The sequence below is a fragment of the Aulonocara sp. 'chitande type north' Nkhata Bay genome, linkage group LG3, assembly GCF_057382095.1.
Source record: "Aulonocara sp. 'chitande type north' Nkhata Bay isolate Kocher_YH1m ecotype deep benthic linkage group LG3, A_spYH_male_GT1.1, whole genome shotgun sequence".
Taxonomy (NCBI): Eukaryota; Metazoa; Chordata; class Actinopteri; order Cichliformes; family Cichlidae; genus Aulonocara; species Aulonocara sp. 'chitande type north' Nkhata Bay.
In genome coordinates, this window is record NC_141346.1 from 39799197 (window position 1) to 39868969 (window position 69773).

General features: G+C 40.1%; 7 protein-coding genes across 10 annotated transcripts in view; 6 read left to right on the forward strand and 1 right to left on the reverse strand.

Annotated features, from left to right (window-relative positions):
• Positions 1-1446: 1446 nt before the first annotated feature.
• Positions 1447-3382, reverse strand: LOC147335651 (uncharacterized). Its single transcript, XM_086280688.1, has 2 exons — positions 3032-3382; positions 1447-1782 (listed from the first exon to the last, which is right to left on the reverse strand). The coding sequence occupies exons 1-2, from the start codon at positions 3174-3176 to the stop codon at positions 1649-1651; spliced, it is 279 nt and encodes a 92-aa protein (XP_086136814.1). The 5' UTR covers positions 3177-3382; the 3' UTR covers positions 1447-1648.
• Positions 1908-6893, forward strand: LOC147335652 (uncharacterized). Of its 3 annotated transcripts, XM_086280605.1 has the most exons (7): positions 1908-2040; positions 2122-2194; positions 2467-2595; positions 3748-3863; positions 4104-4195; positions 4456-4629; positions 5561-6893. In XM_086280605.1, the coding sequence occupies exons 4-7, from the start codon at positions 3773-3775 to the stop codon at positions 6014-6016; spliced, it is 813 nt and encodes a 270-aa protein (XP_086136731.1). In that variant the 5' UTR covers positions 1908-2040; positions 2122-2194; positions 2467-2595; positions 3748-3772; the 3' UTR covers positions 6017-6893. The 3 variants fall into 3 exon arrangements, with proteins under 3 accessions (XP_086136731.1, XP_086136714.1, XP_086136723.1); XM_086280588.1 differs by lacking the exon at positions 2467-2595 and having other exon boundaries at positions 1909-2040; XM_086280597.1 differs by lacking the exons at positions 2122-2194; positions 2467-2595 and having other exon boundaries at positions 1991-2040.
• A 3406-nt stretch (positions 6894-10299) lies between these two features.
• Positions 10300-15302, forward strand: LOC147335653 (E3 ubiquitin-protein ligase RNF19A-like). Its single transcript, XM_086280528.1, has 7 exons — positions 10300-10347; positions 10525-10581; positions 10871-10951; positions 11706-11809; positions 12014-12102; positions 13841-14011; positions 14162-15302. Exons 2-7 carry the CDS (start codon positions 10547-10549, stop codon positions 14609-14611), a joined length of 930 nt encoding a protein of 309 aa, XP_086136654.1. The 5' UTR covers positions 10300-10347; positions 10525-10546; the 3' UTR covers positions 14612-15302.
• Positions 15303-15636: 334 nt separating this feature from the next.
• LOC147335654 (ubiquitin carboxyl-terminal hydrolase 50-like) lies at positions 15637-20882 on the forward strand. Of its 2 annotated transcripts, none has more exons than XM_086280547.1 (8): positions 15637-15998; positions 17222-17292; positions 17377-17502; positions 18563-18658; positions 18756-18887; positions 18975-19103; positions 19226-19251; positions 19467-20882. In XM_086280547.1, the coding sequence occupies exons 1-8, from the start codon at positions 15950-15952 to the stop codon at positions 19591-19593; spliced, it is 756 nt and encodes a 251-aa protein (XP_086136673.1). In that variant the 5' UTR covers positions 15637-15949; the 3' UTR covers positions 19594-20882. The 2 variants fall into 2 exon arrangements, with proteins under 2 accessions (XP_086136673.1, XP_086136664.1); XM_086280538.1 differs by lacking the exon at positions 15637-15998 and adding an exon at positions 16761-17017.
• An 848-nt stretch (positions 20883-21730) lies between these two features.
• Positions 21731-25631, forward strand: LOC147335655 (thialysine N-epsilon-acetyltransferase-like). The gene is made up of 6 exons (XM_086280628.1): positions 21731-21922; positions 22149-22200; positions 24113-24196; positions 24682-24783; positions 24875-24915; positions 25086-25631. Exons 1-6 carry the CDS (start codon positions 21746-21748, stop codon positions 25251-25253), a joined length of 624 nt encoding a protein of 207 aa, XP_086136754.1. The 5' UTR covers positions 21731-21745; the 3' UTR covers positions 25254-25631.
• A 4757-nt stretch (positions 25632-30388) lies between these two features.
• Positions 30389-34019, forward strand: LOC147335656 (thialysine N-epsilon-acetyltransferase-like). The gene is made up of 6 exons (XM_086280636.1): positions 30389-30691; positions 30933-30984; positions 31893-31976; positions 33094-33195; positions 33279-33319; positions 33506-34019. Exons 1-6 carry the CDS (start codon positions 30629-30631, stop codon positions 33671-33673), a joined length of 510 nt encoding a protein of 169 aa, XP_086136762.1. The 5' UTR covers positions 30389-30628; the 3' UTR covers positions 33674-34019.
• A 17500-nt stretch (positions 34020-51519) lies between these two features.
• LOC147335657 (thialysine N-epsilon-acetyltransferase-like) overlaps positions 51520-69773 on the forward strand; it is a 23241-nt gene continuing 4987 nt past the window's right edge. Inside the window, exons 1-2 of the mRNA XM_086280647.1 lie at positions 51520-51695; positions 66875-66926. Coding sequence (XP_086136773.1) covers positions 51633-51695; positions 66875-66926 — 115 coding nt within the window. The 5' untranslated portion in view covers positions 51520-51632. The remainder of the gene's footprint in view (positions 51696-66874; positions 66927-69773) is intronic.

The following is a 69773-nucleotide window of genomic DNA, read 5'->3' on the forward strand; positions in this document are numbered from 1 at the left end:
GCAATAAAAGGTCATGTGACCACAGAATAACAATATTTTTTAACTATTTCTGCTAACAGTCCAGCTTTATTTGTCAAATAATGGGTTTATTGTACTGCGGTTGAAATAAACCTTTGTCCTTTGTGGTAATGTTGTCTTTGTGAAGCTCCTTATTCACCACTCACAGCTTGGATATTATTTCAAAGCACTTTTTTATTAAAACAAACATGATGTGAAGCAACAGGTTGCCATGGACACATACCAAACACCACAGATGGGTGATTTTTCTCTTTTTTCTTTTTTTTAGAGAACAAAATGTCTTGCTCACATAACCCTGATAAACTCTCAAAGTACTCAACAGTATCACACATATCTTCCACTGGATGGTTAAATAGACTTATGCACCCCTCTGTAACTTTAAAGAAAACTGATAAAAGTTTTCCGGCAAAAAGTTCACAAGCCTCATCTTTTCTCCTTCAACATACTTCTTTGTTTTGTGGCCAAATAATTCAATCTTTGTCTATTTTGACCATAAAAACCTTTTTCCAGACGAGATTTGGCTTGAAATGTGAGCAAATTTCAGTCAATCTTGAAGGTGCTGATTATGGAGCAGTGCCTTCGTTCTTGGTCAGCAGAGATGTATAGCTGTCTTCACTATGAACAGTAAAACTGGTGTTCCAGCAGTTATACATCAATGGCATGCTTGAGGCTTAATGGTTCCTGGGTTTTTCTTGAAAATCATACCCAGCTTCCTCTCATTTGAGGATGACAATTTGAGTCTTCCACGGGCTCTTGACAAAGAAAGTATGTATGTTCATGTTGTTTGAACTAAAGCTCTTGGAATCTGCTCACTTCAAGACACTTTTCCAATATGTGTACATCTGCAGTCCTGTAGTCCTAAGGGATAATTTCAGTTCTTCATTTTGAGTTTGATCACTACCTCTTTGTTAACTTTGTGGGATCTATGATAGTCTGTGCTCAGACTCAGTCTCAAGAGTCAGAGAACCTGCAGCTGGATCTTCAGCAAATACAATATTTATGAAAAGACACCAGTGACATGCTCTTGATTTACTGTTGAATATGCTTTGTGAATGTGTTGTAACAACTGAAAAAATTATTGGAGATGAAGCATTAAGAGAGAACATGGCTATTAAACTTAACTGAAACTAAACTTAGAACTAGCACCAACTATGTAAACCATTTTAGAGAACTGAAATTAAAAAATCGATTTAAGATCATATTTATACAATATTTTGTACCTATAGCTAAAGTAGGAAAAGTGAAAATCAAAAAGTGTCCTTTGTCATTGCCAATTTCTTGAAATTACTCAAAGCAAGTATACAGAAGCGTTAAGTATTTTATGGCCGTTTACAAGACTGTGGGACTATTATGGTAACTGAAAAAACGTTTAAATAAAGATTAAATATTAATTAAAAATAATCAAAAATACAAAGAACATAACTGGAAAAAATGTTTTATTTCATAGAACAACACAGACTGGTGGTGCATTTGGAATAAAGGATGATCAATTAAACAATCATTGTCATTCAACAGTAAAACAGCATAATAAGTGAACCATTTACAATACATGTAAACAGTGTCAAGAGGTTTTATGAAGCATCACAGAAAGTAGCAGCAGTAGTGGTAGGACAGGTGGAGATGGTCTTAGTCAAGCTTTCAGTCCTCCAGGAACCTTCATCACCATGTGGAGGACGGACATGTGCTGGATTCCATATTCAGACAGAAGGGTGTCGTCTCCATCCAACATTTTATCTGTGAATATCAGGCGCAGAGCCTCCTCTCCTGCACACACACACACACACACACACACACACACACACACACACACACACACACACACACACACACACACACTAGATTTATCATATTGATTGATGTATATAAGTGTAACAAGTGTCACCTGGCAGTTTGTTGCTCTCTGCCAGGTGATTGGCTGAAGAGCTGTGAAAAGGTAGTGGGTGTGTGGGGTGAAAGTCAGCGCTCTTCTGTGGAGAAACCCAGAGGCAATTAATTCACTCAGGTGCAGCGGGTATACTGTCGGTAAGAGACTTTTTGCCATTTCTGTTTGGATCGTTTGCTATTGCATGTGCCTATTTTTAATGTGTCATTGGACTTTTTTAGTGTGACCACGAATTTTAATAGAAGAATTGATCAAGCCCTAGATCGACAGCGCGCAGGGAAACTGATCAATATTGTAGGTATATTGAGTGTTTGTTTTAGCTTCATGATTTTGAATGGTTTCATAAAATTGATATTTTATTGGGTAATATTTTAATTGATAACGTTGTTTGTTTTTCAGCTGTGCTGTCTCTGCTGTCCTTTTTTTGATTGATTTGTAATTTTGTTTTGGTTAGTCCGTCCAGCCGTAAAGGCGGTTATTGATTGAGAGTAAGTTGTGTAAGGGCGGACTAACCTCCCTTTTTGTTTTTTGTTTAATTGTTTGTGCCACTTCCCTTTTTCTCCCAGCTCGCAGGCCATGCATAGCACTGATTCCCAGCTGCGCTGAGACCTGAATTGTTTGCAGTGTGTGCCACGATTGCAGTGTCGCTAAGCGGGGTGTGACGGGTTGCAGTGTTGTTTCGCACAGTTTGTGTGGTAAGTCTCATGTGCAGCTGGGATATCAGCAGGATGTGTTGTAAGTCCTGTCTGGAAATGACTGGGAATTTGTATGTCTAACTCATGTAATAAAGAAATGATCAATTTATTTCTTTGCCCCGTTTACTCATCCCTTGTCCTCGGTTACATAAGATTTAAGAAAAGAACAACAGGGTGCTTGTGAAGCTGCAGGTGATGCCTTCAGGGCAAGCCCGGAAATTAAATTATCAGACAAGAACTACGATTCATTCAAAGAACCCTGTACTTCTGATTGCTGTAAATCTTACCAGGGTTACACTTACTTTCACTTCAAGCTGCTGAGTTTTTACTTTAGGATTAGAACTTTATATAAAGAATCTCATTACAGTAAATATGCCTTTGAATTAACCAGCAACATAAAAGCATACATACACTGTTTTATTATCTGCTGTCTTACCTGCGGTCTCTGGAAGCTTCTGCGCCAATTTTTCCTTGAGCTGTTTCACAGTCATGCTCTTAAACTGCTCCTCAGTGTTGCACAGGTCCAACATCATCTTCTGACCCCTTAGTCCATGAACGACCACCTGGTAGATTTTTCCCATTTTCCGCTTAAGTCCGATTTGTTGCGCTCCCAAAGTCTGTCACTGATATGTCAGTGCGAACAACTGTTTGGCTCCAAGGTTTGACGTCAGAGAGCAGATAAATTCTTTCACTTTCGCTCAGAATTCTTCAGATTCTAATTATTTTTATTTATTGTTATTTTGAAGGTAGTATCCTCTCCGTCTGCGTAAAACTGTTTAAAATGTTTATTAGGGGGTGATTTTCACCTTTGTTTGTCGTATGACCAGGGAGCGTTGTTTATCAAGTGTTGGAATTAATCGTTTTTTTGTTTGTTTGTTTTTTAAACCAACGCACTAACGCACAACTCACAATTAATATTCTACGGTAGGCTTCTTAAAGCTGTAAGGATTAACTGTACACGTAGTGCGAATATATCAGAGGGGAATGCAAGCCTGTTATCGTGCACCATGTGACTTGTTGTAAGTACCGTAGAGAAACTGAAAGTTAAACGGGCTGCTGAATCTTGGTGCTTTAAAAGAGGAAGGCAGAGCAAGATCCTCGGTGCTAATTTCATTTGTAGCGTTTAAACCAAGATCAAGTTTGTGGACAGAGAGCAAACCTCCTCGTCTGAACCAGAATGACGACACAAGATCAGGATGACAAGAGCTACGACCCCAACGATACGACGCTGACATTTGTCAACAGGAGGGATGAGCTGGATCCATTATGTAAGAACTAAAATACGTTTAAAATAAACGGTTTGTACTTTTACCTGTTGTCTGTATACTTGTTATTTTACCAGTTAACCCAACTAAAGCAGTTATATACACGTGTTATGCCGGTGTTAGCTTATGTAAGGAAAATGCTCACATATACTCAGTATTTTGGTAACTCTTCCTATTGGTCAAATACAAACTGTATGTGACGTTGATATAAAACTCGTTGTGCTTTCTCTTTGTTTTGTGCAGCCGGTGATGACAGTCTCGTAGCAGAGATGTCCTGCGGTCATGCCGTCACAGCGGAATCTCTGACCGGATGGTGCCGCAGTCTGCTGGATCAGGTTTCTTTCTGTCTTCATTTTTGTTCTTTTTCTTTCCAAATTTTGGTCAATGTTTACAGTAAAATAGAAAACACGTCAAATGGAAATCACACTCTTATTTTTAAAAACTGTCATCCTGATCTGGTTTGATAGGACTTTGTATGATGAAGCTCTTTGTTGCCAGACAATACTTTGTTTTGTTTCATTTTAAACTTTTTTAAAAAAGGTTTCTCACTCTGTCTTCCCCATTACGGGTGATTAAACCTTTTGTGTCCCTGCAGGGACAATACAAATTTAAGTGTCCTGCTTTAAATGAGGACACCTACGAGACGTGTGGTGAAGTGTGGTCATATCCAGAGGTGCGCAGGCTGGCAGCACTGACAGTTAAAGAGATGGCCTACTTTGAAGAGAAGATTGCCCAGCTGGCAGCCAGAGACTACTGTGAGCTGAAAATAGTAAGTCTTCTATAGAGAGTGTTTCTAATCCACTCAGCAATCATGAACAAACAGGCATAAGACAGAAAGACACAGGGCAAGACGACTCAACTTCCCTGCTTGAAAATTTATGTTTAAACTCCCAGAAGTGACATGCACAAGAAGTCGAAGATCCCACAAAGTAGATATAGATGGAAATAAGAAAATGCAAATATAGGTGAATGAGCACGAATTTAGTTTGTAAGGGGAAGCTGGAGTACGTAAAGGGAAACAAGCAAACTCTACACAGAGAGATCCCACCTTTCCAAATTCAAATTCTATTTTTATTCGTCACACGCTCAATTATACACAGTATGACATGTAGTGAAATGCTGTGTAATGTCCGACCATTAAACTACAATAAAGAAATGTACAAAATTTACAGATTTTACATTTAGAAATTTACAGTAAAAAATATGTAAATAACAATTTAAGAAAGAAATTATAAGAAGAAATAAACAGAGTGTGTGTAGTGATGTGATGTAGCAGAGTCCAGTTCTACACCTGGTTCAGGGCCCGAGTTGCGGGGGGAAGAATTCATTGTCTCTGTTTTGGCCTTAAGGGAGCGGAAGCGCTTCCCAGACCTCAGCAGTGAGAAGAGTCCATTGTTGGGATGGGAGAGGTCCATCATAATCTTCCTGGCTTTGGTCTTGCACCGCTTGGTGTAGATGCACAAAAGGTCAGGAAGCTCTGATCGAATGATGCGTTTGGCCGAGATCACCACTGTTTGGAGATCTTGTCAGGGTGTGGCCTTCTAGCCTTTAAACTCAACTCTCCATGCAAAGTTTGTGGGGCTGGGTTTATGCAGGCTTTTCCAGCCCAAGGGACTACAGTTTATCCTAGATACAGAGGAAAGCACAAAATGTTTTACTTTTCAAATTTAAAACTATTCTTTTTATTTTTCTCACAACAGTGTCCTGGTTGCAAGACCTCTGTGGAGAGAGAGGACCTGACTAACCTGAGTGTGAGGTGCACAATCTGTACAGCAGACAACAACAAAGCGTATGAGTTCTGCTGCCAGTGTTTGAGGCCGTGGAAAGGTAGAGCTCCACGATCAGACCGCTGTGATAATGATGGCTGCGTAAACCACGAACTCGAAGTTCTCAAGAACTGCGAGACTACTGATCTCCCTGAGGTTCGGGGGGTCGATGCCTGTCCCTCCATCCGGGCCTGTCCCACCTGTGGTGAGATAGTGGAGCACGACGAAACAGGCTGCAAGAACATCACCTGTCCTCGCTGTCAGAAAGAGTTCTGCTTTGTGTGTCTGAAACTCACTCCTGTGTGCTTGAGGACAAGTTCTTACTTCATCCCCTGCAGTGATGGTGTAGCTCCCAGACAAACTTCAATACCCGTGTGGCGCAGAAAGTAGCAGACAACACAGACTTTATGTACTCTTCTCTCATACCAGACTTTCCTTTAGAATTGAATTGTCATTCTGGTAAAACCTAAACAGAAAGCTGGAGCAGAACCTTGTTTGCTTAGTTTAGCTCAGCATATTACCTAGCGTTGCCCAATGAATCATAAAATAACATACTCTGCCTATGTGCTTCTGGGAAAGGTTTCTTGACTCTACTTCCGAGTGTTTACACTGCTGTTTTGGTAATTGGTGAACTTGACCTGGTGTATTTTCTTCCCCTTTCTTCAGCTTGGACTAGTCTAAAAATGTGATAAGGACTTAAACAAAACTATAATATCCACCCTTTTTACATAATTTGGGAAATCTTTGATCTTCTAACCCGACGCATGCTGTTCAGATAAAATGTGAAGCACTGTAATCTGAAAATACAAGAAGGATATAAGTAGGTATCTTTTACATCACTCACCTTTAACAGGAAGCGTTTCTAACTTCTTTATGAATGTATCCACAAAGTCTTGAATTATGCTGATGTCCCATTAATTATTTTTATGCCTTTACTTCCGACTGGCAACCTGCCCACTGTGTGACAGCTGCAGCAGGAGCGATTATTTCCAAATGGTTTTTAAAGTTTTATTTAGAGATTTTCGAACTCTTAAAGTGAACTAGATTTGTTTTCATGCATTGTTTTAACCGAAAGCTATTATTGTTAAAAGCAACATTGCTCACTGTGTTGCTTTAGCTGTGCTTGTGTTTATAAGTACCTGAGCAGAAATAAGTCAAATGTCAGCTGCTGATGAAGTCCATGTTTCAAACAGTTCATATAAAGGGCACACAAAAGCCAGAGAATGTACAATAAAGTCACAATTGTGATTTTTTTTTTTTTTTTTTTTTTTTTTTTTTTTTTTAAATGGTCTCATATTTTACCCTCTGCTTTCATTATTATTATTATTATTAATGTAAACAATTTGAAGGCAGACCATTTAGCTATTCAACAAAAACAATTTGGTTTCATGTCTTTGTTTAATTTGCAAAGTAAAGAAGCTGAAAGAATATCTTCTACATGGTGACTTCATTATTTTGGCCAGTGGTTGAACAACATGAACCAGACTTACCAATAAAATGCTGCTCACACAGGAATCTGAGTAAATGGCTTGTGGTGCCCTGAATATTTTAATATAAGTTTAGATTTTTTTTAAATAAGTTCTCTTCTTTGAAGAGAAGGCTGCCCAACTGTTTAGTTTACATATTGTAAATTGTTTAAGTTTAATAATTTAATAATTCATTAACTTGATAACATAACTTAATAAAAAGTTTATTAATATTAAGTTTAACAATAAAATAAATTTCTGAGTTTTCACTGAAGGAGTTTTACTGTGACTGTAATCCCCCCTATTTCTTTCTGAATTTTGTTGCAAAGGCAATGTTGTGTCACTGATGCAAAACCCATTTTCTCTTACCTGATGTCATCGTAGAGCGATATTCTTTTTCACCAGAAGATGGCAGTATTAGTTGGCTGAATGAGTGAACTTGTGCAGTAATGAGGGCAGATGTAAAGTAATGGAGGCCTGTTGTTGTAACAGCAAGGGAAACTCTTTGTAAGTTATTATACAGTTACTAAGAGCTCCTAAACAGGTACAACACCCCACTAAACCTAAAATAGATCTTCAATGATTCTGATGGCATCCTTTCTCATCCCTTCATCACCCTTGTCTATGTCTCCTCCTGAAGAATCTTCATTAGGTCCCATTTCTCCTCCCATGGAAATATGAATGCCAAAATTAGGTAACACTTTGAAGAGGTGCTGATCTGTGTTCATCTATCAATTTCATTATTGATGGATTTGATTCTTTGCTACAAAAAACTTCTGTCAATTAGGTTTTATTTAAATTAATTCAAAGTTTTTACCTTCATAATAAACAAACAAACAGACTTCAAACTTTAAAAATTTGTGAATAAATCAGATATATTTTGCTCTTTTTGAGAGATCTTCCCAGAGACTTACTCCCATTTATTTTGGTGTTGTACCTTCAAACAGGAGGAAAGGGATGCCGATAAAGGCTAAGTCATATACTTAATTTTTTTTTTTAAACAAACAGTTTTGGGGGATTAAATCAACTCAGTTGAAAAGGCAGGGGTCAGCTTATCTCTTCATTTGCAAATTTGTGCAGCACAGTGCAGAGTTTAGCAGCACAATGTGTCAGAGGTCAGACCTGCTACATTGTTACCGCAACCTGGATCCACACCACTTTAGACTCCTCCATCATGGTCTCTGGGGTTGTGGATGAACATCAGTTTGGTCACCAGAGGTTGCTGTTTTAGATATGATGCTACATATTAATGTTCATGTAAGTGATGCCTTAACAGCAATATTTTTTCAGTCTTCATATTTTACCCTCTGCTTTCATTATTATTTAATTAATTTTTTTTCAAAGTATATTTAATAAAGTCAGACCAGCTATTTAACAAGTACAATTTGGCTTCATGCCTTTGTTTATCTCACTCTAACAGGTGAGACTAGAGCTCAGTGCTCAGCCATAGACTGTGTTCCTATGCTCTGACTGGATTATTCACATGTGGTCTGGATTTTGATGGGGTTTCATATATATATATATACAGGGAGTGCAGAATTATTAGGCAAATGAGTATTTTGTCCACATCATCCTCTTCATGCATGTTGTCTTACTCAAAGCTGTATAGGCTCGAAAGCCTACTACCAATTAAGCATATTAGGTGATGTGCATCTCTGTAATGAGAAGGGGTGTGGTCTAATGACATCAACACCCTATATCAGGTGTGCATAATTATTAGGCAACGTCCTTTCCTTTGGCAAAATGGGTCAAAAGAAGGACTTGACAGGCTCAGAAAAGTCAAAAATAGTGAGATATCTTGCAGAGGGATGCAGCAGTCTCAAAATTGCAAAGCTTCTGAAGCGTGATCATCGAACAATCAAGCGTTTCATTCAAAATAGTCAACAGGGTCGCAAGAAGCGTGTGGAAAAACCAAGGCGCCAAATAACTGCCCATGAACTGAGAAAAGTCAAGCGTGCAGCTGCCAAGATGCCACTTGCCACCAGTTTGGCCATATTTCAGAGTTGCAACATCACTGGAGTGCCCAAAAGCACAAGGTGTGCAATACTCAGAGACATGGCCAAGGTAAGAAAGGCTGAAAGACGACCACCACTGAACAAGACACACAAGCTGAAACGTCAAGACTGGGCCAAGAAATATCTCAAGACTGGTTTTTCTAAGGTTTTATGGACTGATGAAATGAGAGTGAGTCTTGATGGGCCAGATGGATGGGCCCGTGGCTGGATTGGTAAAGGGCAGAGAGCTCCAGTCCGACTCAGACGCCAGCAAGGTGGAGGTGGAGTACTGGTTTCGGGTTGAGGATGGAGTCAAGCTCAAGTCCCAGTCCTACTGCCAGTTTCTGGAAGACACCTTCTTCAAGCAGTGGTACAGGAAGAAGTCTGCATCCTTCAAGAAAAACATGATTTTCATGCAGGACAATGCTCCATCACACGCGTCCAATTACTCCACAGCGTGGCTGGCAAGAAAGGGTATAAAAGAAGAAAAACTAATGACATGGCCACCTTGTTCACCTGATCTGAACCCCATTGAGAACCTGTGGTCCATCATCAAATGTGAGATTTACAAGGAGGGAAAACAGTACACCTCTCTGAACAGTGTCTGGGAGGCTGTGGTTGCTGCTGCACACAATGTTGATGGTGAACAGATCAAAACACTGACAGAATCCATGGATGGCAGGCTTTTGAGTGTCCTTGCAAAGAAAGGTGGCTATATTGGTCGCTGATTTGTTTTTGTTTTGTTTTTGAATGTCAGAAATGTATATTTGTGAATGTGGAGATGTTATATTGGTTTCACTGGTAAAAATAAATAATTGAAATGGGTATATATTTGTTTTTTGTTAAGTTGCCTAATAATTATGCACAGTAATAGTCACCTGCACACACAGATATCCCCCTTAAATAGCTAAAACTAAAAACAAACTAAAAACTACTTCCAAAAACATTCAGCTTTGATATTAATGAGTTTTTTGGGTTCATTGAGAACATGGTTGTTGTTCAATAATAAAATTATTCCTCAAAAATACAACTTGCCTAATAATTCTGCACTCCCTGTGTGTGTGTGTGTGTGTGTGTGTGTGTGTGTGTGTGCGTGCATTTAATTTCTATAATTCTGAGCTTTTATTTTCTCTGCGTGATTAAAAAAAAAGAAAAGGAAAAGAAAGAAAAAAAAAATTTCCTCTGCGCGATGACTGACTTCCTGTCATGTCACTTCCTCAAGGTTAGTACAGTCGTCGCTTAGCGGTCCTGCTGAGGAGCGGTGAGTACGCGTTAGTGTCCCTGTTTGCACACCAGTTAGGTATTCAAATCTTGCTTTATACACTCATAAGACTTGTGTTATAGTTTGTTTTGTTGTTGTTTTTAGTGTAAACTGTTTCTGTCGAGTACATGCTAAAATTAAACTGCATGCTGTCTGCTGTTCTTTTTCATCCTTTAGGTCTCCAAGTACAGTCGAAGTCATGTGTGAAGCTTTATTGAAGCTTTATTTAAACGGGTACGTGAGCTCACTCTTTGTTTTTAAGTGGTGTATATTTTATTTTTTAATTCGTAACTCCTTCGGTACAGACACATATATAATATATAATGGCCACTGATGATAGGTTTCCCTGTGGTAGAATAAAATAAAAATAAATTGTGACTATGTGATGACAATAAGTTGTCACTATATACGTTTCTATATATTTCTGTGCGTTTAGGAAGCTTAGTTAGATTTTCTGTGATGGTTCACATTTTGTCCACAGGTTTAAACAATAACTTACTAAGTTCATCCTTTTTACTTTTAGGTTGCTGTTCCCATACCGGTTGGGAAGTAAAAGAAGAAGGAAAGTACCAGAAACTAAAACGACACAAGCTGTGCCAACAGGGTAAGATGTTACGTTTCACTTTTTAAACCTACTCTTGATATTTGCAGTCTTTGCTCCTTTGCTAATTAAATCTGTGTCATCTTATAGAATCTGTGACATAAGGTAGTCCTAATATGGTTATGTATGTCATTTTTAATAGAGTGATCACTGTTCTTAAAAGTGTTTTCAATTTAAAAATAATAGGCAATCAAAGCTGAAAGCACTTAGTGCACTTGGTGCTTTCAGTTTCATCCAACTGGAAATTCCCTGGATGTTGTTTAAACAGCTCATCATAGCTCACACAACACTGTGAGCATGCAGTCGCTTCAGACCCCTTCGTCCTTTTACACATTTTGTAGCAGCTTTGTGTAACAATGAAAACTGACATTTTCTAACATGAGTCAACATTATTCAGCCCGCGATCATAAATGAATACATGTTCGTACATGCACATTCCAGTGCAGAATGCAAGCTCCATAAAGGCGTGGCCGAATGAGTTTGGTGTGGCCTTAAACTCAGCCCCATCATACAGCTTTAACATGAACTAGAAGAGCGATTGTGAGAAAGAAATGTAATGGCTCATAAGTACTTTAAATACATCTTTAATACCTTTTAACGTTTTTATTGTATCGAGTCTGGAAAAGACATGGTTCTTGTGACAGGTGATAACGGCAGATGCGATTTGAAATCCATATACTAGACTAAACTAAACTAACTAAACTAAACATAAGACTAAACCAGACAGTATTCGTAGTGTCAGATTTTCTTTCCGTAGAACCCAAATGAGCGCTCCAGGACTGGAGCAGGTGGAGAAGCGATACGATCCACTAGATTCTACCCTAAAGTTCGTCAACAGGCCAGATGATCTGAATCCACTGTGTAAGTTTTTTTTCTTTTTCACCACCATGTTGCCCCACAAAAACTGCTACAAACATTTTTTTCTGACAGTCATTACCACACATTATAAAACTTCTCCTATTCCTTTTTTAAATTTTTCATGAACCACGGAGTTTATTATATTTTGGTGCAATCCAGTATATGTAGTGTAACTGATACATCTGTTATTGTCCACTTCTTCCTCAGGTGATGACTCTCTCAGAGCAGAGATGTCCTGTGGCCACGCTGTCACTCCTGAATCTCTGACACGATGGTGTCGTACCCTGCTGGATCAGGTGTGTCATGTCTTTGTAGCAGATAGTGTATGTGATGGGGTGGAGCCGAACCGGAATACGTATTGGGAAAGGAACAAATATCGTGTTTTTTATGAATACTTATTTCGAACAAATACTTTAAAAAATATTTGTATTCGGGAACAAGAAAAACTTTATATTAAAAAGCTGAGTTTCCTTATGAGACTGCAGTGCATGACCGGATGAATGAGTGACGTGTGAAAGGTGACTGACACAGGCTGCTCCACACAGCAACAGAGAAGACTCAGCTGAGCGATAAAAGACTGAACTGCATCACTATTTTTGTTGAATTGAATTTTTGTACCCTCGGTAATTTAGACAATAGGCTGTTGACATGCTTGTGTAGTTGTGTTGAATTGTATGCACTTGTGGGAGTTGGTACATTTAAGTTACTCGTCTTTTGCAGACAGAAAGATGTAGGCTATAGGCCAGTTAACCTTAGCAGAGCTTCCCGTTGTCCTTATTAACGTAGCTGAAACTCCCCACATGGATTAGGTCAACTCAATAGAAAAGAGTGTGGCTGCTGCTGAGCCATCTCTTGGTCCTCCACCAGCCAAAAAACTTGTTCCAGTTCTGTGTGGAAGCATTTTACATTCAGTGCTGCAGATGAAACCAAAGTGATATGTAATGTGTGCAAAAGTCAAATCAGCAGAGGCAGAGATATCAAACATCTGTCAACATCTGTTATGCATAATCACATACACTTAAAGCATCTTATTGCTGGTACTGTCTGCCAATCCCCACACAAGCACCAATTCATCATCACAGCCATGTTCTGTCCCTGCAAGCCAGTTTCACTGTCTGTTCAGCGTCCTCCAACAAGGACGGGTGGTGGTAGGGTTCATGATGTTCACAGTGGTATTTTATTAGTTGTTCGTTTTAACCATGAATGAGGCAATGGATGTTATTTTCTTTTCAATGAGGTTCCTTGTTACATGTTCATTGCTGGATTTATGGAAAACCATCAACTAATATTGCATATCCATAATTATTATAATGGATATAATTAAAGAATAATTACATTCTAACATTAATTAGAAGTGTAACGCAAAAAAACTGGATTTTTACGGCTATTTTGAATTTTAATCGAATCGAATACAAATACAAATACAGATACAAATACCAGTCTGTTATTATAGTTATTATATAATTCCATCTAAAATTTAGTCTTTGGAGTTTTTGGTAAAATCATTTCAGATTGATTTTAACAGCTTTATGTGTTTGTAGCAAAAAGAGGTAAAATTATTGAACTTATAAAATACACTGATTTTGTTTAAGTTATCACATGATTGGGTGCCAATAGGTAATCTGCAGAAATGTTTTGGTTTACTGTTTATATGTGTAGCTAAACATGTTGCAGATTTAACAACTATATAAAAACGTAAAAGAATGACGGTATAAAGATGCATTAAAAATAAAAGTAGAAGTTTTAAAAACAACAAATTCTAATTAATTATCCATCCATCTTCTTACACTTTATCCGGGGGAAGGGTCGCGGGGGCAGCAGCCTAAGCAGAGAAGCCCAGACCTCCCTCTCCCCGGCCACCTCCTCTAGCTTGTCCGGGGGAACACCAAGGCGTTCCCAAGCTAGCCGAGAGATATAATCTCTCCAGGTCCTGGGTCTGTCCCGGGCCCCGGACATGCCCAGAACACCTCACCCAGGAGGCACTCAAATTAATTAAATTAACTTCTTTTTTTTTTAATTGTAATTTTTTAAAAGGGGAATTACAAATTCAGATGTCCGGCTTTAGTGGAGGGAACCAAGCAGTGTAATAAAGAGTGGTCGTACCAGGAGGTGCGCAGACTGGCTGATCTGACTGTGGAGGAAATGCAGCACTTTGAAGAGAACATGGCCCGTCTGGCTCTTGCAGACCACTGCGAGGTTCAGGAAGTAAGTGACCCAGTTATTTATGTTTTAATTTGTTTTTCCTTTTTATTGTTTACAGCTTCTTGATTTCAGTGAAATCCAGTGGACTCAATATTTTTTAATATTGTGGTTGGGTTTCTCTTAAAAATGTCCCTTCATTTATTTTCACATCAGTGCCCACAGTGCAAAACAAGCGTGGAGAGGATGGATCTGTTTAACCTGTGTGTAAAGTGTGTTGTATGCACAGCTGTTCAAAAGAAGAAATTCTACTTCTGCTGGCAGTGTCTGAAACCATGGAAGGGTTCAGGCCCTCGATCTGACTGCTGCGACAACGACGGCTGTGAGAATAAGGACCTGCAACTTCTGCAGACATGTAAAACCATCAGTCTGCCTGAGGTGGAGGGTGTCACCAGCTGCCCCGCCATCAGACTCTGTCCTACATGTGGCATGAGGGTGGAGCATAACAGAAAACACTGCAAAAATATCAAATGTCCTCGCTGCAAAATGGAGTTCTGTTTTGTCTGCCTGAAACTAAAGCGTGAATGTTCCAGTTCACCATACAGAATGTGCCCCAGTGGGGTCGCGCCAAGGCAGACCTCCATCCCTGTGTGGAGGAAAACATGAAAACAAGAATGAAGTGTATGTGTAACTCGGGTTCTTTCGTCTTTTGGTTTCTGTCTTCCTTGTCGTTTATGGACTCTACTGGGCTAGCTTTGGATGAGCTTACTTAAAAAAGAAAGTTCTAGAGGTCAAGTTGTCTTTGAATACAGTTTTTAACCATCAATATTTTTGGTAACCTTTCTTTAGCTGAGGCAAAAGATGGACGGGTTTGTATCGCTTTGATTTTCTTGATACTGTGGGGTCTGCAGATATCTGACATTTTTATGGTGATTAAAGTTGCTGTAAGACCAAGAGTCTGACAGACACCATCTCAACATATGATTGTCACTGCTGCTTCTTCTGATGCCTCATGATATCTGATACTTCTTTTGCTTTAAGGTGTTTACGGTGTCCACAGGAAATGGAATCTCATTACTATACAAATCCTGTAAATCTCACCACTGGCAGCCTCAGATTCTTTGGCATAAAAACATCTAAAGTGCACTTCTACGTTTTTAATTGCCCTCACAGTCTCAAAAAGATTTTCACAAGATGGGCTAAGTGCCTGAGAGAAACAGTATGAAAATGAAAAAGTGCAAAGCTGAATGAGGAAAAGCACCAGACCCTTGTATAAGCTTTTTAAATTGCAGTTATCCTTTGTAATGTTCATATGTGAAACATACAGTTTCTGACATTGCATAAAATAAATCTATTACACTAAATGTCTGTGTCTTGTGGTTCTTATGGTTGTCTTAAGATTGTTGGGTTTTTGTCTGTTTTTGGTGTTATTATATGGTCTTTACCTAGCAATATAAAGCTTCTTGAAGACAGTTGTTGTGATTATATAAATAAAACTGAGTTGAACTGAATCTGAATTAAGATATAACATGTGCAATAAATATTTTTTAAAGGTTGGTGATGTGTAGCCTGCTGTAGTCAGGAACCTCCAGGTTAGTGCAACAGCTGATGCCAGCTATTGTTGGGAACAGAAATACTGAGAACAGAACAGTTTGGGAAGAAAAAGAAAGATGCTGAGTTTGCACCTGTAGAATAGGAAACAGTGACAGAAATGCGCATTTTTAACAATTAACATTTCCGACACGCCTTGAACCCATCACTGATCCGGCAGAAGTGAAAGAGAAAGCGATAGTCGGAGTGTTTTTAACTGCACGGGAGATTGAGATAGCCTAATGCTCCTATAGCGGATGAACTATTTTATTAACAAGTATCTGAAGAAATGTCTTAAAACTGTGTTGAAGGCAGGCCTGCATCTTTGGCTTACTTTGATTTCTTTTCAAAATAATCGCGTTTGTTTCTGCCTCCAACAACAATTTCTTTGTAGATCGTCAGAGGGGGCAGAAAATGCGTTTATTTGGTCGACATGGCTTCAAGAACATCTCTACCTCTGTGGGTAAGATTTGTAGTGAATTTCGAAGTCCCGAGGCCTTTTTTTATTTTTATTTTTTATTTAGTTTTGGTTAATTGGTCTTCTGTGTGTTCTCTAAAGTTTTTCCTACGCTCTTCAGACGTCTTTAAATTCAGCCTGGAAACGCTGTTGAAAGAGGAACTGTCCTTTACTCAGAGCGTCTTCAATTGAGCTGCTTTATTATTAAGAGTTTACTGACATATGATGAGAATTTATACACCTTGCGCCATTTGTAAGGACGTGCCTTTCTTAACCTGCTAGGTACCTGACAAGGAATGTCAATGTCAATTTGTAAATGTCAGTGTTTTCTATAGCACATTTACAAGCAACAGCAAAGTTAACCAAAATGCATTACAAGTTCATTAATGAACAATAGAAACTAAATACAGTAAAACGAAACGTGAGAAGACGCAAATACATTATGTAGTGACAACATAAACAACATTTAAAAAAATCTGATGGTACTTAAGCGGAACTCGAATGAAAAGCCAGGGTTAAAAAATGAGTTTCAAGATTTAATTAATTCTATTATTTAAAAATTATTCTTGGTATTATATGTTAGCAAATGTAGATCAAATCATTGACTTCAATGGATTGTAGAAAAGACGCAAAAGGGAACGAGCTATTTTCTGACGACCTTCTGTCTGTGCTGGCAGTTTATGATGCACACTCATGTTCTTATTCTGCAATTTACAGAAGCTAATATTAAATACCATGGGCTGGTAAACCAAGGTGCGACATGTTACCTGAACAGTGTGCTGCAGGTGCTGTTTATGACTGAAGACTTCAGAGAAGCTGTGAAAAGGTTTATTATTGTCACATATGTGCATTTAATGGGGTCTATGGTTCATTTTTATTACTTATGGGGACTTTGTCTGTGTTTAGGTCCTCCAAACAAAATGTTGGCATTGGGCTTCTTGGTGCCCTTACAGACTTGTTTGATAATTTACAGAAACATACAGCAAACACACACAAAATAATAACCCAGCTGGGCATCAACCGAGGTACAGTATGATAACACACAGACAACAAAACCTTTGAATAATGTTTTTGATGTTTCATGTTTTTGAGAAACTTTGTCACTTTACACAACATTTTGAGGGTTTATGATTGGCATTTTTGATTGTAGTGAATAATTATGGGGTTATATATTTTTTTAATTAATGAATATGTTTGTTAAAGACATGCACATATATTTCTCCATCCAGTGTATGAACAGCGAGATGCTGCTGAATGCATCGAGAAGATTTTAACCATGACCAGTCCTGAGGCATCACAGGTAAGGTCTTTGTCAATATCAAATGGAATCGTTTGGTTTGAAAATAATACTTAATAATATGTTTTTGTTCATTTATGTTTTCAGATCTTCCACGGTCTGTTAGCAAACCAAATCACCTGCTCTAAAGGTCATAAAGAGACTGACAGGGATGCACCATTTTGGCATCTTCCTCTGTCATTGGTGGATTTTTACAATCAACACTACAGTGTAGTAAGTACATAAACTTCTCAGCATGTTTCTGTTTTCAGGACTCACAGCTGCAACAAGTTCACATAATATTGCCAGTAACATATCTGTGTTATTCTATCATTTTCCTTAATAAATACTTTTGTTTGATTGGGAACTATGTATCTACTTGTGAGGACACATAAAAATCAGATGATGCCTTGGATCCTGCCTGTGTCAAAACATATTAATTAATATTATTTCTGAAAATGTTTCTTTTTTTAAAATATATCTCTTATTACTTTCAATGCATTACAAAACAAACATAACACAGTTGACTTATAGTCTCATGAGTCATGTAAATATCCTAAGTCACAAAATGCAACAAATGTATCTTTTAGTGAGAAATGATAAGAAAAGGTAAACCTACTCCAATGTTTTGTAGAAAAACAAAATTGAGTTTTTGATGTGATTTTTGTTTGTTTTGTGGAAAATGGGTTAGCGAGTGGTGGCTGAAGGTTTTAATGGCTATCATCCAAACTTGAAAACCATGGCAAAATACTAGCAACCAAAGGAATTGCAAGGAGTTTTTTAGTGCAGCATCTTTGTGACCAGTTTCACCCAGTGACTGCCAGCAACCACTCGCTAACTGGGAATACACACTTTCCAACACTTATCAAGTATGTGAACCTGTGTTACTGAGGTCTTAGAGAGTTCATGTCTGAATACTACAAAAAAATGTTGAAGCTTAACCAAGATTAGGTGAAATTTTACATACTGGATCTAAATCCCACTGAGGTAAACTGCCAATGAAATTGTAGTTCTTTCAGTTTGTCTTCAGATCTGTCCAATACCTTTTTTTCTTTTTCTGATACATCTAATCAACTCTACAGTCCAAGTCCTGAGTTCACTGATAAGTGTTGGATGTTGGAATTTTGGTTTGTTTTTACTGTTTATATCTCTCTTCAAAAGACAATATTATGTCTTTTAAAGAGGTCATGAATTATTAATGTTAGCATGCCCTTCTTGAGAAAATCTTTGTGAACGCTGAGCTCTTCGGCACATCTTTATCAAAGCTGCTTCTGAATTAGTTTTCATTTTTCAGGTGAATGGCATCGAGGAGTTTTTCAGACCTACATGTCTAAATGGAGAACACCAGATGTACTGTGACCGCTGCGGTCACAAAGTTGATGCTACTATTGTAAATGAAGAATTTTTTGTGATTTCTGAACATTGATATTGATTTAATGAAATTATAACGAAATGACACACACTAAAAACCCATATTTTTCACTCAGACAGATGTAATAAAACATCACCCAGATGTTTTGATTCTGCTGCTGAAGAGGTTTGAGTTCAACTACAGTTACATGTCCTACTTCAAAACCAGCTGTTTTGTGGAGGTTCCCTACAGCCTGCAAATACCAGGGGTATTTACAAAGTGTACTTTAATATTTGATCAAAAATCATCTTCATTTTTCTTTCTCACTTTGTTATTTTTTGTCCTCTGGGATCAGAATGAGGTGTACGAACTGTATGCAGTTGTGGATCATTTTGGTGGTGTGAGAGGTGGCCATTACAGCGCAACAATCAAAACCCAGCATGAAGACAGATGGTATAAGTTTGATGATACCCAGGTCACACCGGTAAGGCTGATCGCGTTTTCTTCAGTGTAATTGAAACACGTTCCAAAATTACTGTATTGTATGTTTATGTATAAACATAAAAGAAAAATTCATCATGTTATATTTGTTTTTTTCCTTCATAGCTTGATTACCAACCATTCCAGGAGAAGTAGGTTTTTGTCTTTCTTCTTGTCCTTGCTATAGATTAATTTGCAAATATATCAATATTTAAAGTTTATTTAAACACAAATATGATATAGATGACTGTACGTATGGAGTATGTTACACCAAACTCTAATCACAAGTGCAGATTGTATTTTTCAAAATTGTTTTAAGGTTTTTTTTTAAGTTGTGTTTTGTCTTTTTTTCTATTTCTTCTTCTAGATCCCAGAGTGCATATCTTTTATTTTACAGAAAGGCAAAAAGCAAGACTCATAATTGTTACCATAGGCATATGTTTCTTTATATATTTTTTTTTATTTTATTATGTATTTTATTATTCGTGCTGTAGATAGTTAAAACAGGCAGGTTTTCCACCTGCAATCAGTGACAAATATGACCAGTGAGAAGACGCTTATGAGAAAGCAAAGTCAGTTATCACACTGCAGAGTGATAATACACACAAAAATGATGGACAAGTATAATTACAGTGATAATTAGTGTTGGATCTGAACTCTGCTGTTAATGAGATTACCCAGTAAATGAAGGTTTTTCAGGACACTTGGGGGGAAAATGGACACAAAGAAATTGTCCGGCATCATGAAAATTCAGGAGTGAAGTTAGTGACAGAGATGCAGCTGTGATAATCTAATAGACAGGTTGAGATTAGCGACGGAGAAGACAAACATGCAACAACTGAGGATGAACATCAAAAACAAGCGAATTAAATGTCAGGATTTGCTTGCATGCTGTGATCATTGCCCTGTTGCATACCTGTTGGACAGACGACCTCTTTCTTGTGTGTGTGTTTTATATTTAAAATAAATTCCACAATATTAAATCTAATTTATTTTTTTATTTATTTCAAATTGATCTGAGGTGTGTGCGCATTACTTCCTCAGCCAATCAGGTGGCCTAAACTTTTGAAGTAATACTATTTTATTTAATATTTTAAAATGCAGTATTGAGAGATGATTTGAAAATAATGGAGGAAACATTAACAAATAAACTGTTTAAATGAAGTAAGCAAATGTGTGGAAAAAGGGCAAAGCACAAGAGAAATAACGAGTGAAACTGTTATTTTACAGGACTGGGAAATGAAATTCTGCTCCCTTCTTTCTCATTTTTTTTAAACTGATGCTTTAGCTTTTTTTTTTTTATTATAATATTATTTTTGGTTTGAAGAGCAAGAGAATCGATCAGGTTTAATTACACAGATGTTTGTTATAAGTTAACATGATTTTTTTAATTGCTTGATTCTTTAACAGAAACCCCTGGGCGAACACTCCTACAATTTCTTCTTGGACCAACTGTAACGCACATAATTTCCTTAGTGATTAATAAAGTATTCTGATTATGATTCTGATAGTTTCAGGATACATGATCTGCCATTATCCAATGACACATCTGCTTACCTGTATCTTTTGCTCGTTTCTCCTCCTCTTCTTTTCCCTTTTTTTCTACACTGAGCACCTGAACTTTTTTTGTCCATCTTGCATTGGTTTTAATTTTGGACTTTTGGATCACCACAACGAGCCCGTTCTCAACATGTTGACGATTTGTCGTAAAATGTTACGCTTTGGAAATGAGAACGTGTTGTTATTAGATGCTGCTCCAGCCAGCCAGAGAGTCCCCGCCACCCCGCCCGGTGCCTATTCCATCCCCAAAATGCGCTGGCTGATGTCGGGGCAACATGAGTACGGGCAGCTTTTTTTTTTTTTTGCCGGGGCTGGCAATCCGTGTCACAGCTTGTTCATGACATGTGTGAGGACACTGAGATAGTGGTGATGTGTGTGATAGGAGTGACAGATGGGTTTGAATGTGAGGATGGGATCAAATCAGGGATCAGCTCTGACCACCTTCTTGTGATAGTGATGGTGTAAAGGTTGTTGATGGATGACTCCACTTTGGATTCAAATAAGGCAGCATGCTGCAAAATACTGGATTGGCTTAAAAGAAAAAAAAAACATTTTTGATGACATAAAAGTCTAAAAAACTGACTTTTGTGATTTGTCTTGCAATTCCAGTATGGAGGTCTCAAAATGCACATGCTAAAGAAAAGAAGATTTCACTCTTGGGGACCTCATATATAAAGAATATGTGCAAATTTTTTCAGATGATTCAAAAGAGCCACAACAGGAGTCATTTGACAGGAGTCACTGAGGCTATTCCCAGGAATCCGGTTGGTATACATAAAAAATCTTCTCAGTGTACATGATTTTAGGCAATGTACAATTTTGCTAGCTAGATTAGGAAGAGGAAATGATGGCAGGCAAGCTTTGGTATCTTTTGGGGACAGCTGGTTTTTAGTTTATGCCATGTTGTCAGTCAGTTCACAGTTAATTGGTGGATAAAAGTCAGTGGATAAAAATCGTGTTCATGTGGCATCAGGTGTCACAGGGATTCTGGGAAATCAGAAAGCAGATGCGTTAGCAGGGAAATCTACCAGTAAAGAAAAAACTGGCAAAGACAGAGTAGTGCAGTACATGTGACAGGGGGCGGTAATGCAATGGAGACGGATGCCAGCTGCTTTTAAATCCCAAAGAAGAAGAAGAAGTTGGAAGGAAACGCAGCTGTCCAGCTCTGCGATCACGACCTCATCACCACATCTACTCAGCATGGACTTCTCAATCCGTGCAGCCAACCTGGACGACTGCAAGGACATCGCGCGCATGATCATGGTGAGCGGAAACGTGCGCGCGCAGTCCAGCTGTGTGTGTAAGACATTTAGTGACATGCATCGACCGTCAGGCTGACATCCATCAACCTCTCTGCTGCTGCTGTCATTATTACATGGTTCAGATGCAATGTGCTCGCTTTGCTCTTTAGTTTCAGTGCAAACAGGCTAATAAATGTTAGAGAGCTCGTTATGAACGATGAGCTCATGCTTTGTTTGTTTTTCTGCAGGAGCTGGCAGAATATGAGAAAGTGTCAGACCACGTGAAAGTCACACAGAAAGGTAGTGTATGTAGTCATGTCTCAAGTTCTCTGCCTTGACTTTCAGGGTATTTTTTTTTATAATATTTATAAAACGATTAAATCCAAGGTGATATTTTTGGAGGTGCACAGTTTATTCTTTATGTCTGTGAAGGTTCTCAGTCATCCAGGTCATCGTAGTCAGAGGTCTGGGCATTCCTGCAGCGAGGAATGCTCAGACCTCTACATTGGAGAGACCAAACAGCCACTTCACAAGCGCATGGCACAACACAGAAGAGCCACCTCCACAGGACAAGACTCAGCTGTCCATCTGCATCTTAAGGATAAAGGACACTCTTTGGAGGATGCCAATGTTCACATTTTGGACAGAGAGGACAGATGGTTCGAAAGAGGAGTGAAAGAAGCCATCTATGTCCACTGTGAGCGACCATCTTTGAACAGAGGCGGGGGTTTACGACACCAACTCTCTGCCATCTATAATCCAGTTTTGAGATCCCTTCCCAGACGCCTTAACGCCCACTCACATCCTGGGCCATCTGACCTCAGGAATTCGCATGATAAGGTGGGGCCAGGTTTCACAATGAACACACCCGAAACCCAGTTTCACACCTTGGCTCAGGTGATTAGAGGATCATCAGGGGGTCCTTTTGTCCCTCTCTGGGGGGTTACTCCCACTAGGTTTATATCTGGGACTCTCCACCATTTGACCTTAGAACTGAAGAAGCTTCTCGGATGAGAGGTGAAACGTCTTCAAGCAACTTAAAGAAGTCCAGACGCTTTTCTTTGCAAGCTCCTTTGACAGTTTATTCTTCACTTTGGGAAAATGAGATCTTATAAAATCTCGTCAGTGAAACACAGAAACTAAATTTTAATGTCTGCAGCTGTAAAATAAACTGAGCTAAGACACGTACACATTCAACTGACATTTTTATAAATGCAGATGCAGCTGCTTCAGTCCATGACTTGCAGTGCTTGATGAAAGATAAAAGAAGAAAGTGTTGCTAATCAGAAACTTTCCAGATTGTGTTGAATGGTTGATCAAATTCTGGTGGTACATTTCTGCATTCATAATTTCTTCATTTTGACAGGATATCCAACACCACACTGGCTGAAAGGCAGCTCTGAAACATGACAGAGCCTATACCGTGTTTTACAGATGGCTGTAGACACTTGTACCTCTCTGCTGACCTCCTCTATAGAGTCATGTGCATCTTGAAGCAATGTGGGCTTCGACCACAGCTGGAGTTTCTGCCAGGAGCTGAAGTGGGAATGCACGTCCAGATAAAACACACTTTTAACCATAAAGTATCTGGATCAAATATAGTTTGGTGTTTATGGTAAATGGACTGGTTCTTATATAACGCTTTTATACTCTTATGAGCACTCAAAGCGCTTTGTACAACTTGTGCATTCACCCATACACACAAGCACATTTTTATTTAGTGCTTTCTAACTAACATTCACACACATGCATACTCCGATGGATGCATCGGAGAGCAATTTGGGGTTAGTGTCTTGCCCAAGGATTTTTGGCATGCAGACTAGGGAAAGTCAGGGATCGAACCATCAACTTTCCAATGAGTACATGACCTGTTCTACCGCCTGAGCAACAGCTACCCCAAATTTAGTTGTTTAGTTATATTTGTGTAAGCTAAGTAGATTTTATCACACTATAATAAAGTATTTGTCTGTGAGCCATTTGTTTCTACCACCAGGTAACAGCTTTTCCCAGGAAGCTTCATTCTAAAATTAGGAACTATGGACCTTTGAGGAAAAACCATTGCACTGTATTTTCCAACAAAAGGTCAAGAACTGGTTTTAAAGCTCTCTCTTAGCTAAGATTACATTTTGATAAAAAGCCTCAAACTGTTAAATGCAAACTGAATTTCCCCTTGTGAAAACACCGTGTAACAGTATCTATAATTTCTTTTCAGACTTGGAGCAGGATGGCTTTTCCAAGAACCCGTTCTTTCACGGGATCATCGCTGAGGTGCCAGAACAGCACAAAACCAAAGAAGGTGATCATGTTACGCTCAGTTTTCTCACACACTGTTGCGATCTACTGTCTAACAGCTGTAACAAACTTAGAACTGATGGTTGAGTGTTTAAAAAAACATATGAACCCATATGTGACAAAACCCTTAAAGTAAGTGAAAATAACCGACAGAGTGGGCGAGCAGGAGAAACAAAAGAACAGGGCAGATTTTTAACAAAAGGTTAAAAATGTGAGGTTTTATTTATAAAGTTTGCTGCACATTAACTGTAAGCTGCACCAAAATTTGTATCATTTTTTTCACTGATGTAAAGGAAATGATACATATTTATGTGTTTACAGTGTAAAGTAAAGCATTATGCTGTTAATAATCACTCTGATAAATGTTCAGAGTCATTCACTCAGTTGGAAGGAACGGCAAAACAAATATACAAATTTTATGAATACAGACACGGTTTAGCTCCTCCAAATGTCGACTGTTTTTACCAGTAGATATTTTTCTTCTTTCAGGCCACACAAAGATCGGCTATGCACTTTACTTCTATTCCTACAGCTCCTGGTCAGGCAGAGCCATTTATATGGAGGACCTGTATGTGATGCCTGAGTTCAGAGGTACAGTACAGCCTCTGAGAAGATGTCTCATCATCACTGTGACCCTATATTTGCAGGAAATCTCAAGTAATGCACATGATCTGTCTTTCAGGGAAAGGTGTTGGTAAAGCACTAATGAGCAAGGTGGCACAGGTGAGTGAAACGTGAATAATGGAGAAGATAAACCTTGAAGCTTTTTTTATTTTCAATATTTGCACGAAAACATACTAGCCAGTGTCCCAGAGGCAGCATACAGAAACAGCTTCCATGCTACATCTACAGCAGTCATTCCTGTCTTCCTTCTTGTTTTTGCTCTCCTGTAGCTGGCTCTGGCTGCTGGTTGCCACCAGCTCAACTTCACCGTCCTGAACTGGAACAAACCATCTATGGACTTTTACCTCAGCCAGGGCAGCTTTGATGTTACTGCTACCATGGGTTACCACTGCATGCGCTGCGAGGGGGAGGCGCTGAAGCACCTGGCTCAACTTTAACCTATTCATCATGACCTTGTGACCTTTGCAGCCATGAGGTCAGCCTGCGCACTGCAGGAATGGAGCACCACTCAGTGGCCTCTTTGCAAAACCTAACAACTTGAAGCGCCTACCTCAGCGTTACAAGGATAACTGTTACATAGGCTGTCTGAAGGTCTGTGCATATAAGCTAAGAGTGCAGCACGCCTTTTTAAATGAATATAGTTCAGATATGTGTTTATTTTATAAATGGCATTAAATTGGTTTTCTAATTTAGTTGCAGTTGTATTTTTGCAGCTACATGTAATTTACAAGCAGTGGATGTTCCAGTGTGTAACGTCATAGAATAAAGCGAATTGTATACATTTCTCCTGAGGGTGTTTTTTGTATTAAGTTACCAATAAGACACATAATTAAGATACTGTCTTCCACATTTAATGGCTGTCAGAAATAAAAAAGAAATGAAGTACAGTTACTTCACTACTCCTTTACTTCTCACTAGTTTTTACTTTTATGCTTTGCATTGTAACACAAAATCTCAACTTTCCACTCCATAGTTTCAAAACAAGCTGTCAAAATGTTCAGATTACAGTTGCCATTTCAAGTCAAACAACTGCCAAGGCTGCTTAATCCTCTACAAAATGCTTAGTTTAGATGAGTTAGTGAAACAACTTGATCAGCTGTCTTATTCTGTCTACAACATTCATCCTCTTTACTGCACAAGTGTGCGACGATTAATATCCCTGCATCTGTCCATTGGCAATAAGGAGAGATCACTTAAACATTATTTATTGAGACAGAGAAATTAATGTATGATGACCCATCATGCCAGACAGAATCCGAGCGGTGATAGGATTTAGGACAGGACCCCTTTGAGTCTACATGGTGGTGGTGATGAAGATGGAGAGTGAGGCTTGGCTCTAACTGAGGTGTCTGTGAGGTGGTTTGTGAGGAAAGTACCAAGGTGGAAAGCATAATGTACATTAGCGATAAAACAACGCAATTAGGTTTTCAAAACATAAATATATATACCGAAAATATGGAAACAAGCAGAGGTTCGAAGGGTTATAAAGACAGTAAAAATCTTTATTGGAGAAAATACTGTGAATTACTGGGTAAAAATACACCATTAGACAGGGTTCAGTGTACAATTAAACCTAAGTCTGGTAATTCAAAAGATTATTACTTCCCAGCAATAATAGATAATGATAAAAATTAGATAAATAAATCTGAATTATTAGCAAAACCATTTGCAAAGGTGGATAGTACAGACAACTTTTATGACAAAGAAAAAAGAGGATGGGAAACAACATTACAGAGAAATATCAAAATACTTCATGATTAAGAAAATAATGAGGATGTAATTCATATAAATTTTTCTTTTTTGAATTAAACAAGGCATTAAAGAAATCTGGGAAAAAACATCCATGGTACAGATCAAATCAGTTATTGCATGCTTAAATAATCTGAGTGATGCAAGTTAGGAAATATTGATAGAGTCTATTACAAGATGTGGGAAGAAGGAGAACTACCAAAGAAATGGAAAGAATAATTAACAAATGTGCAACAGGTTATTGTGATTATTGCACAGAAATGGAGCACATATTCATATATGTGCTATATTCTTATAGAACAAGAATAATTTAACGATAAGGAAATTATTTCTCAATGTTTATAGTTTTTGTTATTTTTAAACTTGTGAATGAATATAATGGCGGTACTGTAGTTTCTGATCCATACGCCACTCTAGAAGGTGGCGGTAATACACCTAAAAGTTTAATTTAAAAAAAAAAACAGAAGAAGAAGAAGCGCGTCAAATTTTGTACACAGGGCCACTCGAACGATAGTTTCCATTATTGGAAACTTAAAGTACAAGGTCTGAAAGAAGTGTCGCGAAAATGCCGCTCACGGTTACGGTCATAACGGAAAAGGGATTGAGATTTGAGCTTGAAGTGGAGTGCGATGATACTGTTGAGAGTTTAAAGCTTCGAATAAAGGAGAAAGAAGGAGTCCCCCCCGGTAGGCCTGAAATCGCTACTAATACACTGCATGATTGTGATTAAAACGGTCATTCAACAGTTACAGATTACTGCCTTACACATAGTGTTAGAAAAACTGCTATCCACTCACTCCTTCAGGTGTTACATGATATTTTTTTTTTATGCAAAAGCGCCCTGCTTTCACACAGTCTGCTCTAATCAGTTTGCACGGTTCAGTGGTTCAGTAGGTTTACGTTGTGCGTTTAGTTGCAAGCTCAGCAATCTACCCCAGTGTTGAAGAAGGACAGGTCGTTGAGATATATTTATATTTCGGATTTTCCTGTATTAAAATAAATAACCTGTTATGAATTTCTTGTTCTTTACAGCACGCAGGTCTATACAGGCGTATTTATATATTTCAGGAATTACATATGCAAGTTGTTATGAACAAACTTCATATTCTTGATCATTCTTGAGCTGAGATATGATACTTAAGTCACATCCATTATATATAACTTTGAATATAATTATCAACAGACCCCACAATATTGTCATTTAACATGTGGCAGTGCTTTAAGGATCATTTGCAGGTTTTTTAGGTGAAATCAGTAGAGACTAAAGTCATTACATTTTCTCTTTCCTTATAAATCCTCAGTATTCATCAGATATCCTGAGCTGAATCAACTCAGGATATCTGATAGAAAAAAAGAGATCTTCCAGGAATGGTGATGGAGTTTTCCAGAGATCTGATTGGTCACCGGGCAGTGATTTCATACCTGCTGATCTAACCATTCACAGCAAGACCCTAGCATGGTAACCATGGTTACCATGGCAATCCGAGAAGCGACTGAGCTTTATAGCATAGAAAGTTACGTGGATAAGATGAAATCCTGCTTCGTAGTACAGGCCTCTGGGCGAACACCAAATACACAGGTCACATAATTGCAAGTAGATGTTTTTTGTTTGGTTTTTTTGATGTTTTTTTACAAATTGTAAATGAAAAAGTATTTTCAGTTTTTAGAAATTATTAGCCTTTCTTGACTTTTGGTGCCTGATTTTAACTTTTAGTTTATGTCTGTTTCAGATCAACAGAGAATTATTTATGAAGGCAGGGAGCTGACGGATGGTCACTGTCTCAGTGACTATAATATCCAACACAGGTCCATTGTAAATGTAACTCTAAGACTGAGAGGAGGATGGCTACCTGAGGAAGGTGATAAAACCCGGAGCAGGGAAGAGCTGTCTAACTTTTAAGTAATTTTAACAACACAGCAGAACAACATCTCAGTGACACCAAGGTCCAGGTTGCTCAAGCGCCACTGAGGAGTAATTTTAGCATGACAAGGAATCCTCAACCAAAAGCACAGAAGAAGTCCTCCAATGAGTCTGTGAGGAAACGTCTGCTCAGTGGTGACGGGAGAAAAGTTTTTAAGACGGAGACCTGAGAGAATGTGTTGTACTCATCCCCCTGCACTGAAGATGACAACACAAAATCCAATTTCTACAGTTTTTGTTTTGATACTATATTATGAATTGTAGTTCCTATAAATAAGCAGTTGCCATGCTACTTTTAAACCAGTTCAGCTAGGCGGATAGCACACAGTGTGATGAGCCAGTGACACTTTCAGCATTGGCAGCAGTAAAACTTTAAACACGTTAAATTCTTGAAACAAGTTCATCCTCCTCACCACGTAAAGAACTGTTTAATTTGCACTCTGATGGTAAATAAAGTAGATGGGTTAAGTCCTTTGGCTACATAAAGTTACAAAAATTGAAAAAAAAATATTTTGCACCTCTAGTCAGGAGATGTCAGCACTTGTTATCATGGTAGAGTGGCTCAATGTTTGGTGGTCAAAGTCCATGTCCATGAAACAAACTCGTTTCACTAAAATCACTGTTAGACTAAAATTATATTTTATTTTTTCATATAATGATGCTTCTTTATCTAAACTTGTGTGTCAAACTTTGGTTGTTTGTTTTTGAAAAAAGAGGGATCTTTGACTGGTTATTATTTTGACTTTCAAAGCAGAGATAAAAATTCCCACCGTACTGCTGTGTACTGTGTATTTGTATTAACTGATATAACAGGTTATTTGCTTGACCAGTTTCTCTGAATTATAATGACCTCTGGATCACCTGGAACTGTGACAGCGGTCACTACCTTTGGTCTCCAGTTCCTTAGACTGAAAGGAGTTAATAACAAGCTGGACTTTGGGCTGCCAGTCTTGACTGGACTGTCGAATTTTGGATGGATACCAAAGAATCAGCGAAATTTCAAACATTTGTTTGTGGATGAGTTCAACAGATGTGTATTAAGCTAACAAAAACAAGGCAACACATCAGATGAATATTGACCAGCACACGTCAGTGAATTTATTCTGTTTGACTTATATTTGAAGCTACATTTCCTCCTGGATCTTTTGATTTGTTTTTGTATTCAACATATGTCTAACATTTCAAATAAACTTCTTTCTCTTCTGGAGTCAGAGAGGAAACAAATTATATTCATATCAGTAATAAAAAACACTGAAGCCTGGTTAATATAACTCTTCATCACGACCACTTTAGCTTCTGGGATTACAGTTATCTTACTATGGCACATTATTTAGCACTTTATAGTTTGTTTTTTTCAACAGATGCAGAGTGGGACATTCACTCAACAGTTTGTTCTAACGAACCTGCAAATTTACCCTTTTTATTATTTTCAAAAGTCTTCGATCATATGTAAAATGGAAATAAAAAAATGCATTGTTGAAAAAAATCGATGAAAATATGTAATGTTTAGAAGCTTAATTAGATTTATTAGCTAAAAAACTTTTCAGAAAGAAAACCAGAGGGAAATATAATATTTGATTTTCTGAAAAATTGAGATTGTACAGCTGAATGAACTGACCTTATTTTGTGTTCCAGGTTTACTCTCAGCAGTGAGATATTCTTTATTAGGTTCAGTATTTATTCATTTTCCATAACATGACGCCCCAAGTGAATGCCCTTTGTTAAAATATCCCTTTATATTTCTGATCTGCTCTTCCATTCTTTCAGAGTCAGTTTAAAATTCACTCAGGGACACTGCTGAGAGTAGTATGGAAGTAGGTTATATAAAGTGTTCTGATGATGGCATTTGCTTTATCAGTCATGACACACTTCTCTCTGTCTGGTCCTGTATTTGCGTGGTGTTGGATCGATATCAGATTTTTCAGTGGCACACACTCCAGCCTACATGAGTGTGTCCAGCTGCAGAGCAGGAGGAGCAGGGCAAAGTGGTTCCAGGACATGTCTGCTGTTTGTTGAAACTGAAGTAACACACTGGACTCAGAGGAGCAAAGCAAACTGAAGTATCAATAATTTCGAGCTTGTCTACTTCTCACAGTCTGTCCTCTAACAGACTGGAACAAAACCTCATCAAATCCACTTGACATGGCTTTCTCCCTCCGCACGGCAAACCTGGACGACTGCAAAGACATCGCGCGGATGATCATGGTGAGCACACATGTGGACGCTCATGCAGTCCAGCTGTGTGTGCGATTCATGCAATTTTTCAAAACCACAATGTTGCTGTTATCATTAGATTAGTGAGATATTATCGGATAAACTGTGCTCGCGGTGCTCTACAGTTTCAGTGCAAACAGGTTAATAAACTTTTTACTGTCGGCTGAGGAACAGTGATGTTAGCATGTCCTGATAAATGATGGCAGCTGATGCTATTTATGATTTTCTCCAGGAACTGGCAGAGTATGAAAACCTGGCAGAGCATGTGAAAGTGACCCAGAAAGGTAGTGTTTGTAGTGATGTCTCAGGTTTTTGCCTTAACTGTAAATGTATTATTTTATACTCTTCATAAACATATTAAATCCAAGGTGATATCCCAAAAGAGGTTCAGAGCCAAGTTACTGTAGTTTTTTTGGTTTTTTAAATTTTATATACAGTATTTCTTTCAATTTTGACTTTTTGTTTTTAGTTCAGTTTAGTTTCCGGGGTGGAGTTTCATATTTCACTTTAGTTTTTACTTTTTGAAAATGTTTAGTTTTTGTTGGTTATTTATTATTTTCAGTCTTAGTTTTATTATTTTTCCAATTGTATCGAGAACATATGCCAAAGGCCAGATGTAGGATAATAATTACAGCAAAGTAGGAAAATAATTATAATAAAAAGACAGCATCATTTTAAGAGCAGTTTGCTCTCGTTCTCATAGACACCCAGAGACTCAAGAAACACTGACATCAAAGCTACATCAGGCTAGTACCAAAGAAGCATATAATAAAACTAAGAACATTACTTCTCTCCTTTTTGAAAATAGTTCATGTATTCTGAACCAACCACATTCCCACTTTTCATCGTCTGCATAGCTGCCCTCGCTTCCTCTTTACACTTATTTCACCACCTGTCCTCCTCTCTCTCATTTTCTTCATTCATCATTTCCTCAAACTGTTCCTTCCATCTTCCCAACACCCATCCTTCTCTTTCAACACTTTCTTGCAATTCTTCATTCCACCACTAAGTGTCATTGGCCTCTTTCTTCTGTTCAAAACACCCGTTTACAAACACTCCGTAATGTGTGACCTTAAAATTAGGGTAAAAAAAAAAAAACTTTATTTGTCTATGGTAGCTGGGATAGGCTCCATCCAAGGATAAGTGAAAGAGAATAGATGGATGGATGTTTATGTCTGTAATTTCATTTCAGACTTGGAGCAAGATGGCTTTTCCAATAACCCGTTGTTTCATGGGATCATCGCTGAGGTGCCAGAACAGCACAAAACCAAAGAAGGTGATCATGTTACACTCAGTTTTTACACACTGTTTTCACTACACTGATACTAACTATGCCTGTAGGTCAGAGTGAGCACAAAGTCTTTGTTGCTTGTCGGGGAAAGACAATAAGAAACATAGGAAACAGTCACCTTTCTCTTGTTTTTTTATGCTCATGTTCTTGCAAGCAAATTTATTATTCTGTAAACCTTAATAAACCATTATAAAACCTAAACAGGGTACAAAAGTGTTGTAACCCTCCTTTTTAGTTTTTTGCAAGTAAGTTTTATTGCCAAAGTACTTTCTATTGTACATCAGTCTACCTACATAAACACTTCTTATTTGCTTACTTACTCTCTGCTGCCCAGCTGTGCTTTTTCCTCCCATGACACAGGTGTTTTTCCACACAGTCACTGCTGTCCACTATCTGCTGACTTCAAATATCAGAGTCTATACTGAGATGTAGCTACTTATGTCCTGGACCTCATTAATGTCGTGCTCCGCTCTCATCAGCTGCTAGAAAAACTCAATAAATCCACGAACTGTCCAGAACCAATCAGCAGAGAAGTTAGCAGCTAAATTGTTCTGGACTCAGAATCATCAGATTCATCAAGTCACTAGCAGGGGCGGATCTAGAGGGATGGCATGTGCCAGCCTGAAAATGATCTCTTTCCACCCTTAGTGCCACGCTGGTTTTGCATATGACAGTGTTGTTTATTAAAATAAGACAGCATTAACACTTTGAGCCAGGCTACAGTTAACAATGAATATAACTTCTAAAACTGAATATATTGCATAGTGTCCCTGGGCACCAGCAACATGACTCCTGATGTTCTGCTGCCTCCAAGAAACCAAAACCAAAAAAGTAATAGTGGTTAAAATGACCTAACCAGCCTCACCACTGGGAAATGTGAGGTTTTATTTATAAAGTTTGCTGCACATTAACTGTGAGCAGCACCACAAATCGTATAATTTTTTCACTGATGTAAAGGAATGTGTTTACAGTGTAAAGTAAAGCATTATGCCATTAATAATCATTGTGCTAAATATTCAGAGTCATTAACTCAGTGGGAAGGAACGACAAAACAAATATGTTAACTGTAAGCTAGCTCAGACTGATATTTTTCCTCTTTCAGGGCACACAAAGATTGGCTATGCACTTTACTTCTATTCCTACAGCTCCTGGTCAGGCAGAGCCATTTATATGGAGGACCTGTATGTGATGCCTGAGTTCAGAGGTACAGTACAGCCTCTGAGAAGATGTCTCATCATCACTGTATTTGCAGAAAATCTCAAGTAATGCACATGATCTGCCTTTCAGGGAAAGGCGTTGGCAAAGCACTAATAAACAAGGCGGCACAGGTGAGTGAAATATGTGTATAATGGAGAAGATAAACCTAAAGAAGATAAACCTTGATAGGAATATCCTGTTTTCAGTATTTGTGAGCAAAAAGTACTAAACAGTGTCTCAGAGGTAGCAGAAAAAAGAACCCTCCATGCTGTATCTCAACTCAGCAGTCATTTCTTCTTGTTTTTGCTCTCCTGTAGCTGGCTCTGGCTGCTGGTTGCCACCAGCTCAACTTCACCGTCCTGGACTGGAACAAACCATCTATGGACTTTTACCTCAGCCAGGGCTGCTTCGATATCACTGCTTCCATGGGCTACCACTGCATGCGCTGCGAGGGGGAGGCGCTGGAGCACCTGGCTCAACTTTAACCCATCCATCATGACCTTGTGACCTTTGTAGCCATAAGGTCAGCCCACGCACTGCAAGGATGGAGCAACACTCAGTGGCTCATTTCCAAAATCGGACAACATGAAGGCCCTACGACTACACAGGCTTTCTGAAGGTCTGTGCACATAGGCTTATTGTGAAACATACATTTAAAAATGTAAACATAGTTATGATATGATAGATATGTCTGTATACACAAAAATGACATAAAATTAGTTTTCCAATTTATTTACAGTTACATTTTGGCTCTCAGGCAGAGGATGTTCCAGTCCTGAGAGGATTTTTACATTAAAGTGTATAACTAGAATAAAGCTAATTATATAAATTTCTCCTGATCATTTTTTTGTGTTATGATACAAATAAGACACATAATTCAGACAGTATCTTCCAATATTTAGTGGCTGTGAGTGGTGGTAAGTAATCAAGTAGAAATATTTTATTATTGTACCTAAGTAGAATTTTCAGGTGTCTGTACTTGATTATTTTTCTGACAATATTTTACTTTCACTCTAAATATTGTAATACAAATATCTCTATTTTCTACTCTCTATATATTCAAAACAGGCTCGCTGCCTTTTGTTTAACACATTTAGAGGAGTTACTTAATGTCATTGAAAACCTTCCAGACATCAAATCAATGTGAACCTGAATGGTATGAACAACTCAACACAGTCCTGTTTCTGTGTCCATCATCCGTAGTTATTGCACATGATGAGATAAAAGAAATAATCATTAAATAATCAAGTGTTTGCGCACATACAGTGGGGCAAAAAAGTATTTAGTCAGCCACCAATTGTGCAAGTTCCCCCACTTAAAATGATGACAGAGGTCAGTAATTTGCACCAGAGGTACACTTCAACTGTGAGAGACAGAATGTGAAAAAAAATCCATGAATTCACATGGTAGGATTTGTAAAGAATTTATTGGTAAATCAGGGTGGAAAATAAGTATTTGGTCACCTCAAACATGGAAAATCTCTGGCTCTCACAGACCTGTAACGTCTTCTGTAAGAAGCTTTTCTGTCCCCCACTCGTTACCTGTATGAATGGCACCTGTTTGAACTCATCATCTGTATAAAAGACACCTGTCCACAGCCTCAAACAGTCAGACTCCAAACTCCGCCATGGCCAAGACCAAAGAGCTTTCGAAGGACACCAGGAAAAGTATTGTAGACCTGTGTGTGTGTGTGTGTGTGTGTGTGTGTGTGTGTGTGTGTGTGTGTGTGTGTGTGTGTGTGTGTGTGTCAGACCTCCTGCTGACCAAAGGGTCATAAACCCAGGAAGCTTACATCAAATGAAACAGAACTTTCAGATAGGATGTATCTACAATAAAACCTCCCCCAGCACAGAGTGGTTGGAGAGGTGGTCAAAGCCAAAGGAATGGCTTTGATCCTACTGCTTGAACTAAGACTGTACAAATTTAAGAAACACAATGGCAACATTCAACAATTAGACTTAACAGTTTAGGTGCGAGATATTCTTTCCTTGTTTGGACCGAATGTTGCAGGAGCTAGCAGACAGATTTTCAGGGGCAGGACAGAAAATAATGGAGGGCATTCAGGCATGCAATCTATCCTCCCCAACATTCCTTTCCGAAAATGCCTTAAAACCTATTGTGGCACACTACCATGTGATGATAAAGCCTGAAAAACTTGAGAGCGTATTAATGTATCTTTCCTGACTTCAAATGGGCTAAACCATTCATGGCAGACAGAATCCGAGGGGGACAAACTGAGCAAATTTCACTATGCCTGGTGCACGGGGAAAAATTATCAATATGCTTTTTGTGACCTTTCTGTTTGGTGGTGTGCTGTGTGATTTTTTTTTTTTTTTTTTTTTCTAATGTGAAATATGTGCCGTGGCTCCAAAAGGTTGGAAACATTGTGCTTATTTATAGAAAATACAATTCATAATAAAGCATCAGAACAAAAACTGTAGAGATGGGATTTTGTGTTCTCATCTTCAGTGCTGGGTGACAACACATTCTCTCAGTTCTCTGCCTTCAAAACCTTTTCTCCCATCACCACTGAGCAGAAGTTTGGAGGACTTTTTCTGTGCTGGCTTTGGTTTAGGATTTCTTGTTACACTAAAATCAATACACCTGGCATAAAGAGTAGGGAAAAGTTATATCTGGTGTTTGCCCAGTACTACGAAGCAGGATTTCATCTTATCCACATAATTTCAGTACTATGAAGGTCACTTCTTAGATTGCTATGATAACCATGATTACCATGCCATGGTTATGCTGTGAATGGTTAGATCAGCAGGTATGAAATCACTGTCTACTAATCAATCAGATCTCTGGAAAACTGCATTACCATTCCTGGAAGATCCCTCAGACTGCTGTACACGGGCATTAGGGGAGTGGTAAAATTCTATTTTTACATTTATTCGTTACTGTCAGACTGTTCAACACCACTACAAGGTTCTTTTAAATTTAATGAGAAGCATTAGATTTTCACTTACACATTCTGCATTTTTATCTTTCCTGACTTCAAATGGGCTAAACCTTATAAAGACATTAGGTCTTTTCCAGGCTTACAGACCAAAGCACTTACAGCACATACTTTTAATACTATATTATGCTGCAGTGCTTTTCCTCTTATAGACATTCCTGTGTTGCTTTCAGTCTTTCTGTATTGTGTGTTCAACCTTTTTATTAATCAAAATTAAAATTCAAAGGACAATCCAGAAACATTGAGGCTGGGATACTTTTCCGTTTCTACAGGAAGACTTAATGGAATCATTTCGCAGACTCTTTGCTGTAAAATGATTCAGCGCGCAGTTTGTGCAATTTGTCAACTGAATGTCACCCACACCAGCTCATGGCTTATTAAACACACACAGAAAACACAATAGACTGCTTAGTGAAAAAGCACAGGCACACATTTGCTAATTAGTAATTAAGTGTCAAAGTACAGTAGAGGTCCAAACTGTTTTTAAACCAAGGTGTAAAAATGTGTTTAATATAAAAATCTGTTTAATGAAGCCACATGCATCAATTCTATTTAAATGAACATCTCCCTTCATGACAACTGTATGTGATTTCGTTTTCTAACTCACTAGTTTAAAGTTCAGGGGTGCAGTGACTTTGACCAACAGGAGGGGGATACCTGTATCTGCTAGTATCTGCCTTTTGGAGAATTTATCAGACAAATTACATGTCTTGCTTTATAGGTAATTGCGATTTTATTTATTTTTTTATACATTTTTTATGATTTGGCATGCAAGTATGGCTAGTATGGCTATTTTATTTGATATTCTGAGATGATTTAGCTCAGGATATCAAATCAACACTAATGATTTATTAGGAAAAGGAAAAAGGAATAACTTTAGTATCTATTGATTTTACTTAGAATTTGCAAATGATCCCTAAAGCACCGCAACCTGTTATATAATAATAATGGATTGGATTTATATAGCGCTTTTCAATGCCACTATTCATTGGTAAATGGCCTGCATTTGTATAGCGCTTTTCTAGTCATTAAGGACCCCAAAGCGCTTTACACTACATTCAGTCATTCACCCATTTGCGATAGCAAGCTACAGTGTAGCCACAGCTGCCCTGGGGCGCACTGACAGAGGCGAGGCTGCCGGACACCGGCGCCACCGGGCCCTCTGACCACCACCAGTAGGCAAACATGGGGTTAGTATCTTGCCCAAGGACATTTGGCATGCAGCCTGGGATCGAACCACCGACCTTCAGATTAGTGGCTGACCTGCTCTGCCACCTGAGCTACAGCCCCCATTCGCTCTCACATTCACACACTGGTGGAGGCAAGCTGCCCTGCGGCAGACTGACAGAAGCGAGGCTGCCATATTGCGCCATCGGCCCCTCTGGTAGGGTAAAGTGTCTTGCCCAAGGACACAACAACCAGGACAGAGAGCCCAGGGATCGAAGCGGCGACCTTCCGGTTACAGATGCGCTTCCCAACCCCCTGAGCCACGGTCGCTGAGAATATTATGGGGCCTGTTGATAAAAATTTAATAGATTTCCTTTCATCAAATTATATTCCAAGTCATATATAATGGATATGACTTAAGTATAATATGTCGGCTCAAGAATGATCAAGAATATGAAGTTTGTTGATAACAACTTGCATATGTTATTCCTGAAATATATAAATGTGCCCGTATAGAAGAAAACATAACAAGTTATTTATTTTAATAAAGAAAAATCTGAAATATAAATATATCTCAACGACCTTCTTCATCACTGAAGATTGCTGAGTTTACAAGGTGTATCTAAACGCACCACGCAAACCTACTGAACCATGCAAACTGATTCTTAAGACCAGACAGTGTGACAGCATGGCATTTTTGCATAAAAACAAATCATAGAACACCTGAAGGACTAGGCAGATGGCAGATTTTCTAAGATTAACTGTAAGGCAGTAATCTGTAAAAAAATAAACAGCTAGCTGAAGCTAGCACAAGGAGCAATTCTTGACGTTTTATTCATAGAGGAATAAGAACATTGAACATTTGTCTGCAATAATCACAATAACCTGTAGCATGTTTTTAATTATTCTTTCCATTTATTTGGTAGTTTTCTTTCTTCCCATATCTTGTTATATAACACTATCAATATTTCCTAACTTACATCACTCAGATTGTTTAGTATGCAAAAAATGATTTGATCTTTACCATGGATAGTTTTTCCAGATTTCTTTAATGCCTTGTTTAACACAAAAAAAGAAAAATGTACATTAATTATATCCTCATTATTTTCTTGATCGTGAAGTATTTTGATATTTTTCTGTGATGTTGTTTCCCGTCCTTCTTTTTCTTTATTATAAAAGTTCTCTGTAGTATCCACTTTTGCAAATGATTTTGCTAATAATTCATATTTATTTATCTATTGTAATATTTTCATTATCTATCATTGCTGGGAAGTGATAACCTTTTGCATTATTGGACTTTGGTTTAATTGTAAACCAAACCCTGTCTAATGGTGTATTTTTACCCAGTAATTCACAATATTTTCTCCAATATTCCCTTTTACCGTTCCTTATGTTTTGAAAACCTCATTCCGTTGTTTTATTGTTAATGTGCATTCTGCTTTCCACCTTAGTACTTTTCTCGCAAACCACCTCACAGACACCTCAGTTAGAGCCAAGCTTCAGTTTCCATCTTCATAACCACCACCACTTTACAGACTCAAAGGGGTCCTGTCCTAAATTCTGTCACCCCTCGGATTCTGTCTGCCATGATGGGTCATCATACATTAATTTCTCTGTCTCGATAAATCATGTTTAAGTAATTTCGCCTTTTTGTCAGTGGACAGATGCAGGGATATTAAAGGTCATACAGGTGTATACAGATGGGTCAAAAGATCCTAAAACTGAAGCAACTTGTGTAGCAGCGGTAATTCCGGAGTTAAATATAAAGATTGCGAAAAGAACGTCAAATCTTCTGGGTATATATGCAGTTGTTATATGCCATACTGCTGGCTCTAGAATGGGTGGAAGACAGCAGAATCTCAAAAGTACTAATATGTAGTGATTCATTGTCAGCATTATTAAGTATTGAACAAGGAAACACAAATTACCATCAGCAGATTTTGTATGACGTTCTTTTTGCTCATCATAGATTGTCTGATCAAAATAAGTATGTAGTAATAATGTGGACTCCGGCTCATGTGGGTATTTTGGGTAATGAAAGAGCAGATAGGTTGGCCAAAGCAGCTGTTAAAATAGTCAATATAGATGTACAGACACCACTGTCAAAATCTGAAGGGGAAAAGTGTAGTTTGGACAGAAAGTAAGAATTTCTGGCAAATGGCATGGGATAATGAAACAAAAGGGAGACATTTATATAGGGTGCAAATAGAAGCTAAGAGGAGTAGCGGATTAAAGAGACAGGAGGAGGTTATTATGAGTAGAATACGAACAGGCCACTGCTTTTTAAATGGTACTCTTTTTAGGATGGGGAAACATCCGACTGGGTTGTGTGATGGGTGCAATGCTATGGAGACAGTTGAGCATGTGCTCCTTAGTTGTAGGAAGTATGCAAGTCAAAGGAGGGTGATGTGGGGTGAAATGAGCATCGTTCTCCTTCGTTTTGTACATTACTTTTTGGGGGGGCAAAGAAAAAGCAAAGTAGCGCAAGGGAAGCCTCGTCTGTGTCCAGCACGAAAATGACCTCCAGATCTGACCTCCTCCTGCTACCTTTTATTGGGAGACAGTTCACACAAAACACGTCAGAACAAAACCACACCCACATGGTCCTAAGATGTGTGAACTTCTGTAATTTAAGTAAGAGTGTGTGTGTGTGTGTGTGTGTGTGTGTGTGTGTGTGTCAGACCTCCTGCTGACCAAAGGGTCATAAACCCAGGAAGCTTACATCAAATGAAACAGATCTTTCAGATAGGATGTATCTACAATAAAACCTCCCCCAGCACAGAGTGGTTGGAGAGGTGGTCAAAGCCAAAGGAATGGCTTTGATCCTACTGCTTGAACTAAGACTGTACAAATTTAAGAAACACAATGGCAACATTCAACAATTAGACTTAACAGTTTAGGTGCGAGATATTCTTTCCTTGTTTGGACCGAATGTTGCAGGAGCTAGCAGACAGATTTTCAGGGGCAGGACAGAAAATAATGGAGGGCATTCAGGCATGCAATCTATCCTCCCCAACATTCCTTTCCGAAAATGCCTTAAAACCTATTGTGGCACACTACCATGTGATGATAAAGCCTGAAAAACTTGAGAGAGTATTAATGTATCTTTCCTGACTTCAAATGGGCTAAACCATTCATGGCAGACAGAATCCGAGGGGGACAAACTGAGCAAATTTCACTATGCCTGGTGCACGGGGAAAAATTATCAATATGCTTTTTGTGACCTTTCTGTTTGGTGGTGTGCTGTGTGATTTTTTTCTAATGTGAAATATGTGCCGTGGCTCCAAAAGGTTGGAAACATTGTGCTTATTTATAGAAAATACAATTCATAATAAAGCATCAGAACAAAAACTGTAGAGATGGGATTTTGTGTTCTCATCTTCAGTGCTGGGTGACAACACATTCTCTCAGTTCTCTGCCTTCAAAACCTTTTCTCCCATCACCACTGAGCAGAAGTTTGGAGGACTTTTTCTGTGCTGGCTTTGGTTTAGGATTTCTTGTTACACTAAAATCAATACACCTGGCATAAAGAGTAGGGAAAAGTTATATCTGGTGTTTGCCCAGTACTACGAAGCAGGATTTCATCTTATCCACATAATTTCAGTACTATGAAGGTCACTTCTTAGATTGCTATGATAACCATGATTACCATGCCATGGTTATGCTGTGAATGGTTAGATCAGCAGGTATGAAATCACTGTCTACTAATCAATCAGATCTCTGGAAAACTGCATTACCATTCCTGGAAGATCCCTCAGACTGCTGTACACGGGCATTAGGGGAGTGGTAAAATTCTATTTTTACATTTATTCGTTACTGTCAGACTGTTCAACACCACTACAAGGTTCTTTTAAATTTAATGAGAAGCATTAGATTTTCACTTACACATTCTGCATTTTTATCTTTCCTGACTTCAAATGGGCTAAACCTTATAAAGACATTAGGTCTTTTCCAGGCTTACAGACCAAAGCACTTACAGCACATACTTTTAATACTATATTATGCTGCAGTGCTTTTCCTCTTATAGACATTCCTGTGTTGCTTTCAGTCTTTCTGTATTGTGTGTTCAACCTTTTTATTAATCAAAATTAAAATTCAAAGGACAATCCAGAAACATTGAGGCTGGGATACTTTTCCGTTTCTACAGGAAGACTTAATGGAATCATTTCGCAGACTCTTTGCTGTAAAATGATTCAGCGCGCAGTTTGTGCAATTTGTCAACTGAATGTCACCCACACCAGCTCATGGCTTATTAAACACACACAGAAAACACAATAGACTGCTTAGTGAAAAAGCACAGGCACACATTTGCTAATTAGTAATTAAGTGTCAAAGTACAGTAGAGGTCCAAACTGTTTTTAAACCAAGGTGTAAAAATGTGTTTAATATAAAAATCTGTTTAATGAAGCCACATGCATCAATTCTATTTAAATGAACATCTCCCTTCATGACAACTGTATGTGATTTCGTTTTCTAACTCACTAGTTTAAAGTTCAGGGGTGCAGTGACTTTGACCAACAGGAGGGGGATACCTGTATCTGCTAGTATCTGCCTTTTGGAGAATTTATCAGACAAATTACATGTCTTGCTTTATAGGTAATTGCGATTTTATTTATTTTTTTATACATTTTTTATGATTTGGCATGCAAGTATGGCTAGTATGGCTATTTTATTTGATATTCTGAGATGATTTAGCTCAGGATATCAAATCAACACTAATGATTTATTAGGAAAAGGAAAAAGGAATAACTTTAGTATCTATTGATTTTACTTAGAATTTGCAAATGATCCCTAAAGCACCGCAACCTGTTATATAATAATAATAATGGATTGGATTTATATAGCGCTTTTCAATGCCACTATTCATTGGTAAATGGCCTGCATTTGTATAGCGCTTTTCTAGTCATTAAGGACCCCAAAGCGCTTTACACTACATTCAGTCATTCACCCATTTGCGATAGCAAGCTACAGTGTAGCCACAGCTGCCCTGGGGCGCACTGACAGAGGCGAGGCTGCCGGACACCGGCGCCACCGGGCCCTCTGACCACCACCAGTAGGCAAACATGGGGTTAGTATCTTGCCCAAGGATATTTGGCATGCAGCCTGGGATCGAACCACCGACCTTCAGATTAGTGGCTGACCTGCTCTGCCACCTGAGCTACAGCCCCCATTCGCTCTCACATTCACACACTGGTGGAGGCAAGCTGCCCTGCGGCAGACTGACAGAAGCGAGGCTGCCATATTGCGCCATCGGCCCCTCTGGTAGGGTAAAGTGTCTTGCCCAAGGACACAACAACCAGGACAGAGAGCCCAGGGATCGAAGCGGCGACCTTCCGGTTACAGATGCGCTTCCCAACCCCCTGAGCCACGGTCGCTGAGAATATTATGGGGCCTGTTGATAAAAATTTAATAGATTTCCTTTCATCAAATTATATTCCAAGTCATATATAATGGATATGACTTAAGTATAATATGTCGGCTCAAGAATGATCAAGAATATGAAGTTTGTTGATAACAACTTGCATATGTTATTCCTGAAATATATAAATGTGCCCGTATAGAAGAAAACATAAGTTATTTATTTTAATAAAGAAAAATCTGAAATATAAATATATCTCAACGACCTTCTTCATCACTGAAGATTGCTGAGTTTACAAGGTGTATCTAAACGCACCACGCAAACCTACTGAACCATGCAAACTGATTCTTAAGACCAGACAGTGTGACAGCATGGCATTTTTGCATAAAAACAAATCATAGAACACCTGAAGGACTAGGCAGATGGCAGATTTTCTAAGATTAACTGTAAGGCAGTAATCTGTAAAAAAATAAACAGCTAGCTGAAGCTAGCACAAGGAGCAATTCTTGACGTTTTATTCATAGAGGAATAAGAACATTGAACATTTGTCTGCAATAATCACAATAACCTGTAGCATGTTTTTAATTATTCTTTCCATTTATTTGGTAGTTTTCTTTCTTCCCATATCTTGTTATATAACACTATCAATATTTCCTAACTTACATCACTCAGATTGTTTAGTATGCAAAAAATGATTTGATCTTTACCATGGATAGTTTTTCCAGATTTCTTTAATGCCTTGTTTAACACAAAAAAAGAAAAATGTACATTAATTATATCCTCATTATTTTCTTGATCGTGAAGTATTTTGATATTTCTCTGTGATGTTGTTTCCCATCCTTCTTTTTCTTTATTATAAAAGTTCTCTGTAGTATCCACTTTTGCAAATGATTTTGCTAATAATTCATATTTATTTATCTATTGTAATATTTTCATTATCTATCATTGCTGGGAAGTGATAACCTTTTGCATTATTGGACTTTGGTTTAATTGTAAACCAAACCCTGTCTAATGGTGTATTTTTACCCAGTAATTCACAATATTTTCTCCAATATTCCCTTTTACCGTTCCTTATGTTTTGAAAACCTCATTCCGTTGTTTTATTGTTAATGTGCATTCTGCTTTCCACCTTAGTACTTTTCTCGCAAACCACCTCACAGACACCTCAGTTAGAGCCAAGCTTCAGTTTCCATCTTCATAACCACCACCACTTTACAGACTCAAAGGGGTCCTGTCCTAAATTCTGTCACCCCTCGGATTCTGTCTGCCATGATGGGTCATCATACATTAATTTCTCTGTCTCGATAAATCATGTTTAAGTAATTTCGCCTTTTTGTCAGTGGACAGATGCAGGGATATTAAAGGTCATACAGGTGTATACAGATGGGTCAAAAGATCCTAAAACTGAAGCAACTTGTGTAGCAGCGGTAATTCCGGAGTTAAATATAAAGATTGCGAAAAGAACGTCAAATCTTCTGGGTATATATGCAGTTGTTATATGCCATACTGCTGGCTCTAGAATGGGTGGAAGACAGCAGAATCTCAAAAGTACTAATATGTAGTGATTCATTGTCAGCATTATTAAGTATTGAACAAGGAAACACAAATTACCATCAGCAGATTTTGTATGACGTTCTTTTTGCTCATCATAGATTGTCTGATCAAAATAAGTATGTAGTAATAATGTGGACTCCGGCTCATGTGGGTATTTTGGGTAATGAAAGAGCAGATAGGTTGGCCAAAGCAGCTGTTAAAATAGTCAATATAGATGTACAGACACCACTGTCAAAATCTGAAGGGGAAAAGTGTAGTTTGGACAGAAAGTAAGAATTTCTGGCAAATGGCATGGGATAATGAAACAAAAGGGAGACATTTATATAGGGTGCAAATAGAAGCTAAGAGGAGTAGCGGATTAAAGAGACAGGAGGAGGTTATTATGAGTAGAATACGAACAGGCCACTGCTTTTTAAATGGTACTCTTTTTAGGATGGGGAAACATCCGACTGGGTTGTGTGATGGGTGCAATGCTATGGAGACAGTTGAGCATGTGCTCCTTAGTTGTAGGAAGTATGCAAGTCAAAGGAGGGTGATGTGGGGTGAAATGAGCATCGTTCTCCTTCGTTTTGTACATTACTTTTTGGGGGGGCAAAGAAAAAGCAAAGTAGCGCAAGGGAAGCCTCGTCTGTGTCCAGCACGAAAATGACCTCCAGATCTGACCTCCTCCTGCTACCTTTTATTGGGAGACAGTTCACACAAAACACGTCAGAACAAAACCACACCCACATGGTCCTAAGATGTGTGAACTTCTGTAATTTAAGTAAGAGTGTGTGTGTGTGTGTGTGTGTGTGTGTGTGTGTCAGACCTCCTGCTGACCAAAGGGTCATAAACCCAGGAAGCTTACATCAAATGAAACAGATCTTTCAGATAGGATGTATCTACAATAAAACCTCCCCCAGCACAGAGTGGTTGGAGAGGTGGTCAAAGCCAAAGGAATGGCTTTGATCCTACTGCTTGAACTAAGACTGTACAAATTTAAGAAACACAATGGCAACATTCAACAATTAGACTTAACAGTTTAGGTGCGAGATATTCTTTCCTTGTTTGGACCGAATGTTGCAGGAGCTAGCAGACAGATTTTCAGGGGCAGGACAGAAAATAATGGAGGGCATTCAGGCATGCAATCTATCCTCCCCAACATTCCTTTCCGAAAATGCCTTAAAACCTATTGTGGCACACTACCATGTGATGATAAAGCCTGAAAAACTTGAGAGAGTATTAATGTATCTTTCCTGACTTCAAATGGGCTAAACCATTCATGGCAGACAGAATCCGAGGGGGACAAACTGAGCAAATTTCACTATGCCTGGTGCACGGGGAAAAATTATCAATATGCTTTTTGTGACCTTTCTGTTTGGTGGTGTGCTGTGTGATTTTTTTCTAATGTGAAATATGTGCCGTAGCTCCAAAAGGTTGGAAACATTGTGCTTATTTATAGAAAATACAATTCATAATAAAGCATCAGAACAAAAACTGTAGAGATGGGATTTTGTGTTCTCATCTTCAGTGCTGGGTGACAACACATTCTCTCAGTTCTCTGCCTTCAAAACCTTTTCTCCCATCACCACTGAGCAGAAGTTTGGAGGACTTTTTCTGTGCTGGCTTTGGTTTAGGATTTCTTGTTACACTAAAATCAATACACCTGGCATAAAGAGTAGGGAAAAGTTATATCTGGTGTTTGCCCAGTACTACGAAGCAGGATTTCATCTTATCCACATAATTTCAGTACTATGAAGGTCACTTCTTAGATTGCTATGATAACCATGATTACCATGCCATGGTTATGCTGTGAATGGTTAGATCAGCAGGTATGAAATCACTGTCTACTAATCAATCAGATCTCTGGAAAACTGCATTACCATTCCTGGAAGATCCCTCAGACTGCTGTACACGGGCATTAGGGGAGTGGTAAAATTCTATTTTTACATTTATTCGTTACTGTCAGACTGTTCAACACCACTACAAGGTTCTTTTAAATTTAATGAGAAGCATTAGATTTTCACTTACACATTCTGCATTTTTATCTTTCCTGACTTCAAATGGGCTAAACCTTATAAAGACATTAGGTCTTTTCCAGGCTTACAGACCAAAGCACTTACAGCACATACTTTTAATACTATATTATGCTGCAGTGCTTTTCCTCTTATAGACATTCCTGTGTTGCTTTCAGTCTTTCTGTATTGTGTGTTCAACCTTTTTATTAATCAAAATTAAAATTCAAAGGACAATCCAGAAACATTGAGGCTGGGATACTTTTCCGTTTCTACAGGAAGACTTAATGGAATCATTTCGCAGACTCTTTGCTGTAAAATGATTCAGCGCGCAGTTTGTGCAATTTGTCAACTGAATGTCACCCACACCAGCTCATGGCTTATTAAACACACACAGAAAACACAATAGACTGCTTAGTGAAAAAGCACAGGCACACATTTGCTAATTAGTAATTAAGTGTCAAAGTACAGTAGAGGTCCAAACTGTTTTTAAACCAAGGTGTAAAAATGTGTTTAATATAAAAATCTGTTTAATGAAGCCACATGCATCAATTCTATTTAAATGAACATCTCCCTTCATGACAACTGTATGTGATTTCGTTTTCTAACTCACTAGTTTAAAGTTCAGGGGTGCAGTGACTTTGACCAACAGGAGGGGGATACCTGTATCTGCTAGTATCTGCCTTTTGGAGAATTTATCAGACAAATTACATGTCTTGCTTTATAGGTAATTGCGATTTTATTTATTTTTTTATACATTTTTTATGATTTGGCATGCAAGTATGGCTAGTATGGCTATTTTATTTGATATTCTGAGATGATTTAGCTCAGGATATCAAATCAACACTAATGATTTATTAGGAAAAGGAAAAAGGAATAACTTTAGTATCTATTGATTTTACTTAGAATTTGCAAATGATCCCTAAAGCACCGCAACCTGTTATATAATAATAATAATGGATTGGATTTATATAGCGCTTTTCAATGCCACTATTCATTGGTAAATGGCCTGCATTTGTATAGCGCTTTTCTAGTCATTAAGGACCCCAAAGCGCTTTACACTACATTCAGTCATTCACCCATTTGCGATAGCAAGCTACAGTGTAGCCACAGCTGCCCTGGGGCGCACTGACAGAGGCGAGGCTGCCGGACACCGGCGCCACCGGGCCCTCTGACCACCACCAGTAGGCAAACATGGGGTTAGTATCTTGCCCAAGGATATTTGGCATGCAGCCTGGGATCGAACCACCGACCTTCAGATTAGTGGCTGACCTGCTCTGCCACCTGAGCTACAGCCCCCATTCGCTCTCACATTCACACACTGGTGGAGGCAAGCTGCCCTGCGGCAGACTGACAGAAGCGAGGCTGCCATATTGCGCCATCGGCCCCTCTGGTAGGGTAAAGTGTCTTGCCCAAGGACACAACAACCAGGACAGAGAGCCCAGGGATCGAAGCGGCGACCTTCCGGTTACAGATGCGCTTCCCAACCCCCTGAGCCACGGTCGCTGAGAATATTATGGGGCCTGTTGATAAAAATTTAATAGATTTCCTTTCATCAAATTATATTCCAAGTCATATATAATGGATATGACTTAAGTATAATATGTCGGCTCAAGAATGATCAAGAATATGAAGTTTGTTGATAACAACTTGCATATGTTATTCCTGAAATATATAAATGTGCCCGTATAGAAGAAAACATAAGTTATTTATTTTAATAAAGAAAAATCTGAAATATAAATATATCTCAACGACCTTCTTCATCACTGAAGATTGCTGAGTTTACAAGGTGTATCTAAACGCACCACGCAAACCTACTGAACCATGCAAACTGATTCTTAAGACCAGACAGTGTGACAGCATGGCATTTTTGCATAAAAACAAATCATAGAACACCTGAAGGACTAGGCAGATGGCAGATTTTCTAAGATTAACTGTAAGGCAGTAATCTGTAAAAAAATAAACAGCTAGCTGAAGCTAGCACAAGGAGCAATTCTTGACGTTTTATTCATAGAGGAATAAGAACATTGAACATTTGTCTGCAATAATCACAATAACCTGTAGCATGTTTTTAATTATTCTTTCCATTTATTTGGTAGTTTTCTTTCTTCCCATATCTTGTTATATAACACTATCAATATTTCCTAACTTACATCACTCAGATTGTTTAGTATGCAAAAAATGATTTGATCTTTACCATGGATAGTTTTTCCAGATTTCTTTAATGCCTTGTTTAACACAAAAAAAGAAAAATGTACATTAATTATATCCTCATTATTTTCTTGATCGTGAAGTATTTTGATATTTTTCTGTGATGTTGTTTCCCGTCCTTCTTTTTCTTTATTATAAAAGTTCTCTGTAGTATCCACTTTTGCAAATGATTTTGCTAATAATTCATATTTATTTATCTATTGTAATATTTTCATTATCTATCATTGCTGGGAAGTGATAACCTTTTGCATTATTGGACTTTGGTTTAATTGTAAACCAAACCCTGTCTAATGGTGTATTTTTACCCAGTAATTCACAATATTTTCTCCAATATTCCCTTTTACCGTTCCTTATGTTTTGAAAACCTCATTCCGTTGTTTTATTGTTAATGTGCATTCTGCTTTCCACCTTAGTACTTTTCTCGCAAACCACCTCACAGACACCTCAGTTAGAGCCAAGCTTCAGTTTCCATCTTCATAACCACCACCACTTTACAGACTCAAAGGGGTCCTGTCCTAAATTCTGTCACCCCTCGGATTCTGTCTGCCATGATGGGTCATCATACATTAATTTCTCTGTCTCGATAAATCATGTTTAAGTAATTTCGCCTTTTTGTCAGTGGACAGATGCAGGGATATTAAAGGTCATACAGGTGTATACAGATGGGTCAAAAGATCCTAAAACTGAAGCAACTTGTGTAGCAGCGGTAATTCCGGAGTTAAATATAAAGATTGCGAAAAGAACGTCAAATCTTCTGGGTATATATGCAGTTGTTATATGCCATACTGCTGGCTCTAGAATGGGTGGAAGACAGCAGAATCTCAAAAGTACTAATATGTAGTGATTCATTGTCAGCATTATTAAGTATTGAACAAGGAAACACAAATTACCATCAGCAGATTTTGTATGACGTTCTTTTTGCTCATCATAGATTGTCTGATCAAAATAAGTATGTAGTAATAATGTGGACTCCGGCTCATGTGGGTATTTTGGGTAATGAAAGAGCAGATAGGTTGGCCAAAGCGGCTGTTAAAATAGTCAATATAGATGTACAGACACCACTGTCAAAATCTGAAGGGGAAAAGTGTAGTTTGGACAGAAAGTAAGAATTTCTGGCAAATGGCATGGGATAATGAAACAAAAGGGAGACATTTATATAGGGTGCAAATAGAAGCTAAGAGGAGTAGCGGATTAAAGAGACAGGAGGAGGTTATTATGAGTAGAATACGAACAGGCCACTGCTTTTTAAATGGTACTCTTTTTAGGATGGGGAAACATCCGACTGGGTTGTGTGATGGGTGCAATGCTATGGAGACAGTTGAGCATGTGCTCCTTAGTTGTAGGAAGTATGCAAGTCAAAGGAGGGTGATGTGGGGTGAAATGAGCATCGTTCTCCTTCGTTTTGTACATTACTTTTTGGGGGGGCAAAGAAAAAGCAAGAAGGTATTGGAACCGGAGAATGAACGTTTTGCGGTGCTGAAAATGCTTGCATTTGATGCGGTACTTGGATTGTTTTGCCACGAGTTCCCGGCATGCAATGCGCGAAAGTTACGTGGTCTGTCAATCTCTATTAGATTTCTTCTTCGTCTTCTTCTGTTTTACTGGCAGTTGGCGACCCATTTAATTAGAGCAGGTAGCTGTACTGTCCTCTAGTGGAAGAGAATGTAATTGTTCTGCCCATTACTCAAGCTGGTTGCTTAGAGTAGACAGCACACAGTGTGAAGAGCCAGTGACACTTTCTGCTTTGGAAGCAGTAAAACTTTAAACTCTTTGAACTCTCAAAACAAGTTCATGCTCCTCACCACATGAACAACGGTTTAATTTGCAGTGTAGTGATTTTAAAAAAAAAGATGAGTTGTTGGGTTACTAAAAGTTAGAAAAAACCTTTTTGTTTGTTTTTTGTGTTTTGTTTTTATTTAGCACCTGTAGTTAGGAGATGTCAGCACTTGTTATCATGGTAGGGTGGCTCACTGTTTGGTGGATAAAGCCCATCTTCATGAAACAAATCCCTCACTGTTAGACTAAGATTGTATTTTAATTTTTTTCATATGATGATACTACTTTACCTAAACTTGAGTGTCAAATGTTTTGTTTTAGTGTTCAACATAAATCTAACATTTCAAATACTCTTTATAGATAGATCAATCAGGTTTAATCATTCGTTTTCTGTAGTATGAACCCCCAAGTGAATGCCTTTTGTTAAAAGATCCTTTAACAATTCTGATCTGCTCTTCTATTCTTTCAAGTTCAGTTTAAAATTCACTCAAGGACACTGCTGAGAGTAGTATGGAAGTAGGTTGGAGTCTATCCCAGTTGCCATGGGGCGCAAAGCAGGTACGCCACAGACACAAGCATTCACATCTGCATCCAATTTTAGAATCACCATTTAACCTAACTAACTAAATGTCTTTAGACTGTGGGAGGATACCTGGAGATAACCCACACAGTATTAAATCAGTGGTTTGTAGAACCACCTTTACCAGCAATAACTTTAAGTAAGTTTACTCTATGACTCTATTGCGCCCACTCTTCTTTACGATGGTGCTTCAGTTCATTGTGGTTTGCGGACATAAGTGCCTTGAGGCACTTGTTGTGATTTGGCGCTATATGAATAAAATTGAATTGAATTGACATTGTTTATGCACAGCACTTAAGTAAGATTGAGGTCTTTACTTTGCCTGGGCCATTGCAACACAACACGCTTTTCAAGCTACTCTGCTATAAACTCACTAATTGCAAATTGTGGAACCAGGACTGAGAATAAAATCATGAAAAGAAAATGAGCAAACAACAAAACACACACACACACACACACAAAATAACATTAACTCATATGGTTTCAAAATGATGTTTTCAAAAGGAAGTTTTTCATATGTATTTATTATTTTTAGCTACACACCCCAAAATTCAGTATTTAACAAATAAGGCCATTTTAGGAAAAGTCAGAAAATGTGAAACGATGGGATTTTGTTTAAACGGAGTTGCAGAATGTTTGGATTGCCAAGTGGGTCAAAATCACTCGGTGTTCTTTCATGATTAACAATGGAGAACAAAAACATTCAGTAAGAGCAAACTAAAGTATCCAATATTTGGATTAATCCGCCCACCCACAATGTCCAACCAAGATAAAGAGCTCACCTACTTCTTAAGTAGTCCGTCCTCTAACAGACTGGAGCAAAACCTCATTGCATCCACTTGACATGGACTTCTCCATCCGCACGGCAAACCTGGATGACTGCAAGGACATCATGCGGATGATCATGGTGAGCTGACACATCCTCACTCATGCAGTCCAGCTGTGTGTGTGATCAGAGGTGGGTAGTGATGAGTTAGCTACACTCAAGTAAGTTTTGGAAAAAAAAAACTTTTAAAAGTACTTTTATTGCACCATACTTTTTACTTGAGTACATTTGTGAAGAAGAAACATTACTTTTACTCCACTATATTTGGCAATATTTGACTCATTACTTTTCTTTTACACATTAGATCAGTCTTTTCCAAACTGTGGTACGCGGGCTCTCTCTGGTAGTACGTGGGTGTAAACATACACGGCAGACCCAGTGGCATTTTGATGCTTTTTATTAAAGCTTTGACGGTTGCTGTCCACAATACTCACAGAGCTGCAGCTCTCCCGCTGCCCGCTCAACATAACACCAACAACCCAACCACAGGACCCAGTACAATATTTAATTCGGCGGGGCGTGATTGCGGATGCCGTGCAGGTGCGTCCGCCTCCTCTGCACGGCACCGCAGGCCACGCCCCGCCACAGTGGGGAATCTACAAATTTTTTTGAGATTAAATAATATACCATTGTGGAGGTTGTTAAAATCTCCCAATTCTTTTGATCTTTGGGCTGAAGGAAGGACAATACTCGGTGTATAAATGCTCAATCAACAATTATTTTATTCCATACAATTCAACACTTTATGAGCATACACCATCCGGATGGGGAGACATGCATGAAGAGGGTCACAGCAAATCTCAAAATGGTGGAGGGTTACTCAAACTCTTATAGCCTCTGGTGGCCCCCACCTAGTCGTAAAAACCTAAACATCCACATTCTTTCTCTCTTACAGCGCCTAAGTGACGGCCTTGGCTCCCTGTTTTGTCTTCTCCTTATGAGATGGGGCAGAAAACCTCTCCGGTATGCTGTTCTCTTCTAATCAGACAAATAAGGCCATAACTCTCTGTATTTCTTATAACTCAGCAGTATAATGCATCATAAAACAATATCATTCATTCACAATAAATCAGCAGTCTAATGTAATACAAATCAGTTTAATAAATCTAATAGTTATCACCTCTTCAGGAGAATAATGCAAACTAAAACTACATAATAGTCTCACAATCTTTAATTAGGGGTGTAACGTGGCATAAGATAATATAATAATCTCACAAGGTATTGTTAAGGTTCAAAATTGAGGAAGGAGAGTACAAACCACCCTTGGTCCAGAAGCTCTTGGTCAAACAATGATTTTAATGAATACACACGTGTGGGAAGACACTCTGTACGCCGACAGCAAGTAGTCTTCAACTTAATCAAAGCATGAACAGATATTTTATAGCATCAGGGTTTGATTTACTGACGCCCCTTCATGCGTCACAGATACATTTTATACATAGATCAGATCAACACCACAATGACTTTTAACCCAGAAGATCATCTTCTATTTTCATGGCTGGTACTTTCCGTTCTTGTCTTAAAGTGAATTGTTCCTCTTTCTTGCCGAGACAACAAGGACGGTTCCTCTTTTACCGAGACATGACTAATCTCTCCTCTAAATAAATCTAACTCATGTGTGTGTGTGTGTTGACCTCACATGCTCTTTGTGTCACCTCTTCACCTACTAACTGTCTGACCTTTCACTAGACCAGAGGCTCACTGAGACTATGTGTATGTCTTCTACTAAATAAATGTTTTAACCAAGAACCTCTACTAAAACCTTAATATGAAATGACCTGATATAAGTGTTTTGTAAGCATGTATTGCAATTCCTTCTATGTTCTAGTTTTCCCTCAGCATGTATCACCTGAACAGTCACGTCAGTGAAGCTTAAGACCTTTAAAGAACCTGAACATCAACTCAAATAAGCACAGATATGCATTGTGTACACAATAGTTATAACTGCATCTGGAATACAAAATTAACATCATCATAAACATCTTAAGGCCATCTTAAAGCTATCTGTTACATTGTTAAAGCCTCGTCTTAGCCTGCTGCTCAAAATAACTTCCTGCTTCTGCAAACTCTCTGCAAGCCTGTTTCCTGTCAGCCTGTGACTTTTAGCCTTTCTGAAAGACACACACTGTTCAACCCCTGAATGCAATATAAACTCCAGATTATATTATTAATGCAATGGTAATAATGATGATTATTTAACAATAGCAGTAAAATAATTTCCCTGCTCCACAGTATACAACGACAACACGTGAGTTCCTGAGGCTCTTCTGGGAGCCAGAGTCAACCAGAAAACGTCTCCCCGAGCGTGAGTCCTCTATGAAGAGCAGCCTTTCCTTATTGCCAGCGGTCACGGATAGGGTTGCCAACCGTCCCTTTAAAAACGGAATCGTCCCGTATTGAGCTAATAAGGGACGCACTTTGTCCCGTAATACAGTGAGAATCAAAAGTAGTCTATAAATGTTAATGGAATTAACGCTTTGTTTGAAAACATAATTCCCAGCCCCTCTCCTGCTTTGTGACCAATGAACTGACAGCACACTTATGACAATTCAAGTATGACAATTCAGATTTGTTTCCAACAGGGGAACAAACGCCGACACTGCGGTGCAAGTCTCGGACGACAGTACACCTAAAGCTGGGCAGACACTGCGATTTTTTTCAGTCACATTATTCAGCTCCTGCTCAAACTGCACGATTGACTCGCAGGGGTTAGAAGTTGGTAGGTCACGATGCAGGGTCTCACACTATACCGCCCGATGCTCTGATGCGACCTGAGTGCTCACACTGTGCCTCCTTAAAATGAAGGTTATAACAGAAATTCTGTCACTCGCTCGCTCTCTCTCCCTCTCTGTCTTTCACTCACACAGACACACCACCACCATCAACTTTGCTAAATTGCTAATGAAAAACACTGGTCAGGCAGCTGTTGTAGCAGTAGACTACTGTTCCCATAAGGCTGTGTGTGGGGGGAGCTTCCGGGTTACGAGTAAAGTTGGAACACATCACCCGAACACGCTGCGTCCAGTGTCATCATTTATACGTGGTGTCAGAAGTGCGAACGGCAGTCTCCACAGTTTTTTTTTCTTCTTCTTTTTCGAGTACAGTACTGTGCAGTTAACTGCGACAGAAGTTTTCGCATCGGTAACCCGAACAAGACCGGCATGCAGGTGAAGCGTGGCCGAGGCTGTGACCGGCGCTAGCAACAGGGCGCGTGCGCGCACGCGGTCGAGCACGAGCTTCACATGTCGGAAGGAGGAGACGAGGTCGGCGCACCGGAAAGCTTGGATTCTGAACGCGAGGAAGCCAGGGATCCACACGTCACGATGGCGACCACGGTACAAATAACACCCCCAGAAACATTTGACTTTTCTCATCCTGCCGAATGGCCAAAGTGGATCAGAAGGTTCGAAAGATTTCGCATTGCAACTGCTCTTGATAACAAATCAGACGAGTATCAAGTTAATGCACTCCTGTATGCTATGGGAGACGCTGCTGATGATGTTTTGGCAGTTTTACCACTGTGCGATGCAGATAAAAAGAAATATGCAACTGTCAAAGAGGCATTTGACAAACATTACGTAGGAAAACATAACGTAATTTTTGAAAGAGCACAGTTTAACTCCAGACGGCAACAGGAAGGGGAAAGTACAGAGTCGTTCATCACTGCTGTGCACAAACTTGCAGAAAATTGTGCATTTGGAGCACTCAAAGACGAACTCATAAGGGACAGAATTGTAGTTGACATAAAAGACAAAAGACTGTCGGAGCTGCTGCAAATGGACTCAGAGTTGACTCTTGCTAAAGCCACTGAGAAAGTTAGGCAGAGCGAAACGGTAAAGAAACAACAACCAATACTTCACAGCAGCGCGGCAGTGGAGAAAACACTGAACATGGACACAATACGGACAAATACAACACGCGGGAAAACGCAGACGTGGCAAAAGAAAGAACAAAAGCCAATCAAGCAAAGCGGAAAGGAATGTGGCCGCTGTGGTCGCAAGAACAAACACTCATGGAAAGAATGTCCAGCCAAAGAGGTACAGTGTCGAAAATGTCAGAAAAAAGGGCACTTTGATGCGGTCTGTCGCAGTAGTGAAGCTACAGCGCTACGCAAAGTGACAGAAAATCAGAAAGATGCAGACAGCGAGGATTGTGTGTTCTTGGGTGAAGTAGAGACTGGGAGGTCACAGCCCTGGGTGCAAAAGGTCAAGTTAAATGAGGAAAATGTATATTTTAAACTTGACACAGGGGCGGATGTTACATCTATTCCAGAGGGTTTGTAAAGTCCAGACAGGGATGGTAAGCTGCAGAGACCCAGAAAGAAGTTACTAGGGCCGGGCAGTAACCCACTCAATGTTAAAGGCTGCTTCGAGGCACAGCTAGCAGTGAAAGGGCGCAGTGTTTCTCAAGACGTCTACCTTGTGTCAGGTCTAGTACAGCCACTGCTAAGCAGGCCAGCGTGTGAGGCTCTGGGTCTTGTGTACAGAGTAAGCACAGTAACGGAATTGGTGACAGATTTCAGGGCAGCATACCCAAACGTTTTTAAAGGTTTAGGCGTGCTGAGGGAGCCTTATCACATTGAGATAGAGCAAGGAGCTGTACCAATAGCCTTATCTGCCCCATGACGTGTTCCTCTTCCCCTCAGAGATGCAGTGAGAAATGAGCTGCACAGAATGGAAGAAATGGGTGTTGTCTCCAAAGTCACTGAGCCTACAGAGTGGTGTTCTGGCATGGTAGTGGTCCCCAGACCAGCAGGAAAGCCCCCCAGAATATGTGTGGACCTCACACCCCTGAACACAGTAGTCAAAAGAGAAAGACACATCCTCCCAGCAGTAGATCAAACACTAGCGATGATGAAAGATGCTAAAGTGTTCACAAAGCTTGACGCCCGGTCTGGATTCTGGCAAATTCCGCTCACGCCAGAGTCAAGGCCACTCACTACCTTCATCACGCCTTTTGGAAGGTTTCAGTTCAACCGCCTTCCTTTTGGCATTGCATCAGCGCCGGAACATTTCCAAAGGCGAATGTCACAGATGCTGGAAGATTTTGAAGGGGCAATTTGTCACGCCGATGATGTGCTTGTATATGGCAGAGACAGGCAGGAGCACGACCAGAGGTTGCACTGTGTGCGCCAAATGTTTCAGAAGGAGGGTCTCACTCTGAATGAGAAGTGTGAGTTTGCTAAAAGTCAAATAATCTTTGTGGGACACAAAGTGTCAGCAAAAGGCATTGAGGCTGATCCCAACAAGATAACAGCAATCCAGCAGCTGCCGCAGCCTCAGAGTGTGGAAGATGTGCGCCGTCTCATGGGCATGGCCAACTATCTTGCCAAGTTTATGCCACAACTAGCCACAATCACCACACCATTAAAGGAGCTGCTAAAAGACAGAAACGAGTGGATATGGGCGGAGCCACAGGAAACAGCATTTAGGAGACTAAAAGGGATATTAAGCTCTCCAGAAGTGCTCGCTCAGTACTCCAACTCAGCAGATACACGAGTCGCTGCAGATGCTTCGTCATACGGTGTCGGGGCTGTTCTCACTCAGAAACAGTCTGACAACTCCTGGCGACCGGTCACATATATCTCAAGAGGTCTCACAGACACAGAGAAACGCTACGCGCAGATAGAAAAGGAGGCGCTCGCTGTAACGTGGGTGTGTGAACGACTGTCATCTTACCTCATGGGCCTACAGTTCACTCTAATCACAGATCACAAACCCCTGGTCCCTCTTCTGAGCACAAGAGGCCTGGACGACCTGCTTCCACGCATCCTGAGATTCCGCCTCAGGCTGCTGCACTTTACTTTCACCATTGTCCATGTTCCAGGGAAAAACCTTGTCACTGCTGATGCTCTCTCACGAGCACCGCTGGCAGGGCCTCCTTCTGCTGGGGATCTTCAGCTGGAAAAAGAGGTGGAGGTTTTCGTGGACGGTGTAGTTTCCCATCTCCCAGCAACAGATAAAAGGCTGGAGAAGATTAAGTTGGCGCAGGAAATGGATGACCTGTGTAGAAAGGTGGTGTATCAATGTGGGACAGGCTGGCCAGAAAAAGGTAAACTAGATCCAGAGTTAAAGGGGTACTGGCAATACAGAATGGACTTCAATCTAGTCCATGGTCTTCTCATGAAAGGGGAGAGACTTGTGCTGCAGACAGAAAGATACTGCCAGCACCGGAAACGTGCTCGTCATCTCCGAGCATGAAGTAAGGAGAGCCTTCAAAAGAGTGAACACCAGGAAAGCAGCAGGACCAGACGGCATCCCAGGTCGTATCCTAAGAGACTGCGCATACCAGCTAGCTCCTGTGTTCACTGAGATATTCAACATCTCTTTATCTCAGTCGGTGATCCCCACATGCTTCAAAGAGTCCATCATTGTTCCTGTCCCGAAGAAACCCCACCCTGCTTCTCTCAATGACTATCGCCCTGTAGCCCTCACCTCAGTAGTGATGAAGTGCTTTGAACGCCTGGTCAGAGACTTCATCATTTCTTCACTACCAGACACACTGGACCCACTACAGTTCGCTTACCGTCCAAATCGTTCCACAGACGATGCCATCTCTCATCTCCTCCACACATCACTCACTCACTTGGACACTAGAAGGGGGAATTATGTTAAAATGCTCTTCATAGACTACAGCTCTGCATTTAACACCATAATTCCCTCCACACTCACCACCAAGCTGGAGCATCTGGGACTCAGCTCATCTATGTGTCAGTGGATCTCCAACTTCCTAACTGGCAGACCACAGGCAGTAAGGATGGGCGGACATGTCTCAGCCTCCACCACTCTCAGCACTGGAGCCCCCCAGGGGTGTGTTCTGAGCCCCCTGCTGTACTCTTTGTACACATATGACTGTGTGGCCACTACCAGCTCCACCACCATCATCAAGTTTGCTGACGACACCGTCGTGGTGGGCCTGATCTCTGATAACAACGAAACGGCCTACCTGAAGGAGATTAGGAATCTGGAGAACTGGTGCCAGAGGAACAACCTCCTTCTAAACGTCAGCAAGACAAAGGAGCTGATAGTGGACTTCAGCACTAAGCAGGAGAGGAACTACCAGACCCCCGTCATCAACGAGTGCCCAGTGGAGAGAGTGGACAGCTTCAAATACCTCGGAGTTCACATCACGCAGGACCTGTCATGGTCCTGTCACATCAACACCGTGGTGAAAAAGGCCCGACAGCGTCTCTACCACCTCAGACGCTTGAGAGACTTCCAACTGCCCTCCAAGGTGCTCAGGAACTTTTACTCGTGCACCATAGAGAGCATCCTGGCGGGAAACATCTTAACCTGGTTCGGGAACAGCACCATGCAGGACAGACGAGCTCTACAGAGGGTTGTGCGGTCAGCTGAGCGCACCATCCGCTCCGAGCTCCCTGACCTGCACTCAATCTACAGCAGGCGTGTTTGCGTGGGTTCCCTCCAGGTACTCCGGCTTCCTCCCACCATCCAAAGACATGCAGCTTGTGGGGATAGGTTAATTGGATAATCCAAATTGCCACTAGGTGTGAATGTGCGAGTGAATGTGAGTGCGAATGGTTGTCTGTCTCTGTGTGTTAGCCCTGCGACAGACTGGCGACCTGTCCAGGGTGTACCCCGCCTTTCGCCCTATGACAGCTGGGATAGGCTCCAGCGCCCCCCGCGACCCTGAAAAGGATAAGCGGAAGCGAATGGATGGATGGATGGATGACTGTGTCTGAGGTACTTATTCAAGTGCTAATGTTGGCTGTCCTAACTTGTGGTAAGTAAACATTAGCTTTTGTTTTCTCATTCTGAAAGGATACTTTTTCACACTGACAGGTGACTGGTCAGTGTCCTCTTGGTCACTGCACTCCATCTCAAGCTGGTGCATCTGCTCTGTGTCTTTATTGTTCTCTTGTGCCTCTGTATCCTTGTCATGCTAGTCGCATTGGTGTTCTACATCGTTCACGCCCAGATTCTCTTCTTCGCAATCCTCCTGGTGTTCCATGTCATTGTCATCACAGAGATCCTCCCTACTGCCTGCTCCACTTTCTGCATTGAACTCTGATGCTTCTGTCCACCAGGACTGTCTACCACGTTCCCCTTGTTCTGTTGACAGTCCTCTGATTGCTCTCCATTCATCTTCATCCTCCGAACTGTCCTCTTGCTCATGTCGCTCATGTCTGTCCTTGTTGTATTTCTGTTTTTGCTTTCCCAGTTCTGCATATGAGTTGACTTTTTCGACTGGCAAGAAGTCACACGGCAGCAGGAGGTTCCTGTGGACGACTCTGACACGTCCCTTGCCATTTTCTGGCTTAATTTCATATACTCGGCTCTCCTTATGTTTCCTTTGTGTCACCTGAAACACCTGGTCCTCCCAGAAGGATCTCAGTTTCCCTGGTCCTCCCTTCTCACCAAAATTCCGGACCAGTACTCTGCACCCTGGGTACAGCTCTGCGCCATGTGTTTTTCTGTCATAGAGCACTTTCCCCTGTCGACTCTCCTTACAGGCTGTCGCTGAGGCCAGTTTGTAAGCGTCCTGCATGCGAATCTTCCACTTCTCAGCATAGTCTTGATGAGAAAGGCTTTGGTCATTAGCTGTGAGACCAAAAATCATATCAATGGGGAGTCTGGGGTTTCTCCCAAACAAGAGGAAATAAGGTGCATATCCAGTAGCCTCGCTGCGTGTACAGTTGTACGCATGGACCACCTTTGTCAGGGATGCCTTCCAGTCTGCTTTTGCTCCCTCTGGAAGGTTCCGAAGCATGGCCAGCAGTGTCCTATTGAACCTTTCTACCTGACCATTTCCCTGGGGGTGGTATGGTGTGGTTCTGGATCCCTTGACTCCACTGTATCCCTCCAGCTTGGCAAAGAGTTTGTTTTCGAACTCTCTTCCCTGGTCATGATGGAGCCGTGTGGGAAAACCAAACTTCAACACAAAGTCTCCAAATACTTTTTCTGCCGCTGTTTTGGCACTTTTATCTCTGCAGGGATAAGCCTGAGCAAATCGTGTAAAGTGGTCCATGGCCACGAGGATATACTCATACCCTCCCTTACATTTCTCCAAATGTAGAAAATCAATGGAGACCAGCTCAAACGGGTACGTTGTAGTGATATTGATCAGTGGGGCTCTGGTGGGCTTGTGGGGACGCTTTTTTTTTAGACAGCTACACACCTGTGTTATGTAGCGCTCCACGTCCTTCTGCATGTGAGGCCAGTAAAAGCGATCCCGAATGAGGGCCAAAACTCTCTCCACCCCCAAGTGACCCATGTCTTCATGTAGTTCTTTATAAATGAGCGAATGGAACTTCTTAGGCAGGAGTAGCTGTGTTCGGCTGAGTGTTTTCCTGTACAGTAAACCATCCTTATCAAGGTGCAGTTTCTGTTTTTCCCTTGCCAGGGCAGCGATCTCCTTGTTGCCTGCCTGTTTTCTGCCTTTTGGCCACCGATTAGAGATGACATACTTCAGGACTTCCCCGATCACAGGATCCTCTTTTTGTGCATCTCTTAAGTTTGCCTTAGGGATTTCCAGACCTGACATCCCTACCTCCTCACTTTGCTCTGCTACCACAGTTGAGATGTTTAACGGGCAGAGCCAGGGTTCACTTCCCTGCAGCTGAACAGCCAGAGCCTGAGTCACGCTGTTTAGGACCTCAGGTGTCACTGCTTCTGTACACGTTTGTATGTAGTGTTCCATATCCAAGGGCATTCGTGAGAGACCATCTGCATTCCTGTTAGCTCTACCAGGTCGATACTTGATGGAGAACTGGAAGTCAGCGAGTTCAGCCACCCATCTGTGTGTGGTTGCATTCAGTTTTGCCGTTGTCAGCACATATGTGAGGGGGTTATTGTCAGTGTAGACAATGAAGGGTGGTGAATAGTAGAGATAATCTCTAAACCTCTCACATATGGCCCACTTCAGGGCAAGAAATTCCAGCTTCCCTGAATGGAGGTGGTAGTTCTTCTCTGGGGCAGTAAGGGTCCTAGACCCATATGCAATAACAACTAGCTTCCCATTTTGTCTTTGGTAAAGCACAGCTCCAAGTCCCTCCTGTGATGCATCACAGTGTAAGATGAATGGTTGCTCGAAGTCAGGATAACCTAAAACGGGGGGCTGAATGAGGAAGTTGACGAGCTGACAGACCACCTGATGATGCTCAGCTGACCATGCCACTGGGTGAGAGGATGGTAGCTGACCCCCTTGATTCTTTGTCTTTTTGTTGTGTTTTGACTTCCTGTCTCTCCCTTCCCCTGGCTTTTCTGAGGAGAGCAGGTCATAGAGTGGCTTTGCAATGCGCGAAAAGTTAGGAATATAGTTGCGATTGTATGAGATGAATCCCAACAGCTTCCTCACTTCCCCAATGGTGGTGGGGTTCCTTTGTTTTAAGGCTTAGACAGGCGCAATGTCAGCAGGGTCCATGGTGTGACCATCTTGAGTTACCAACCTCCCCAGGAATCTCATCTGATTTTTGAACAGTTCACATTTTCTGGGTGTTAATTTCACTCCATGGCTCTGATAATGCTGCAGGACCTGCTTTAGATCATTTAAGTGGTCCTCAAATGTTTTTGAATGAACAAGGTTGTCATCCAAGTAAGGCAGACATGTGTCGTCCCGCAGCCCTGCAAGGCATTCTTCCATCGACCTCTGAAACTCTGCCGGTGCAGACGACAGCCCAAAAGGGATTCTTACCCATTCATACAATCCCCAGGGTGTGATGAATGCTGTGAGAGGGCGACTTGACTCTTCCAGGAAGCCCTGGTGATAAGCCTTCCCTTGGTCTAAGACCGAGAACCAGGAGCTTCCTTTCAATGTGTTGAGCATATCCTGTATGCGTGGTATGGGATGGCGGTCAGGGATTGACTTCATATTTAGCTCCCTATAGTCACAGCACAAGCGGAGACTGCCATCTTTTTTTCGCACACATACAATGGGGCTGGAGTAGGAGGATTTTGATTTCTTTATCCACCCTCTATTCAGCAAGTCTTCCAGATATTCTTTTACTTCTTTATGAAGTGGCTTAGGCTCTGATGTATATGTTCGGCGAACAGGTGTGGGGTCGCTGAGGTGGATCTTAATTGCAGTGAGGGGATATTGCCAACATCCTGTTCATCACAAGCAAAGGCATTACTCTCCTCCCTTAATAGCTGCCTGATCTTCAGCTGCTGTGCCGGAGAGAGATGGTCGAGGGGAACTGGGGGGTCCCATACACCTTCACTGTTGCTTCTTGTTCTGTTTTCCTTTTCCCCAATTTGGCTAGCTGGAGGTGCAGCTGTTGCTTCTACAGTAGGTCTTGTTGTTCCCAACTGTTCTATTTCCACTGCCACTGTGTTGGCTGGGTAAATAGTTCGGACCCTCTGAGTTTGTCCCAAAACAGTTCTCGGAGGCAGTATGATCTCATAAGATTTGGTATTAGTGACTGGGAGGCTAATACGGGACCAGCTGCCTTGCTGTAAATGGGCAATGCACTCTTGCACCTCCAATCCCTCTGGCATCTGAGGGTAGGGGCTGGGCTCGAACAGGACATCCTGACCTGCTGGGAGTGGGCCTGCTCTCACACTACACTTGACCACTCTTGTCTGACCAGGTGGGATACTCATTAATTCTCTCCCAGTTTTCACTCTGCCCTCACCTAGCCCATCGTCTCCACTCTTCATCACCTTTATAAAGACCTCAGCTTTCTTACAGTCAATGGAGAATGCTGTGCTAACAGCTTCTGTTACAGCACGAGGTGGCTCTATTCCCCTCTCTAGCATGTATTCAATCACGTTGAAGCCAATTATTGGCTCCTCCGCCACCCCATCTTCCTGAGCTACTAATACTGGCACGAGAAGCTCTAACTGCGCAGCCTCTTCTGTGAGCAACCTGAATTTGATTTCAACCCACCCGGAAAATGGGATTGGTGTCTGGTTTACTGCCCTCCCATCTAATATACCAGGCCCAATGATTTCAGTTAAACTCCTAACTTTGAGGTGTGGGATGTTCTGTTGTCTCCATTTTTCATTTATGAGACAAACCTGTGATCCTGTGTCCCACAACGCTGTGGTTTTTACTCCCTCAAGCAGGCAGGTGATCATGTGCTTCCTCCCAATAAGATTGAGGAGCTGGGCTCTTCGTTTTGGGGAGAGGAGGCTGACGGAGACCGCTTCATTCCTCTTATCTTGTGTGGCGGCTGCTACTTTTGTCTCCAAATGTTTTATACTGTCCGTCAAGAGTTTGTGAACATCTTGTTGTTGCTCACCTTGGTTTAGTAGCTGAAAAGAGGGTGACGGGCGTGGGTTCACTGTGCTAGCTGACATACCAATCTGCTCTGCCCTGTCTGGAAGTTTTCTCCGGGTGCGGCATCCCCTTGACAAGTGCCCACTTTGTCCACATTTGAAGCAGTGGTCGCAGTTTTCTCCTCTATTGCTGTCCTGACAATCCCTGCAGCCACGTTTGAGACTTGGGCGGTGTGAGGGAGAAGGTCGGTGCGACTCACGAATAACTCCTTTTATTTCAGCTATTTCCCCTTTTAGTTGATTGATGATATCAAACAGCTCAGTTTCCTTGCGTGTCACTGTTGCTGGTGCTTTAGCAGCTTTACCTTTTGTCGAGGTGGAGAATGGCTGGTCTTGCCCACCCACTGCACCAACTGCTGCCTCCTGCACTGACTGTGCCTCTGCTTTTATCTCTCTTACTTTCATTTCTCGGGTGGTCTTTCTGAATTTTTGTTGCCTCTCCCACTCAAGGCTGGCCGCTTCATTTGTCTTTGCAATCAGCACATCGTCAGTGACTGCTGGATCATCCAGGTAGAGTTTGATCTGGTATTTCACATTGTCGCTAATCAGACCTGTGCCAACGGCTCGCAGAAACTTTTTCTGAATCAGTTCGACACTGTATTGTTCATCTGTTCCTGGCTCCCTTGATGATGCTAGGAGTCTTTCTTTCAGTTCGATCGCCCTAAATAGAAAGTTCTGTGGGGACTCATTACTTCCTTGAGTGATATTTATCAGACAATGATAGAGGTCAGTAGAGCTATCCTCCTTGTAGTGTCCCCTCAGTATGGTACGAAGCTGCATGAGGGTGAGGTCCGTTTTAATCTCCAACATATCACGGAGACTTAAGCCTGGGCTTATGGCCCTAACAACAGCTTCAATAATTTCAGCTTCGCTGTGATTCTTTTTAAGTCCCATTTCGATTTGATGAATCAGGTTGGAGTATGACAGTTTGTCTTTCTGACCCCGTTCCGCAATTTGGCCACTGATTCTAAATTCCCTGCGTATAGTCACTTCAGGGGGCTGTGTTGCTGGTGAAGCAGGTAACGGTGATGGACGAGTAGGTAGCTGTGCAGCCAGACCCTGACTAGTTTCTTGGGAGGCCATTCTGTCTGTCAGTCTTGCCATTTCTTCCTCTAACCTTTTTGTTGAGGTTTGAAAACTTAGTTGCAATGCTGCATATTGTTCTTGTAGACTGGCCAATGCAACCGCATCCCTACTGATACTCTCTTCACGTTCCTGTGCAGGGTCATCTCTTTCCTTTAGTTCTTTAACAGTTTTAATTAATCTGTCCAGGAATGTGTGTGCTACTTCCTCTTCCTCCACTTCAATAATTGTTTCAACTGCTTCACTTATTGTTCTGATCAGCGTGTGCTTCTTTGTCTGTTTTCCGATTGAGATTTTAGCTTGTAAACACACTTCTTGTAGTTGGTCTGACCTTAACTGCAGCAAGCTCTCACTTAGCTGGTCTTGCAGTTGCTCCAACTCCATACTGTGTGTGACGATTCTGTAATCTCACACTGCTTCTCAGTAGCACCGCTGATCCCACCGCTGCCACCAAATTTTGTTGCACACTTGGATTAAAATGAATTGAAACCAGTGTGGCTTTGTGAGTTCGCCTTTACTGCATCTGCAAATATATACATGGACATAGCACAACGTTACACACTTTTGCAGTCTCACACAACTCTTATAGGCGCACTGCCTTATGGGTAGTCTTTAAACTCAAATCACTAATATTTCTTACAGTGTAACAATGAAATAAACATAAACAAAAGATAGTGTGATCCACCAGTCTATATCTGCTGTGATTACAGCCCGGTACAGGTATAAATCCACAAAAGTGCCACGAGGTTTCCGCACAAACTAATGAATTAGATCTAGCTGCTAATCGTTAGCATCATGGCTAATTCACATCGCTACCAATAACTTATACACTAATGGCACATAGTGGGGATTAACGGCCAACTTTCCCACATTCTCTGCAACCCCGTGGACTCATCTGTAGATACATTTTAAGTTATTTACCATCTTGTATCTGCTTACCTGCAAATATATACATGGACATAGCACAACTTTACACACCTTTGCAGTCGCACACAACTCTTATAGGCGCACTGCCTTATGGGTAGTGGCTGGGCTTATTTACTCCCGCTAGAGCTGCTCATTTTAGGGGATACTTCCTCTTGTGGTGTAACGGAGGAATAACTACGCTTCCTGCACTATGTCATTTTTGGAGACTGGGGCACACATTATTTTACCACAATCAAAGAAAATACAGATTTGAACAATCAGACCATTTAACTAACTATAATATTGTAACTAAAGATTATGGGGGGTGTCCTGTTTTGTCCACAATGTCTTTCTTGTCCTTACACAGCTCTTCCTGCATCTGGAGCCTGTGAAGGACTTTTTAGTCAGGCAGCACTCCTGTTCACTGCTAAACAGTTACAGCTTCACAGAAAGAAACATGAGAGCAAACTGCTGCTGAAGCTTAACCATCACTTCACTGAGTGGAGAAATGGCATATTTTTTCTAAATATGCAGAAAAAAAATGCACACCCATACAATTTATGGTAAAGTGAGCAACCTTGTATGTACATATGTTGAAGTTGCCTCGTTTAAATGTTTTCGCTGAGGCTGCTGTGCCATTTGGATCAAAAATGAATACAAAGTTTACAGCATATCTTGTCACTGGAAATGGTTTGCAATGTTCATATATTCCTATGATTTACTGTAGGTATTGGTTAAAAAAGCTTTATGTTGTGAAAAACTGAAATGTGGAAATTAGAATTGTTGTGCCTTATTTTGTTGATGTTTTTACATGTTTATCTATTTTTAAATGTTTGAGAGTATTAAAAACACAACGCTGCAGTTATTATTAGATTACTGAGATATTATTGGATGAACTGTGCTTGTCCTGCTTGTTAGTTTTATTGCAAACAGGCTAATAAACTCCCTGTAAATAATGTTTTTATTGTTGGCTGAGGAACAGTGAAGTCCTAATAAATGATGGCAGCTGATCCTATTTATGATTTTCTCCAGGAACTGGCAGAGTATGAGAACCTGGCAGAGCATGTGAAAGTGACCCAGAAAGGTAATGTATGTAGCGATGTCTCAAGTTTCTGTCTTGACTTTAAATATATTGTTTTATTTAAAAAAAAAACATGAAATCCAAGGTGATATCTCAATAGAGGTTCAGAGCTGAGTTATTGTAGTTTTTTTCTGTTATTTATTTAATGTTATTTTGACTATTGTTTTTTATTCAGTTTAGTTTACAGAGTTGATTTTCTTATTTCACTTTAGTTTTTATTGTTTGAAAAGGTTTAGTTTTAGTTGATTATTTATTAGTTTCAGTCTTAGTTTTAGTCTTTTTCTAACTGTATTGAGGACATATGTCAGAGGCCAGATTTAGGAAAATTATTACAGGTATGACAATAAAAACACAAACACAATATCACATCATTATGAAAGCAGTTAGCTCACAGTCTTGTAGACACCCAAAGTCTCAAGAAACACACCCGTCAAAGCAGACAAGTTCTAATAACGTTTTGGGTTTATTTTTTTACCACATTTTTACCAATCAAACTCAGAAGTCTAGTTTTTATTTTAGTGAACTTTTTTTTTCCACATCTCACGTTGTGTTTTATGTTTTTGTTAATTAACTATAAGAACATGGTTCAGAGTTTATTCTTGCCCTTCCAAAAATCTTTTGTAAAACACAGAAAGAAGATTTTTAATATCTTTATCTGCAGCTGTAAAATAAACTGTGAACCAAAAAAGATATTCAGCTGACATTTTGTTAAATGTGTATTTCAGCTGCTTCAGGAAAGGTAAGCTTTGCATGTCAATGGTCATTAAAAGAACGGTACTGAAAATCTTAATCCACCCCTCATTTCTTATTATTTTGCTGGGAAAATGGGAAATGGTTGCAGCAGTTTGTTGAATCATGCAAATACGTCATTTTTCATGTGCCTCAGTAAACAGTAGAAGGATCAACTGAAGAGCACAATTTCTGAAGGCAATGTCTTTCAGGTAATGCTGACTTTGTCACACTTCTCTTTTCTTCTGTTTTTTTTTTTTTTTTTTTTTTTTTTGCCTGTCCCGTTTGGCTCTTTTGCGATCAGAATTGTTGTCTAAAGGTAAAGAAAGATGCCCAACGGATTTACTTTACCAAATTGACCATCCCAGCCTTGCCATAATGGTCCATTTGATTCACCTTTTATTGTTTATTTTATTTTCACTTACTGAATATGGGACAGACTTGACTGGGGGAAAGAAGGGGAGAAAGAAAGAGGGAAAGAGAAATAGCTGAGAAGAGGGACGGGGGAGAAGGACAAAAACCAACAGAATGAGCAGAAAAAGAAAAAAAAAGAAGAAAAAAAAAAGAAAAAAATGCATAATGTATTTTCTTCTGTTTTTAAAGACACCTTGCACAAAATGCTGAGATATGCCAATGTTTGAGGTAATAGCTCTTTAGAAGTCACCTTGTAAAAAGGTGCAAATAGTGCAAAAAGTTCTATTTTCTGTCTGCCAAATTGTGTTACCATTGGTGGGAGCAGCACTTGATGATGATGATGATGATGACAATGATTACAACAGGCTCATAAACTGGCTAAAGTTAGAATTTAAGATAGGTTTGTTGCTAAATTGTCATTCATTCTTAAGTTGCTGGTTCATCCTTTCAGTTACGGGTTTGATCCCTTAAGTTAGGCGCTGTCATGGTCTGGGTGAGCTGTCTGTGTTTTTCTACTACTTCCCTGTGTATTCACCTCTGGGCGGACCACTTGTCAGTCCACCTGCTCAGCTCACCTGATGGAGATTCAGGACAGTCAACAGTATAGTGCAGTATTTAAGAACAGCATCCACATCTCTTCTCTGCCAGTAGCAGGCAGCATTGCTTCATGCTCATTGTTTCTGTGTTGCATATACCTCAGTTTCCTTGTGCCTGTAGTCAACTCATGGGACTCTCACTCGAGTTACCTGCAGCTCCCATTTCCAGGACACTGGTCACCACCACACCAAGACTCTTTGTCACGGATTAACTCCTCACCACCTCCGTGTCCACCTACCTTCACCTCTTCTGGATATCTTGATTAACAAGGTCGGACCCATGCAAACTGGTCACTCTCAGCTCTCTCTGGAGGAGCGGGAACGACATTTTCACACCCGCGAGTGTTTTTATGTGGTTCTCTCAATCACTACCTCGCGGTCTGCCCAATTGGGCCAAAAGGCTCCACTCACCAGTAATTCTGGGTGTTGTGGCGAATCCACTTAGCCAAAAAAATGGATCGGACATCAATTGGAGAAACGATAGTCTTTATATAAGGCTTCAAAAGGGGGAATGTACAACAAATAAACTGCTCGACATCAGAGCAACATATAATGGCTTCCCAAACTTTCTTTGCTAGCTAAAAAAACCCCAGAGTAACTTTCATCTACCACAAAGGATTCTGGGAAACGCAGTTTCTAATGAAAATAACTGTTAAATGCTCCCTTTTAGCAGAAAATTAAATCTATAATTAACAGCCCTCACTAAACATGTGACTAACACTTAAATCACTTACAAAATAATCAGAATGCTGTTATCAAACAAAACTGCAATAAAGTTACAACATCGGGGATATGGGCGGGTGGATCTCTAACTCATTTCAAACACCATTTTCTAAAACCTGTGTCTCTCAGTGTGAACCAGACCACTAATTCCCTTCATGCCCTCATCAATTCTGGGGCCAAGCCAAATCTAACAGACACTACGCTGGCCAAGCAGTTGCATTTGCCCCTAATTCTGCTTAATCCCCCCCATACGTACCACGGCGCCGAAGAATCAAGTTTTTGCCCTTATCACCCTCCAAACCAAGCCTGTCTCCCTAGTCACGTCTGGCAACCACCGGGAGATGCTCGCATTCTTCACATTCATGTCCTCTGACAACCCACTAATTCT

Bases quoted from the DNA above. Each gene is read 5' to 3' on its own strand.
- LOC147335651 (XM_086280688.1), bottom strand. From the start codon at position 3,176: ATGGGAAAAATCTACCAGGTGGTCGTTCATGGACTAAGGGGTCAGAAG. The intron at 1,783-3,031 runs GTAAGACAGCAG...GTGTGTGTGCAG, and splicing joins GAAGCTTCCAGAGACCGCAG to GAGAGGAGGCTCTGCGCCTG.
- LOC147335652 (XM_086280605.1), top strand. From the start codon at position 3,773: ATGACGACACAAGATCAGGATGACAAGAGCTACGACCCCAACGATACG. The intron at 4,196-4,455 runs GTTTCTTTCTGT...GTGTCCCTGCAG, and splicing joins GCCGCAGTCTGCTGGATCAG to GGACAATACAAATTTAAGTG. The intron at 4,630-5,560 runs GTAAGTCTTCTA...TTCTCACAACAG, and splicing joins ACTACTGTGAGCTGAAAATA to TGTCCTGGTTGCAAGACCTC.
- LOC147335656 (XM_086280636.1), top strand. From the start codon at position 30,629: ATGGCTTTCTCCCTCCGCACGGCAAACCTGGACGACTGCAAAGACATC. The intron at 30,985-31,892 runs GTAGTGTTTGTA...ATTTCATTTCAG, and splicing joins TGTGAAAGTGACCCAGAAAG to ACTTGGAGCAAGATGGCTTT. The intron at 31,977-33,093 runs GTGATCATGTTA...TTCCTCTTTCAG, and splicing joins ACAGCACAAAACCAAAGAAG to GGCACACAAAGATTGGCTAT.
- LOC147335655 (XM_086280628.1), top strand. From the start codon at position 21,746: ATGCAATGGAGACGGATGCCAGCTGCTTTTAAATCCCAAAGAAGAAGA. The intron at 22,201-24,112 runs GTAGTGTATGTA...ATTTCTTTTCAG, and splicing joins CGTGAAAGTCACACAGAAAG to ACTTGGAGCAGGATGGCTTT. The intron at 24,916-25,085 runs GTGAGTGAAACG...GCTCTCCTGTAG, and splicing joins TAATGAGCAAGGTGGCACAG to CTGGCTCTGGCTGCTGGTTG.
- LOC147335653 (XM_086280528.1), top strand. From the start codon at position 10,547: ATGTGTGAAGCTTTATTGAAGCTTTATTTAAACGG. The intron at 10,582-10,870 runs GTACGTGAGCTC...TTTTACTTTTAG, and splicing joins TTGAAGCTTTATTTAAACGG to GTTGCTGTTCCCATACCGGT. The intron at 10,952-11,705 runs GTAAGATGTTAC...TTCTTTCCGTAG, and splicing joins ACACAAGCTGTGCCAACAGG to AACCCAAATGAGCGCTCCAG.
- LOC147335654 (XM_086280538.1), top strand. From the start codon at position 16,876: ATGGGGACTTTGTCTGTGTTTAGGTCCTCCAAACAAAATGTTGGCATT. The intron at 17,293-17,376 runs GTAAGGTCTTTG...TTATGTTTTCAG, and splicing joins CCAGTCCTGAGGCATCACAG to ATCTTCCACGGTCTGTTAGC. The intron at 19,104-19,225 runs GTAAGGCTGATC...TTTCCTTCATAG, and splicing joins ATGATACCCAGGTCACACCG to CTTGATTACCAACCATTCCA.